General features: G+C 34.8%; 3 protein-coding genes across 9 annotated transcripts; 1 reads left to right on the forward strand and 2 right to left on the reverse strand.

Annotated features, from left to right (window-relative positions):
- Nucleotides 1-15608: 15608 nt before the first annotated feature.
- Nucleotides 15609-16556, forward strand: LOC150034532 (uncharacterized). Its single transcript, XM_090316777.1, has 4 exons — nt 15609-15994; nt 16081-16189; nt 16243-16302; nt 16488-16556. The coding sequence occupies exons 1-4, from the start codon at nt 15609-15611 to the stop codon at nt 16554-16556; spliced, it is 624 nt and encodes a 207-aa protein (XP_090172903.1).
- Nucleotides 16557-23061: 6505 nt separating this feature from the next.
- On the reverse strand, nt 23062-39852 carry LOC120083003 (6-phosphogluconate dehydrogenase family protein). 7 transcript variants are annotated; one of them, XR_016531314.1, is made up of 12 exons: nt 39371-39852; nt 38335-38423; nt 37712-37826; nt 34892-34960; nt 31296-31446; nt 30315-30397; nt 28990-29085; nt 28156-28298; nt 27986-28068; nt 26959-27043; nt 24267-24346; nt 23062-23323 (listed from the first exon to the last, which is right to left on the reverse strand). XR_016531314.1 is itself a non-coding variant. In XM_039038462.2 (11 exons), exons 1-11 carry the CDS (start codon nt 39503-39505, stop codon nt 23236-23238), a joined length of 1134 nt encoding a protein of 377 aa, XP_038894390.1. In that variant the 5' UTR covers nt 39506-39852; the 3' UTR covers nt 23062-23235. The 7 variants fall into 7 exon arrangements, 5 of the variants coding, with proteins under 5 accessions (XP_038894390.1, XP_038894392.1, XP_038894393.1 ...); XM_039038462.2 differs by lacking the exon at nt 27986-28068; XM_039038464.2 differs by lacking the exons at nt 27986-28068; nt 34892-34960.
- A 9410-nt stretch (nt 39853-49262) lies between these two features.
- Nucleotides 49263-54286, reverse strand: GHR1 (Leucine-rich receptor-like protein kinase family protein). The gene is made up of 3 exons (XM_039038919.2): nt 52159-54286; nt 50499-52043; nt 49263-50081 (listed from the first exon to the last, which is right to left on the reverse strand). Exons 1-3 carry the CDS (start codon nt 53216-53218, stop codon nt 49501-49503), a joined length of 3186 nt encoding a protein of 1061 aa, XP_038894847.1. The 5' UTR covers nt 53219-54286; the 3' UTR covers nt 49263-49500.
- Nucleotides 54287-72089: the final 17803 nt, after the last annotated feature.

Raw genomic sequence — 72089 nt, forward strand, 5'->3', positions numbered from 1 at the left:
TCCCACTTCCACTCAGATACCGAAAATTTACTGAGTAATCCTGCCGACCTCTGCCTTTTAAGTTTCACTTGTTGACGAATCAAACATCGGTCTACATATTCAGTTATGCCTTTCTTCATTGCAGGCCACCACTACGATCTCTTCAAGGTTCTATACGTCTTGATGCTTCCTGGATGCATGCCATAAGCAGAACTATGCGCCTGTTCTAGAATAGTTTGCTTAAGTTGCAACACGCTAGGAACACATATTCTTCCTTCCTTTACTAACATTCCATCTACTTCTAATTGAAAATCAGTTCTTATTCCCTTGCTCACTTCTTATGCAAGCTTATGGAGATTAAGATCCTCCAACTATTCATGCTTAAGATCTACCATCAAAGTAGGTCTTACCTAAAATGTAGCGATCAATCCTCCTGACTGACCTACTGATAGAGTGGCCCTAGAACTCCTGAATTCCTGGAGTAACATTCTTGATATCGATCCAAGGATTGCTTTGGATCCCAAGGTCTTCCTACTTAATGCATCAGCTACAACATTCGCCTTACCAGGGTGGTACTCAAATGAGCAGTTATTGTCTTTGATCAGTTCAATCCATCTTTTTTGCCGCAGATTCAGTTTCTTTCGATCAAAGATGTACTTTGGATGTATTAGTGGGTCTTTCCCAATTCACTATAACTTTAATCTTCTGTGGATCCATACTCACTCTTACTGCTGAAACCACATGACCAAGAAATACAACCTGGTCTAACCAGAAATCACATTTGCTGAATGTGGCATACAACTGCTTCTCTCGCAACGTCTACAAAACTATACTCAAATGGTTCACTTGATCTTCCTTACTGTTTGAATACACCAATATATCACCAATGAAGATTATCACGAACTAAGTAGGGATGAAATATCCTATTCATCAAGTCCATAAATACTGTAGAGGCTTTCACCCTACCTGAGAACTTGATAGGATATACAAGCACTAAACGAAAGCAAACAGAATCAATAAGCACTCTAATTAAATTTAATTTGAGTTCTAAAGCATGCTATTGCAGAAAATAAAGTGGGTTTCATTTTCAACATACATTTGATGAATTCTCCCAAATCCAAGTTGCTCTTCACGTCAATTCAGCTCCAAATCGTTAGTGAACCACCAAAGATCTTCTATATTATTCTCAGCCTTGAATTTGAATGGTGGAACTCGAATTTGAGTGAATTTGTGAGGTGGATTTTTCTGGGTTTGAGAGGGAGAAGAAGGTGATGCAGAAAACAATTTTTCCAGCTTCTCACCTCCCCCCATCTGAGCAAAAATGGAGAGTTTTAAACATCATAAACATGTAAGCACTTCAGTAGACATCAAATGGCAGCAACTACTTCAGATTCATGCTGGAATCTGTGTGTAATCGCATGAGAACCACCTCATGCTTGGGTCAAATGTGGGAAAAACCCACTTTCTCATTTTTATTTCCAAATTAATTTCCTAATTGCCAAATTTATTTCTTTTAATTAATTATGTAATTAATAAAAATTTGACTTAATTAATGAAATCTAAAATACAAAATCAAATTTCTTAAATTGAATTTAAAATTGGAAAATAATTTGATTTTTAATTAATTATATATAATTAATTGATTAATTAATTTAATATCAAATATTAAATTGATCACAATCCTAATTTTAAACATGAATCTTATTCATGTAATTGAATTTTAGATCAATATTTAAATATTATAAACTCTCCAATTTTGTTTAATTTCAACAAATTAAACATTAATTATATCAAATATAATTATACAAACCATAATTTGAATTTGAACTTATTTAAATTCAAACCCCAATTTCAATTTGAACAATTCAAATTGATATCATTCCAAATTCACTCGATTTATTAATTCAAGGTGTTCATGTTTTACGAGCTAGTAGAGAGACTTTATGGACCTACAGATCATGAGCTCCAATGATTAAAATTAATTAGCTAAACTCTTTAGACCAAATTAACCAGTATTCGTTAACTATCAAGTCACACCACTATAGCTCGATAGTTACACTCTCCTCACTATAGATATATTTGTATCCACATGATTTAACCATAACTAGTAAGTCGACCCTTCATAGGCTGTTCATAATAACGACTGGGTCAATATATTGTTTTACCCCCGATATTACGTCTTGTTCCTTAAGTTCCTACTGATTCTCTAATGAACAATTGGTTTATAATCCAATCACTAAACCAGATTCGGGCCAATGAGAGGGTGGAGCCTCTTGTTCAAGACCTAGATTCAGTACTTAAGAGAACAACCTTTCTTCTATCCCTAAATTGGGTAGGCGTAAATTCCATCTTGCACCCTATGTCCCTAGCTATCTACCCGGTCTTACTCGTGAAATGGGAGGCTTATTGAGCCAATGCTGTTGAGTCAACCTTCACCCATGAAAATCTAAGAATAATCACGAATAAACAGGAGTTCATAGTTAACTCAGGATTAAGATCGAGTTACCTAGGTCATCTAAGAGAAATAGTCAGTCTTAAACAGTAAATAGCGTTATAAAGTAAGTGTGACTTATTTCTTGGTCCGATCTTATGCAAACTCATTACATAGGACGCCCCCACTCCTCATGTCAATACATGAACGAATCAGGATCACTTCGCTTGTAGCACTTTACAACTCTTTGTAACAACTACAGAGTATGTCGCATCCAATAGTTTTACCAGAATAAGGCACCCAACCTTATTAGTATACTATAGACCATTTTGGCTATTTACTCGAACTTGATCCATCTTTATGTCTCTACATAAAGTTCAAGAATTCATGTAATAGCCATGGATCTTAGTTTATTAGATTTAGACTTTATGAATGCAATTTAAAGATTTAATAACAACTTTATTGAAGAAATGTTGAATAACATCTTTATTGATAATAGAATGTATTTAACTTTACAAACTGCGAGTTTTAGGACACACAACCCAACAGAATTGATCTGGAAAGGTGAATTAGATAGATTTGCTACAAGAATGCAATTGTTAATTAAGGTTTTTTTAAAGTGTTTAACGAACATTAATCAAGATTTTTTTAACTATCCAAAGTAAGTGTTACTTTTGGGAAAATTTAAACAATCACTTAGTGAAAATAATTAGTTGTATTTTCCCTAAGTTAAATAAACCCTATTTTTTTTTTAAATACTCAGTGGGAAGAAAAAGATGTATACGATACATCAATTTTTCACTCACGTTCCTCCCTTAATGTTCACACCGTGAGACTCATGCTTGGCCTCGAGGAACCTTGGGAGCGTCCTCCTTCAAATGGTGTTTACATGGGTCAATATTAAGATGAATAGAGAGAATATTTATAGTATTTGGGAGAGGAATGTATGTCAACATGTCCCATGGTCTCCTTCATTAATTTGCACTGTGAGACCTTTTTACATGGCCTCGAGGCGCCCCAGGAGCGTCTCCTTTCGGATGGTTTGTGCATAGGCCAATATCAAGGCGAACTCTAGCAATGGATACGATCGAAAATGAAGTGTCACACTTGTTATAGGAGTAAGAGTTATTTTGGTGTAATAATTAGTTGAGAAGGTCTCAATTCAGTAAATGGACAACTGACTACTCTTCGGTGGCTTTTGTCCTAAATCACTGAAGCATCATTACAAAAGTTAGATGTTATATAGGGTTCATGTAGTTTTTTCTAAAATTGATTGGACGTTTTAGAGTTATGCTAAAATCTAATGTAGATCAATTTGTTTCTTTTTAGCGAAAATGTCAAACTGTATTTTTCCATTATTTGCCTCTAGTAATTTGACTGATTTTAATTATACGACTTGGAAAGATTCAATTAAAATTTTTTTCGTGGTTAACGATCTCAACATCGTCTTTATTGAGAATTGTCCTCAAGTCCCAACCACTGATGTTGTTGGGTTTTATGTCGTAAAATTCGTGGTTTTAAACAATAGAACTTATTCTAAAAATTCAATAATTTATTATTTAATATTCTGTTTTTTAGAAATTCAATAAACTTAAGTCCCGACTATTATATGAGTACTTGAACTTTATGTGGAGACATACAAGTAGATTAGGTTCGAGTAAATAGTCAAATGATCTATAGTATATGAATAAAGTTTGGTGCCTTATTCTAGTAACACTATTGGATGCGGCCTAATCTGTAGTTGTTACAAAGAGTTGTAAAGTGCTACATAGTAACTCTAATTCGTGCATGTTAGGACATGAGGAGTGGGGGCGTCCTATGCAAATGAGTTTTAACTAAGATCAGACCACGAAACCAGTCAATCTTACTTTATAACATTGTTTACTGTTTAAGACTGACTATTTCAAAGCGATGACCTAGGTAACTTGACCTTAATCTTGAGCTAACTATGAACTCCTGTTTGTTCGGGATTATTCTTTGATCTGCAAACAGTGAGAGTAGACCAACGTCTCTGCTCAATAAGCCTCTCATTTTGGGATAAGACCGAATGAATAGTTGGGGACATAAGGTGCAAGACGAAATTCACTCCTACTCGATTAGGGTTAGTAGAGAGGTTGTTCCCTTTAAGTTCTGATTCTGGGTCTTGAACAAGAGGCCTCACCCTCTCATTGGCTCGAGAGGGATTCGATTTGTTGATTCGATCACAAATAAATTGTTCATTAGAGGATCAGTGGGACTTAAGGAACACGAGGTAATCTCAGGGCTAAAACAGAGATTCGACTCAACCGTTATTATGAACAAGCTGTGAAGGGTTAACTTACTAATCATGGTTATATCGAATGGACATAATATATCGACAGTGAGGGGAGTTCAACTATGGGCTTTAGCAGAATCACGCATTAGTTAACAAATGGGGGTTAATTCGGTCTAATGTGTTTAGCCAATTAATCTTGGATCGTTGGAGCCCATGATCTGTTGGTCCGCAAGGTCCCCCTACTAGCTTGTAAATGGATTAGCTCTAGAGTAGCGTGATAAGTTAATTTGAAATGTTCAAATTAGAATTAAACGAAATTGAAAGAATAATTTTTAAATATGATTTAAATATTTGAAGATGGAATTGTGTAGAAATTAGTTTAATATTTGATATTAAATTATTTAGAATTATTTAAATTGTTTAAATAATTATTTTATTAAGAAAATTAATTTATGAAATTAATTTGATAAAATTGATAATATATTCAATTTTATAAAATAAAATTAATTTATGAAATAAATTTTGATAAATTGAAAAAGAAAGAAACACATATAAATGGAAAATTAGCATTCTCCATTGTCTTCTTCAAGTAGCTCATCAACAACCCACTTCTTAAGTCTTCAATAACTCCAGGCATGAGCATCTCATGCAACTAATCTCTTTGCATGATTGTCTGCAATATATTGAAGAGATTGGAGTGTTTTTAAAGTAATGCAATTGAAAGAATTTCTCTGAAAAATTCGTGTGAAGAAGTTGTTCTTCTGCTGGGTTGTTGCTGTGAGTTTGTCTCCTATTCCCTTAATTCAGGTTTATTTTGAGTCCCACAACTCAAACTAGAGCACCAAAAGAATAGTAGGAAAGATCTTGGGGTGGTCTACAACAAGATTCAGAAAAGATTTGCAGCTGGAGTTCAAGGAAGTTCTAAAAAGGTATATCATGAAACCCATTTATTTCTACTGAAGCATGCTTTTATTTCTGCCAAAATTAATGAATTAGAATGTTTATGGATCTTGGTCTCTTTCGCTATGTGATGGTACGTTCCAACAGATGCAACATGAAATGTTCGTGATGCATATGAAATGTGGACGAAGGCTAATAATAAGACCGGAGTCTACATTTTGGCATGCATACTTGATGCCTTAGCCAAAAGATTTGACAGTATGGTCACTATACATTAAATCATGATGCAAGAATTGTTCTTACAATTGAAGCAAAATGGGGTTGATGCCGATGAAACCAATATTGTCAACTCCCTAGATAAAGTCCAGTCCATATTGAATATCAAGGGACATAGAAAAAGAAAATGTTGCTAAATCTAGTGAAGTTAATCAACAAGGATTGTCCTCTAAGATGAAACTTGGAGTTTATGATATGGGTTAGTTGATCCCACTGCTCTCCAGAAAAGGAAGAACTATGAAGAAAACAAATCTGATTTATTTGTCTTTGAGACATGCTTAGTAGAGAATGATGATTCTGCCTGGATAATTGATTCAGGAGCTACTAATCACATATGTTCTTCCTATTAGGGATTTAATTCCTGGAGACAATTAGTAGCTGGAGAGATGACTCTCAGAATCGGTACTGGTGAGGTCGTTTCAGTTGTTACTGTAGGCGGGCTTAAGTTACTTTTGGACAATAAATGATATATGTTATTAGATGACGTATTCGTAGTTCCTCAATTCAAGAGGAACTTAATTTCTGTTTCTTGTCTAATTGAACAAAAGTATTCTATATCCTTCTCTGAAAATAAAGTATTTATTTTTAAGAATGGTATGGAACTAGACTTTGGTTCAATGGAAAGTAACTTATATGTACTAAGTTCGTTAGTTACAAAAGCTGTACTAAATACTGAAATGTTCAAAACAACAACAACTGCTAAAAGACCAAGAGTTTCTCCTAAAGAAAATGCCCAACTTTGGCATCTAAGGTTAGGTCACATTAATCTCAATATGATTAAGAGATTGATGAAAAGTGGACTTCTAAATAGTTAAGAAAACTCTTTACCTGTATGTGAATCATGCCTTGAAAGCAAAATGACAAAACGCCCTTTTACTAGAAAAGGTTATCGAGTCAAAGAGACCATGGAGCTTATACATTCAGATCTCTGTTGTCCGATGAATGTAACAGCATGAGGAGCGTATGAATATTTCATCTCTTTCATAGATGATTATTCTAAATATGGGTATCTATATCTAATAGAACATAAGTCTGAGCACTTGAAAAGTTTAAGGAGTATAAGACTGAAGTTGAAAACTTGTTAAGTAAAAAGATAAAAACACTATGATCTAATCGTGGTGGAGAGTATATAGACTTAAGATTCCAAAATTATATCATAGAACATGGAATTACATCTCAACTCTCAACCCTAGTATACCTCAACAAAATGGTGTATCGAAAAGGAGAAATAAAACTCTGTTGGACATGGTTCGGTTTATGATGAGCTATGCTCAATTTTCTGACTCATTTTGGGGTATGCAGTAGAGACTGCTATTTATATTTTGAACAACATTCCCTCAAAGAGTGTTTCTAAAATACCGTATAAGTTATGAGAGTTCGTAAAGGTAGTTTACGCCACTTCAAAATGTGGGGATGTCCAGCCCATATGCTAATGGCAAACCCTAAAAAGTAAGAATCTCGTTCAAAAGTATGCCTATTTGTAGGCTACCCCAAGGAAACGAGAGGTGGGTACTTCTTTGATCCAAGTGAGAATAAAGTGTTTGTATCGGCAAACGCTACCTTTTTAGAAGAAGACCACATAAGGGATCATAAACCACGAAGTAAAATTGTTTTAAGTGAAATTTCAAATGAATCTACTGAAACTTCAACAAGGGTTGTTGAAGTGGCTAATATATCAACAAGAGTTGTTGACATCGGTTCATCTAGTCATTCACATCCATCTCAAGAGTTAAGATTGCCTTGATGTAGTGGGAGGGTTATGAACCCACCTGTATGTTATATGGTTTTAATAGAAGCTAAAGACATCATAGTTAATGATGGTCTTGAGGATCCATTGTCTTATAAACAATAAATGGAAGATGTTGACAAGGAAGAATGGATTAAAGTTATGAATCAAGAAATGGAGTCTATGTACTTCAATTTTGTCTAAGAGCTTGTAGATTAACCTGATGGAGTAAAACCTATAGGTTGTAAGTGGATCTACAAGAGAAAAAGTGGTGTAGATGGAAATGTACATACCTTTAAAGCTAGACTTGTAGCTAAGGGTTATACTCAGGTTAAGGAGTGGACTATGAAGAAACTTTCTTACCTATTGTCAAGTTTAAACCTACTAGAATTTTCTTATCCTTAGCTACATATTATGAATATGAAATATGGAAAATGGACGTCAAGACTGCTTTATTAAATGAAAATCTTGAAGAGACCATCTACATGAACCAGCTAGAAGGATTCATTCAGCAAGATCAAAAGCATAAGGTTTGCAAATTTAATCAGTCCATTTATGGACTGAAACGAGCATCTCAATCTTGGAATATAAGATTTAATATTGCGATCAAATTTTACGGATTTGATCAAAATGTTGATGAGCCTTGTGTTTACAAGAAAATCATCAACAACTCAGTAGCTTCCCTCATTCTGTTTGTTGATGATATCCTACTCATTGGGAATGATGTAGGTTTTCTGACTAATGTAAAGAAATGGTTGGCCGTCCAATTCCAAATGAAAGATTTGGGAGAGGTGCAGTTTGTTCTAGGGATCCAGATCATTATGAATCGTAAGAACAAAAGGTTGGCCTCGCCTCAAGTATCATATATTGACAAGATGCTTGTCAGATATTCGATGCACAATTCTAAGAAGGGTTTATTTCCTTTCAAGCATGGAATTGTATTTTCTAAGGAACGGTGTCCTAAGACTTCTTAAGAGGTTGAGGCAATGAGACGAATTCCTTATGCATCAGCTATTGGTAGCCTTATGTATGCAATGTTATGTAACAGAAAATGGAGATAAGGACTTGATCCTTACAGGATACACAAGCTCTAACTTTCAGACTGATTGAGATTCTCGAAAATCCACATCAGGGTCAGTGTTTACTCTGAATGGAGAAGCTATAGTTTTACGAAGCATCAAGCAAGGATGCATCGTAGACTCCATTATGGAAGTTGAATACGTAGCTGCTTGTTAAGATACTAAAAGAGGTTGTTTGGCTTAAGTAGTTCCTTACGGATTTGGAAGTTGTTTCAAATATTGTGATAACAGTTGTGCTGTGGTAAATTTTAAGGAACCTAGGAATCATTGAACAGGCAAACACATTAAGCGGAAACATCACTTGATTCAGGAGATTGTGCATCGAGGTAACGTGATTGTCATGAAGATTGCTTCGAAGCACAACGTTGCTGATCCATTTACAAAGGCTCATGACTAAAGTGTTTGAGAGTCATCTAAACAGTCTAAGTCTACAGGACATACGACATATTGTCTAAGGCATAGTGTATACCCTAGTTTATTGTATTTTGTACTTTATTTGTATTGTACATTTGGCTCTCTAAGCTTTAGAACAAGTGGGAGATTGTTGGGATTTGTATCATAAATCTCTCTTGTGTTCTCGTAGTTTGTAAACATTGTATAAGCGAATTGTTATTAATAAAATAAATGTTATTTTATGAGCATTTACTCAATCCAATAAACTGATATTCTAGGTTAGTTTATGTAATTTAAACATGTATGTAGAGACATATAGGTGGATCATGTCTAAATGATAACCTAAACGGTCGGTAGTAGATGGATAAGGTTGGTACCTTATCCTGGTGACACTACGGATCAGCTTTGTAGATGTTACAAGTGTTATAAAGTGCTACAAATGATATGATCCAGATCATTCATATGGAGACATGTGAGCGGGGTAACCTATATAAAGAGATTGTATAAGATCGGACCATAAAATGACTAGTCTCATTATATAACACCTTTAATAGTATAGACTTACATTTCACCAAGATGACCATATCTGACATGACCTAAATCCTGAGTGAGTTATGAACTCTTGCCTATGAAGGCGATCCTTTGATTTGCATGGATGAAAGTAGCCAGATCGCCGACTCAATATGTCTACCATTTTGGAGATTCGTCTGATTGGGGAGCTGGAAACACAACTACACAAGACAGAATTCACCCATTCCCTAATGTCGGGGTAAGTAGATAAATTACTCCCTTGAAGGTTGGTTATGGGGCTTAAACAATGTGGTCATACCCTCTCTTGGCTCGAGAGGGATTTGGTCATAGTTGCACTATGACTTATTGTTCATTAGAGGGATCAATGGTAATTTTGGCCCAACTGTACTCAGCACCCGATAATTTTGGCCTAGCTATACTTACGAGAAATTTGTGAAGAGTCATCGTCATGTTGATTGGTTATAACCAATGGACATAGAAATATATCTGTAGTGCGAAAAGTGCAGTTGTCAGTCTTTAATGGAGTGACCGAAAGTTAATAGATGTTGGGTAATTTAATTAAAGAGTTTAATTAATTATTCAAGTACCATTAGAACTTCAAACTACAGATCCATAAGGTCCTCTTTATAGCTCAATAAGGATTATTGAGAATTAATTTTGGATTAATTTGAATTGTTCAACTTAATTGAGGGAATTAATTATGTGTGTGTGTGCGCATTATTTCTCATGATGAAATGCACCGGCGCAATTATTTAACATTGATTAATTTAGTAAGTCACCGCATTATTTCTCTTTGTCAATTATGATTTCAATGATGAAATGCATGCTTCTATTTTTTCGTATATACTAGAGTCAACTTAATTTTAGGACGACTAACCCATAAAATATTTCTAGAAGTTAGTGGTCTGCTAGCTTTCTTTCAAACTGACTTTTGACGAAACTTCCTAAGAGCATCACATGACTTCTTTCAATCTTTCAGCAATGAGGATATTGCTGCGTTTAAATTTGGGGGTGCGGTATTCATTTTCGACCTTGCTATTTTTTAGGCACTAAAAAAAAAAGTATAACGTTGCGATCAGATCCTACTCGTAGTTGGATGTGCGCATGACACACATGGGGGCAAGCTAAAACGAAGGTAGGAATCGTGATCAACGCATAAATAAAATGATCGCAACTCCACTGTCAAATGGGCATGAGTTTAAACTGAGAAAGAGCGCCTTGCTCGTAGTTGGATGTCCGCATGACACACGTGGGGGCAAGCCAAAACGAAGGCTAGGCACTTGGATCAGCGCAAGGTCATAGAAAAAAAAAATATGTCTAAAATACGCAAGGATGAAAATCATTTGAAAATACCCCAGTTGGAAAAGTTTTTTTTTTTTTTTTTATGAAATAAATCATGCGATGCCCTGGAATATAGTAAAGTATTTTTTAAGGTTAAACTTGCGGTCCCTAAATTTTAGAAATATTTTAAGAAGAGACCTAGATAAGAATTAAGGAGATTTTGGTGCGTAGGAATTGAATAAGGCAACCTTGAGAAATCTAGGAAAGAAGAAGGCGGTCGACTTTTTAAAGAAAATCTTTAGCTTATGCGTGAGGACAAGCATTGTTTTAAATTTGGGGGTGTGATAACGAGCAGAAATGCATGTTATTATAGCGCAAATTTATAAAACAATGAAGGATTGCGATGGTAAAAATATATGAAATTGCATCCAAAAGCGTTAAGTTTATAATATTGCAATCACATGTGTCCATCGCATTAAAAACAGTTAACTTATGTATTTTGTGTAGAAAATGCGTTGGCGCAAGGTGGAAATGCGATCCGAAGAAATTAACGTCCGAGTGCATTACGAGATTGCGACCACAAGGCTATGCGATCATTTGCGCTCGCAAAAGTCTGCTCGAGAAGGTGGCCGCATAGAGTTGGCGCAACAAGGTGGGTGCATCTGGGTGAAAGCTTAATAAATCACGATGGGACAAAAAGCTAATGATGGTCGATTCCGAATTAAGTTGACAAGCCGTTAACGACATATTATAGCAAGTACACTCAATTTTTTGGTGACAAATATTCGGCGCATCAGATAGAGAATTAATGACATCCCATCAGTGCAATCATTCAAGAGAAAAATTTCTTCACCCTGAAGCTCTATAAATACCGAAGGTCACCTTCGTTGAAGGAGTTCGCCCAGTTTAGAGAGTTTACCATATAGACGATAGTTAGCCTTGTTCTTACTTTTCTTATACTTAGAAGGCGGAAGCGAGAAAAGGGAGAAGATGCCAGAAGATCGTCCAGGTCAGCTCGAGAGAGTGCCAGGGAGCGTGGAAAATAGAGAGAGGGCCTACTCTGGCGAGAGCAAGAATATCTTTTGTGCAGAGTAGAGAAGAACAATGTAAAAGCCTTGGGAAGCAAGAGATTGCTACCATGCTCTTTATCTTTCTTTCACATTGTCATTCTGTACTTCAATTTCATATATAGAATGGAACTTGCATTTCTACATCTGTTCACTCTCTGTACAATACGCACGAGTAACTAAACTTTTGAATGGGTTGAAAAGTACTTAGCTAACATGACCTTGGATCTTCATTGCATGCGATCATCTTGTCTTGTGTTGCACCCATCACCCTTTAGAGCTACTCGAAAGAGAGTCCAAGGAAAGAACCTAAGACTTGAGAGAGCTAGGTTAGAATCTAGACTCAAGAGAGTAAGATTAGATCTGCATAATCAAGAGATAGAGACTTAGAGATAAGCTCTATTTGCCAACATGCATCGCATGCACCCTAGAGATAGGTTATGGTAGTATGTGATCACCCTGTGTATATGTGTGTCATTCGCCATCACATAGACAAGAATAGAGGCTTAAATGTAGGTCCTATAGACACCATCGCATACGTCGCATGCGTTCTAAAACTAGAAGCCATAGCATTTGCATTAAGAGATGATTTGTTGTTGTATGCATGTAGCATGATCGCATAACATGAACGCAATCCAAGGAAGTGTTAGCTAAATCCCTTCTCAACCCGTTCCTCGCATACTCATCGCATCTTTCGTATTATTATCTCTTTTCTCAAATTCCGCCATATAGACTTTATATTTCAAACAATATACCAACCAACCTTTTGATTTATTTGTTACCGCAAAGTGATCTAAAATTACCATCACATACTGTTTTCCTTAGTCGCTATGTTCGACCCTGGGCTTACCAGGCAACTCAGTAGGATTTATACTTGGATCTTGCTGAGAAAACTTGCATGCACAATGCATATTCCACCATCGCATTCTACACCATTATTTCATTGAATAACTACACACATCACGTGTCTCTACGTGTGTGTATGTGCTTGTGTGTGTACGCGTGTGGGTATAGGTGTGTGCGTGTGTGTGGGTGGGTGTGTGTGTGTGCGTGGGTGTGTTTGTGCGTGTGTGTGGGTTTGTGCGTGTGCGTGGGTGTTTGTGTGTGCATGTGCGTGTGCGTGTGTGTGCATGTGTGTACGTGTGTGTGTGTGTGCGTGCGTGTGTGCGTGTCTGTGCACGCTCGCGTGTGTGCGCGTGTATGTGTGTGTGTGCGCATATGTGTGTGCGTGTGCGTGTACGTGTACGTGTGCGTGTCTGTGTGTGTGTACGCGCGTGTGTATGTGCGTATGGGTGTATGCATGCGTGTGCATGTGCGTGTGCGAGTGCGTGTGTGTGTGAGTGTACGTGCATGTATGTGTGTGTGTGTTAAACATATTCTATTATCAATAAAGATGTTATTGACATTTATTCAATAAAACAGTTATTGAATATGTAAAATGCACTTGTAAAGACTAAATCCAATAAACTAAAGATCCATGGCTATTAAATGAATATTTGAACTTTATGTGGCGACATCAAGATGATCAAGTTCGAGTAAATAGCAAAAATGGTCTATAGTATAGAATAAGGTTAGGTGTCTTATTCTGGTAACACTATCGGATGCGGCCCACTCTGTAGTTGTTACAATTTGTTATAAAGTACTACAAATTTAGTGATCCTGATTCGTTCATGTAGTGACATGAGGATCGAGGGCATCATATGCAATAAGTTTGCATAAGATCGAACCAAGAAATAAGTTACTCTTTCTTTATAACGTTGTTTACTGTTTAAGACTTATTGTTTCAAATCAATGATCTAGGTAACTCGACCTTAATCCTGAGCTAACTATGAACTCTTATTTATTCGGGATTATTCTTAGATTTGCATAGATGAGGATTGACTCAATAACGTCGACTCAATAAGCCTTCCATTTTAGGGGTAAGACCGGGTAGATAGCTGGGGACATAGGGTGCAAGACGGAATTCACACCTACCCGAGGAATAGTAGAAAGGTTGTTCTCTTAAGTACTGAATCAAAGTCTTGAATAAGGGGCTCCACCCTCTCATTGGCCTGAGAAGGAATCGGTTTAGTGATTGGATCGCAAACCAATTATTCATTACAGGATCAGTGGGACTTAAGGAGCAAGATGTAATTTCGGGAGTAGAACAACATTTGACCTAGCCAATATTATGAACAACCTGTGAAGGGTCGACTTACTAATTACGGTTAAATTAAGTGGACATAAATATATCTACAGTAAGAAGAGTGCAACTATCGAGCTATAGTGGTGTGTCTCAGTAGTTAACGAATATTGATTAATTTGGTTTAAAGAGTTTAGCCAATTAAACTCAAATCGTTAGAGCTCATGATCTGCAGGTCCATAAGATCCCTCTACTAGCTCGTAAAACTTCACACCTTGGATTAGTGAATTGAGTGGTTTTGAAATGTTCAAAATCGAAATTAGGGTTTCAATTTGAAGTGTTCAAATTTTCATTTAAGGATTTTGAAGTACAATTCAAATTAAGTCAAATCTAAAATTTGTGGGAACTCTTCATCTCAACTCAAGGTAAAATGGAGATGTATACAACATTCCAAAGCTTTATGGAGTTTAATTCAAATCCAAACCAAAATTTTGTATTAAATTCAAATTATATTCAAAATTAAATATTCTCAAGTCAAAATTGGGCAGTGTCAAGTCAAAATTGGAATAATACAAAAATTACTATTCCAAATTCAAGCCAAGGTTTGGGTATCAACCAAATTAAAAAATTTAATTGATGTGATCAGATCAAAATACGTGCACACTTCAAGCATCCACCAAAACACCCAATCAAAGCGAAAAGACGAAGTCAAAATTCGATTTCAAATACGCATCAAAATTGAGCATATTTCAAATCTAGAAAACATTGGCAAAATTTGGGATACTAGTCAAAATTTGCAATTAAGGTGGTGCATACATTTTCTACTTTAATGCACATAAAAGTTTACTCCAAAATCAAAAAAGTCAATATTTTGGCTAAAATTCATCTTTTGTTTACTTGGCATATAGTTTGTCAAGTAAATCAAACTATGAGACATTCATATTTTGATGAACTAAATTGAAATCATTACTCAAAACATACAATGTTTTCGAAATTCAGCCACACATAAATGTGCATAAATTTCAAAAAATGGATTTGTTGGACAAGAAATTTTGACCAATTACAAAATGCAACGTGTCTTCCTCCGTCCATTTGATCACAATAATGAATTTATCAACTTCAACGGCGATGAAACCTAGACCATAATTGATAAATTTGACCAAAAATTCGATTGGGTTTTTAAATTATAAAGTGGATCGAATAGATTAATTAAAATCGTTCGGGTAATAAATTCGACCTAATTCAAGCCCACAGTAGATATCTATTATGCGATTATTTAGTTTTCATTATGCGATCGTTTGGATTTTGTTATGCGATCGTTTAGGTTTTCTAGACAATCGTTTAGATTTTCTAGACGATCTTTTAGATTTTCCTTTAATGTACACAATTGTCAGATTGGTAAGATGGCGATTGTTTACTAATTCTTGTAATATACACGATTATCAAGTTGTTAAGATGGTCATCCCTGTTAAAAAATATTTCTTTGCTACAATCGCTTGCCAAGTCCACAAAATTTTCCCTATGATTAAGAATAAATTGACAGAAGAACAGATGAGACTGTATACGAAAATGGCCTTTAGTCCACTATTGGATATAGATCTTGTTTTCAATGGACAACTTTTGCAACACTTTCTGAGGGAGGTAGCAGATGCGAACCCAGATGTTATATCATTCAACATTCTAGGGAAGAAAGTAACATTCTCCCAAAAGGATTTTAATTTGATAACTGGGTTGTGGACGATCAGAAAAACAGTAGAAAGAGAAACAAGCGGTGAAAGACAGCGAGAACCCATGCTTAGACAGGAGGACTCAAATGGAAAGGATAGTTCTTGCAAGGATGTGGAGACCGCATTTGAGAACTTCAATTTTACTAATGACAAAGATGTTGTCAATGTTGCATTGGCACTGTTTATTGAAATAGTGAGAATTGGGAAAGACAAAAAACCTAGTTCGATGTAAATATATTTGGGATTATCGATGATCACAACGTCTCCATACATTACGATTGGTCTTCTCTCTTTTACCGACGTATATTGAATAGCATGAAGACTATCATACGCGGGAAGAAGGAGGCATATGATTCAAAGAAAGCAAAAGGTGATCACCATGTCTCACATTACTGTATAAAGGGATTCGTACTTGTTTTTCAAGTATGTATTTTTGTTTCTGATTCACTTTAATATACATTGAACCTATGTGTTAGATACGTGTAACAAAGTTTCCATATCGTAGTTTTGGGCTTACGAAATTTTATCCACATCAAGTAAGTTCATAGCCACCAAAGTCAGCAAGGATGAAATTCCTAGAATTCTTAGATGGACTTGTTCTCATGCTCCATCTTACAAATCATTGAGCAATAAAGTTTTTCACCTAAAATAAGTAAGTAACGGATCACTTTTGACTTGAAGTAACAGATCACTTCTGACTTGCTCATTTGTTTATGTATAGACTATTGTTGTGTCGAGACTTGTACCTAACGAGGATAAGGTACAAGGAGGACTGACGGGAAGGACTTAATGTGGTTCCTATTGTTGGAGTAAGAAGGATTGAAGGGGTTGAATACTCAATCGATACTCACGAGTCCTTTGGGGGGCAAGAAGAGCATGAACCCCATGTAGAAAGCTTTGAGGTATAGAGCCAGAACCACATATGCCGGTTCAGGCTAACCCAATAGAACAAAAACCACGTAGGCAACAAAAGTCCTCAAGGCATCGTCATTCCAAATCATACAAGATTCTTAGGAACGAAATTAAAGAAGCTCGCAAAGACTTGGTGAACTTGACTATCATGGTCCGTCAGATCGTAGATACATTTACTGTCCAACATCATCTGATGGGCCAACAATTGAACGAAATAAAGATGATGGCCCATAATCTGAATGAGGTGTGCATTTCTAGACGATAAGTTAAATAGTCTTAAACGATCGTTTAGGTTTTGTAGACGATCATTTAGGTTTTGTAGACAATCATTTAGATTTTCTATACGATCGTTTAGATTTTGTAAACAATCGTTTAGATTTTGTAGACAATCGTTTAGATTTTCTAGATGATCGTTTAGATTTTGTAAACGATTGTTTAGATTTTCTTAAATGATCGATTACCTCCCTTGACAGAATGGTTCATTTGATTTTTTCATGATAGTAATAATAATGAGGGACCTCGTTATGATAATAACGGTGATGGTAACAATAAAGAGGGACCTCGTAATAATGATGATCCCTCTCAGACTGATGCAGAAGATCAATGAAGTCCCCACTGAAGCGTTCAGTCTTAAGGGCCATTTCATTGTGGATTCAGTCAAGGTTGTGGGGACGTCAACTCAGAAGGATACTACTGAAGTCGAGGTACGACTATTGCATGAATTAGTCTTTTTAATATTGTACCGTCACTAATTTATAATTTGAATATAGGAAAAAAATGACTAAGAGTACCGGAAAAGGAAAAAACCAGCCAAGTTCACACCTGAGTTGGTGAAAAGAGGGAAGAAGGGAGATCTCAGCCTCAATCTCTCAGCCACAATCTTCTCAGCCCTAATCGGCCACAATCAATCCCAACTCATTGGTCTTTGTACCTGACTTCCCTATAAGGACTGTTAGTTCCTATAACCTATGCTTCCCAGTCTCAGATGTTCTGTGGAATGCATACAAAAGATGGAAAAACCATCCTAAAACCAAATATGAGAGGCGGACGGTCGTATATACCTTCAGGACCAAGGCTTTCTTCAAAACGCTTGAGCATAACACATGGGTGCTTAGAAACGTGAGTATTTCTGTTTATTCATTAACCAAGATCGATCGTTCAGAAGTTTCTTAAGCTATCACACAGACAACTTATATTCTTCTTTATTGGACCAAACAATGGATCTCCATTCGATGCACGTGCATCAGAAGTTGCACTCGAGACCTGACCTGTACACGTGTCAATTCACGCTGATTGACTTGAGCTTCACGCTATGGAAATTTCACATGTTTGTTGAAACTACTATTCACTCAACCATGTATTTACATCTTGCCTGTCCCATGATGCTTTGATGAAGGCAAAGGGTATTGCTTCTAAGATCCAGTCAGGAAGTATTGAAATGGAAGGTGGAAAAGTGGCAGGGTGGTTGGATCATGAAGCAAATCTGAGGCTCTAGGCGGACTCTCACTTCTTTATTGACTACCATGTTTGGACAGTATGAAGAATATAAGCCAACGTGGATGGATGTTAACTTCATATTTGGGCCAATCAACATCAAACAACACTGGCTTATGTTGGCCGTCGATTTAGAGAGGTGCACAATCTTTGTATTTGACTCCATGCCAAACTACATCAGTGGCAACATACTTGATGGTCACCTCAAGCTCGTGGCCAAAGCAATACCTTCAATATTGATTTCTATTAGATTTGACAAACAACATGAGACGTTTAAGTACAGGCAATGGGAAGTGAAAAGATTGAAGGGGACCCTCCAAGAGGGAAAGTCTCTTGATTGTGGCATTTTTGTGCTAAATTTATAGAATAGTGTGTGACTGATGCTAATAGGGTTGACCTAACACAAGCTAATATGGAATTGTATAGGAAACGATATGTTGCCCAATTGTGGGCAAATAAATTTTTATAGTAATAGAATTGATGTTTGACTATAATATCATTTTAGAATATGTACAAGATCGTTTAAGAATATGTATAGAAAATGTACAAGTTCGTATAGAAAATGTAAACGATCGTTTAATAAAAATCTAAACAATTGTTTAATACTATCTAAACGAAATAATGGTCGTTTAGCTAAGTTATCGTTTAAAAAGTCTAAACGATCGTATAGAAAATGTAAGCGATTGTTTAATAAAAATCTAAATGACCGTTTAGTACTATCTAAACGATGATGCATAACTACATATCGTTCAGTCTAGATGGGCCAGTGCCAAGTGTTATCAATGTTTTTCTGCACGTTTTCTTGTTATGTCCTCTCTGACCACATCGTGTACACCTATGTATTTGTCATGGCTCCTCTCCAATAGAAGGTATCCTAAGGGTTTGACGTCGACCTACACTTGCTACCTTTTGCGATGGTAGAATTGGTTCAAAATCTTCAAAATCTGGTCGTCGACTCCATTCTTGTCTATGTCCAACTGGGAAGATTGGTTCGACGTAAGCAGCAAGCACACACTCAACAACCATTTTGCACATAATGTTTGAACATTAATGTTTCTCAAGGTTGCTGCAGATATTGCATGGGAGCACGAGATCTCGATGCAGTTAAACTCCATACAAGTACATGTCTGTGAACGAAGATCAACTAACCCCCTCAAATATCCATTGTTCACATTAATTATATGCATATCCACCGAAGAAATACGATATGTTCAAGACATCTATTCCGATTCCTTAAAAATACTCATTGCATAATCAGTTACAATGTTTGTGCATGTCATTGCATGTGTATGTTGGATATAGAGTCAAACTTGTAGCCACTCACGGATATGCTCTAATAGCTTCGTGATTGGTAGTTCTCGTGCATCTTTCAACACTCCATTAAGGAATTCTACTATATTTGTCGTCATCTTTTCATACCTACAATGGACTTGATAAACCCTTGCCCACCGTTGTAATCCAACCTCCTCAAGATAGGTCGTCACACCAGGATATTGATGGAGCTTAGCCTAATACAACTGAAACTCAGACATTTTATAAGCTTTCGCCACTAGGTAGAAGTGTGGTATTATATTCTTATTCTTGAATTTCTCAACCAAATTGATCCGAATATGTTATATACATAGAGCATGAAATGCATTAGGGAATATACTTGCAATAGCCTTTGCAATTGAGATGTGATGATCTGATAATCACTAAATTCGGAACGTCTCCTATCGAAGCCTTCAAATGAGCCATGAACCAAGTTCATAATGCATCTTTCTCACCATCTACAATACTGAAGGCGATAGGATATATGTTATTATTGTCATCGATACACGTTGGTATTAACAACACACCTTTGTATTTCTCGTGCAAATGGGTCCCATCAACAACGATTATTAGGCGAATGCAATTTAAAAAACCTTTGATACACAAACCAAGTGTCATAAAGACGTACTTAAAGTATTATCCGTCCTCCACTTCAACCTCAAATATCGTAACTGGATTTTCAAGCTTAAGTGTCTCGTCATATGCCTGAACAATAGCATATGATCATTCTGACAACCCTCATGCGAACACCAATCTGTACTCTCTAGTGCGATAAGCCCGCCCATAACTTATGTTCACTCTATAATAGCATCGGATGTCCTCAATTATATCATTGGGCGGTATGTTCGACCAACTTGTTCGTATTTGGCTTGATTAACTGTCCAATAACCCAACTTTTTGCTTGTCAATGATTATCCATTCTCATTTCAAGAGAACATGTATGTTCGCTTGGATATTTAGTCACTTTAAAGGAATCATTTTCTTTCATTTTTTTTCACACGGACCCTCCACTTGCATCCTCCACCGAACACCAGACAGTTAGCAAGCTCTTTATTGACTTTTTTACATGGTAGTCAAAGTTTTTTCTTATTGCAAGTATTGATAATTTAACTGGCAAATCATATTTCAAAAAGAAAATTTGACCGACCTTTATATCCTCGTCATTCAGACAGTCATGAGGTATTGTGATAAAGTCATCATAGAATGGGCCCTCTGATAGTTTGGATATATCTACAAATAGTTGGGTTAGAATGGTGGAATGTATTTAAATTGAAGGCATCACAACTGGTGGGAGGGGAGCAGGTGGGGTTGGAACATGGATGTAAGGTGTTGGAGAAGTTTGTGGTCCTGAAGATTGTCCATATCCATGTTTAGTATCGAACTGTGAAGTATATATGGGTTCACTGTTGTGACCAAACCAGGCTTCACTTCGGTCATCTCCAAGTTTTGACTAGTTGAAATTGGTTGATCGGTTGAATTGCAATGCTGGTACATATTATCTGTATGTACTCCATGACTTTCGCAAGGTGTAACTAATACAAATAACAGCATCCAAGATGCATCATTGCCTTTTAAAAAAAACTAAGGTCTTCATCGTCGATTATGTCGATTGGGAGAGCTAGGACCAATAAATTGTAACAACATTTGATATGTATATCAAACATATCCAGATCGATATTCAATCGTTGGTGCATCATACTCACTAATTCACTGACTCTTATATCATTTATGACTTTCAGACCTTTCATATGACCTCCAACATAATTCCTTCCATACTCATCACAATCCCCACCAAATCGTACAAAGATGCGAAGTAACGTCATTAATCTACAATGGGATAAGAAAATCTTAAACAAATATTGTAATTTTTGAGGTATTGTGATGAGGTCGTCATACAATGGACCCTTTAATGGTCTGGGTATATCTACAAATAGTTGGGTTGGATGGTGGAATGCATTTAAATTGAAGGCATCACAATTGGTGGGACAAGAGCAAGTGGGGTTGGAACCTGGATGTAAGGTGTTGGAGAAGTTTGTGGTCCTGAAGATTGTCCATATCCATGTTCAATATCGAACTGTGAAGTATATCTAGGTTCATTGTTGTGACCAAACCAAGCTTCACTTCTGTCATCCTCAAGTTTTGACTGGTTGAAATGGGTTGATCGGTTGGATTGCAATACTATTACATATTGTCTGTATGTACTCCATGACTTTCACAAGGTGTAATTGATACAAATAACGACATCTGGGATACATTATTGCCTTTTAAAAAAAAAACCAAGGTCTTCATCATCGATTATGTCGATCGGGAGAGCTGGGACCAATAAATTGTAACAATATTTTATGTGTATATCAAATATATCTAGATCAATATTCAGTCTTTGGTGCATCATACTCACAAATTCACTGACTATTATATTATTTCTGATTTTCAGACCTTTCATATGACCTCCAATATAATTCCTTCCGGACTCATCCCAATCCCTACCAAATGGTAAGATGCGAAGTAACGTCATTAATCTACAATGGGATAAGCAAATCTTGAGCAAATATTGTAATTTATAATCGATCGTTTATATATATACACACAATTGTATACTAAGTTATAAACGATCGTATACTAAGTTATAAACAATCGTGTAGTAATTTATAAACGATCGTATAGTAATTTATAAGCGATCGTATACTTAGTATTGTATATGAGATCGTATATAAATTTCTGAACGATCATTTATATAATACTACATGATTGTTTATAAATATTGCACGATCGTACATAAGTTACTACATGATCGTTTATAAATTACTACACGTCGTTTATATATTATTACATGATCATTTATAACTTAGTATACGATCGTCTAGTAATGCTAAACGACATTTATATTGTAATGAACGATTGTGTATATATTACTATACGATCGTTCATTTAATGCTAAACAACACTTATTATGAAAGCGATCTGGGACAAGAAATATTGTAAAATATCACTTACATTATCTCCGTTTCTAAATCTAACGATGAAAACAATCAACGAAAATGTTGGACTGAAACTCTGAGAGAACACTCCGAGAGAATAATGGAAGAATTTCGTGGGAAGTTCAACAGAAAGTGAATATTGAGAGTGACCTTCTATTCTGTTAATACCAATATTATTAAATGCATATTAGTTAGGAATAAATGTTTTGGTGGAATGTTAGTGTTATATTGAATACACATTGAATGGTTGAAGGAAGAAGATAGAAGGCTTTGGTTTGAAGAATTTTTAAAATTAGGGTAATTTTGACATTTCACATGGGCAAAAGGTCAGTGATAGAAAAGTTTTTAGATAAAAAAAAAATCATTAGTGGAAAAGTTTTTTGTTTTTGAGTTATTTTTTAAAATTTTCCCCATACGTCAGTATATAAGTAGCCATGTAATTCAAGGTGAATCATAATAACACACCTTCATGAAGAGCCATGGAAACAGGTCTTGTTTCAACCAACATCCTCATTAGTTAGGTTAGTAGACTTGTGTGATGTTTCTCGTTCGGATCGGATATCGATTTTCCTTCCAATAGAAATCAGTGAGAACTCAGTATAACATTTGGAAGATTATTGTATTGCATTAGAGCCCCCAAAAACCTACATAATTTATTCTACACTTATTTTTGGTTCATATCACTTCTGCTACAAGTACATGGTCGATTTCATCAAGCAAATGATTGTACTCGATGCAACTTTGGGGGCAACTTGAACCTGACATGAAATCGGCTTATAACTCGTCGTCTCCCGAGTAAAAATGACGAAAAACACAGGAGAAGTCTTTGTTTTCATATCCATCCTCGCAGAGCTTTTTGTATCTGACAAATAAATAGTTTATATGAACTAGCATTATATGTGTCCAGAATGTAGCAAAATAGGAGTTGAATTGATAGAAATATATTCAGAACAACAGTGGAGAGACAACAACAAAAAGGAGGAGATGAAATAATAATAATAATAATAATAATAATAATAATAATAATAATAATAGGGGAGGAGAAAAGATGAGAGAAAATCCAAAATTTTCATTTATGAAAGTTTAGAAGTTCAAGTTTTATAAATAAAATTTAACAGAAGTTTGAACGTATTTTTTCGATAAAGAGTTAGAGAGGTGTAATTGTAATTATCTTTATAGTTAAAAAGGGGAGATGAGAAGAGGAAGAAAAAAAATGGCCAAGGCTGGGGAGAGAAGGAGAAAAGGTGAAAGAGACACTCCAGTTTTTTTATTTATGAAATTTTGGCCCTATTTTGTAACCATTTTGTTTTTTTGTTTTTTATTTTTGAAAATAGCTTATTTCCTATCAATTTCTAACAATGGGTTACAATTTTTTTGAGTAAAAGAGTCGAGTTGTTAGTCAAATTTCAAAAATAAAAAAAAAGTTTTTAAAAACTACTTTTTTAGTCTTTAAAACTTGACTTTGTTTTTTCAAAACAATGGTAATAGATGACAAAACAAGAAATTTAGAGATAAAAAGAGGTGTTTGTAGGTTTAATTTTTAAAAAGTAAAAATAAAAAATCAAATGGATATCAAATGGAGCCTCAATAATTCAATTTTTATAAATAAAATTTAACGGAAGTTTGAGCGTTATAATTTTTCGATTAAAAGTTGAGAGGTGCAATTGTAATAATCATTATAGTTAAAAAGGGTGTTTAGACAATATGACACTAAAAAACCATTAAGAGAGAGAGAGAGAGAGAGAGAGGAGAAGAAAAAGGAGAAAAGGAAAAAGGTTCTCTTTTTTTTCCTCTTCTAAACTTACATCTCTTGCGCCTGGGAGGTGAGTGGATGTTGGAGGCCAACTTCACCAGCTGATGCTGCTGCAAGGTTTAGATCTTTAGCCTGTGTCCAGCAAATAGTACAATCAGAGAGAGTAGGACTTTTAGACCGTTGAATGTTGTTTGTAGTCAACTAAAATTATTTTTCATTCTTTTTGCGTATTTGATCAGGGTCAAAAGTGATTTTTGAAGACTTTAAAGACACTTTAATACACACATGATAGCCAGTTTGGAATGAAAATGATTTTTAAGCACATGATAAGTCATTCCTAACAAACCCGACGATGATGATAAGAGCTCTATAGAAAGCATTTCATTGAGAAGCACAACTCTCAAAATCTCAAAATTATACTTTTAAACTCAGTCAAATTCCACATGTTTGTGGCACATGTCAAAATTCCTGAGGTTTAAAAACTGGCAAACCTCTCCCGATCCGCTGCATGAATGACCCAAAAATTAGGTAAAAAATATAAAATGATCCGATTTTTGAAAAAAAAATGTCAAATGACCCTTTGCTAACGTCAAATTCGAGTGAAATTACCAAAATATACTCACTCGCACGAGGAAAAGCAATCTCGCTCTCGCTCGTCTCGCTCTCTTCTTTTTTTTCACTCACAAATCACTATGTCTCGCTCTAGCTCTCTCTTCGTTTCCTCATTCACAAAATCACTCACTCCTCTATCTTGTCTCTTGCTCAACGGAGTTGGTTGCATCGGGACTGCTTGCGTGGATTCGGCGTGTCAGAGAAGAAGAAGAAAATGTACGGTGGGGAAGAATCCGGAGAAGAAGAATACGACGTGCAGAGGAAGATTTCTCGCACCGGAGATGAAAAAGAAAAAGAAAAAAGGACAAACCGTAACTTCACGTAGTCATGACATCTGCAAAGAGGCATTTGACATTTTTTTCAAAAACTAGGTCATTTTCCATTTTATACCTTTAAAATGGGTCTTTTGGGCAATTACCTCAAACCTCTCCTTACTGTAAGTGCAGGCTTGTAATATATCTTCATTTTTATTTTTATTTTTTTTGGAGGGGGGATGGTTGTTTTCTTTAAAGAAAAGCGCAGACCAACTAATTAGCACAGGATAACCAATCCTACAAGGGATGACAGAGGAATATCTCAAAAAGACAGTTGTTAATGGAACGGCGCCATGTCCCCAATTGGTAATAAGATGCCCAGCTTCAAAAAACAACTTAAAAAGAATGTATTTTCTCATCGATCCAAGCCATCATAATGCCATCTAATAGGGCAGCTTAATTAGTGAAGACCTGTGTTCAGCATAGTCAAAAAGGTCACCACGGTGTGGGGTAGTTTCCCTTTTAAGAGCAGATTGAAAGTGGTGTTCAACATAGAAATGAAGTATCCTTCGATTCATAAACTCACTAAAAAGCACTACGACATATGTTTCTGATGTAGCCTAAGAGATTAAAAAAAAAAATCTCTGCAAGAAACAAATCAAAGTCTTTATTATCAATTAAAAGCTATGAAGTACAAATACTTCATGTGAAGCAAAAAATCCATATCTGACGCGATATCAGATACCGACACTCCTAGATACGTATCTGACACGCGATTTGGCGTATCTGTTTTTACGCTGACATTTTGTTAAAGAAAAAAGATATGCAACTCATCTAATCTTTTCCAACCAAAACTAAGCAGTCTATTTAAAAAGCTCATTACCCTAATCCAAAACTAAAAGAAAAAATAACAATAATAAAAGACCAACACTAGAATTATCTAATCTTCATCTTCACGTTTGAGTTCCCACAAAGTCTTACAAAATATAACCCACTTAAATACCTTCAACAATTCAACGAAAAAGTTTTTCGTTTATCTTCATATTTCTCCCTCTAATCTCTTTTATCTTCATACAGAGACTACAAAAGGTGACTTCTTCTTTCCTTAGGTGTTTGTATTTAGTTTAGCCTCATTTTCTTCTAAGGATTGGTTCTTTTATTTTTGTTCTTATTGTTCCAATTTCTTTGTTGAATTTTTGTTGAATTTTCTTTATTCATTCCATTGTTCTTTGTGCTTTTGACTCTTTTTATTATATCAATGAAAAAGTATTGTTTCCATTTTTTTTTTTTAAAAAAAAAGTGACTTATTCTCTAATCAATCTAAGTCTCTTTTCTATTGCATTCTATTTACTATTGTACTTCAATATCTCTAATGTTGTTTGTATTGTATTTTGTACTATTGTCATTAACTTGACATTTTATAATTTTTCGTGGATTTAGTGGATTACATTTATTATCTTTATGTTAAATTTACCTATACCTTAGATTTTTTTAAAGAAAAAACGTATCTTCAACGTATTAGTATCCTAATTTTTTAGAAATCAACATATCATCGTATCTTATCATATTCGTATCTCATATTTATATTTGTGTCTGTGCTTCATAGATTAGAAGTTATCAATACAAGAAGACAAATACTCTATTTATAGAGAATTAAAAAGCAAACTAATCATAATCATAATTAATAAAAGAAACTAATCCTAATCCTAATAAATCAAACTAATTAAATTTGAAACACGAGAAAACTAATTACAATCCTAATCAATCAATTATTTGAACAAGATATCCTAAGTTACTCTAATTCTACTACATCAGTTTTCAGAGATATTAATGACATATACTTATCCTTTAAACAATAAACAGGTTTAAATGACTAACCATAAGCTTTGACGCGAATCCACCATCATAATCTCTTGCAGAGGGCACCTCCTCCATCACCCCAGGAACTGGATTGTAACTTTCACTATCATGTGGAAATTACTCGGCATTAATAAACTTTCACTAATAAAGAATTTTTAGCATTAAAAAGAACCTGATAACAATTTGATCTTATTATTTCTCTAAAATGCTATAAGCAGGAAACTATTAATTTTAAGAGATATTTCCGCTTGTAAATTGTATAATCATCTAATGCCTAACCTGATGAATAGAAAAGCTAGATGAATATAAAAAGGAACAATTGTATATCCCTGGCATGTCAGAAAACTAGCTGCAACTCAAATTTAATTGGGCCATCATGAACTGAGACAGCTAAGGACTTAAAGTAGAATAGCTTCCAAAGGAGTCGACCCATTATTAGGAGCTTGGGGTCTCTTGGTTTATTCTAACTTAGCTCTTCCATTAATGGTAACGTAAAAAGTGTGTGAAAACAATATTTGATTGAATAAATTCTTGTATCAACTTGAGATTTACATATGGAATTTATAGAAAGGAAGATAACCAAATTTCTTAATTATAGCCTAAATATATGCATAATATATAAATTAAGGCCTAAACATCTCAACAAAGTGAACCCCAGCTGATTATGTTGTTTACATGCTTTTTGTAATCGTAATGAGATGTGAGGCCCGTCTTGAAATTTGTAATCAAATCATATAATCTGATTGAGGAATAAAAAATGTTCAATCTGATTGCAGTTAAAAATTACGTAGGACTCACTACCTTTACCGTTACTGTTATCCTTACCGTTACAGATATTATTATTGTAACAATATGAGAATTATGAATTTGTCAAATTTATTGTTATCTTTGTCGTTACCATTAATGTTACCGTTACCGTTAGGGTCAAACAATAAAAGTATTAGTAACGGTAACAGTAAAATGTGATAAATTCATAATTCTAGGTAAACGCGATTAAAAGCAATCTAATTGTGTTTGTCATTCATTACGATTTGGTAAACATGACCTTAGTATCGAAAATCCTTGATGTCTATCGGAACCAAGCCTTGGGGCAGGCGTAGGAGTCATCGGGTATAGGAGACCAAAGCTCTGATTCCCGGATGTCAGATAACAAAAAAAGGTCGAATCTTCAGGGAGGCAAATATTACTATGATCTCGTCAGAGTAACATACATACCTACTCCAACAGCGAGCACTTGATGAATTGAACACTTTTGTTAGAGTTTTTGCAGAAATTCCAAGAGACTGGCCTAGAGCCAAAGCTTCTGAAACACCAAGCATACTCACAGCCAGTGCCAAGTTGTTACATATTTTCGCTGCCTATGACAAAACAATCCTACATGTATCAGAGTCGAGCACCAGATCCCCAGAGAATAACATTTTACCATATGATACAAAAGTTGAAATGATACTTAATGGAGAAATAATTTCTGTAAAATGTTTGTAAATGCTGGAGATGCTCAAGGATAATCGGTAAAGAATACTGTAAGTCAAACCATTTTAGATGGTGGTTCGAAGTTCCATGGCTAACAAACTTCGATTTTAAAAAAAAATAAATGAGCACTACAACCAAAGAGAATGTCCTTTCCAAAGCTGGTCAACTCTCACTTAATTAGAGAGAACATGGCATCTAGTGGTGAATTTTGTCAAATAATGGCAATGTTGATTTTTCCATACACGTAATTAAGCATTTGTATACCATGGGAGAGACACTTTTATTATCACGTTAACCCAGAAGGATTTGTTTTGCATTTAAGGCAATAGAAGTTTGCAAAATAAATAAACTACATATGATATTTTATTCAAACAATCAAGTAATGATGATGTGAGACAGAGTGCTCCTAAAATGAACCGTACAATTGAGAAACTAGTTTTCTAATTCATTATGCAACTGCAAAATGCCAATATTTAGTATGTCATCAAGACTCAAAACATTGCAGCTACAATCATTCACAGCTTTAATCATCAGAGATTACAAAAAAGAAAACAAAAGGAGAGAGATGAAACTCACCGAACCATTTCCAGCTCCACCACAATAAACTGAACCTTTGCCCATTGAAAGAAACAAGGATTTTGCAGCATAGTAAGCTTCTTCAGGACCACCAACCTGATGAAATGTCATCTCTTAAGTCACAAATTGGCATAAAAGAAAGAATACAAAGTTGACAAAGACAAAATAGAGAAAATAAAATAAACCTAGAGACTAGAATCTAATTAAAAAGATACTTCTAGGATACAAATTATAAATGCCACCAAAATTTTTGTGGGCATCGAAAAAATTGTTGTCTTTCAAGCAGTTGCTTGCATTTTTGCTATTGAAAAATAAAGCTACTTATAGAAAAAAATCCCTCCTGCTTCATAAAAGCCTATTAAACCACCAGCCTAAAGGTGTGGTTCGATGTCCCCCATAGAGGACCTGCTATTTCTCATATTCTTAATGAAAGTTGGTTGCTCATAATAGAAGAGGAATAAAATACATAGAATAAACAAGCTTATGTATATTTGGGCTAGCACCACAAAGGATAAATGCAAACTTCCCCGAATAAGAGGGCAGACTAGCATTCAATCAATCTACAGAATTAAAAATTTGCATAGAACTTCTTCACTAAGTCATAACAAAAGAAGAGGTGGCATGACTTTTTTTTTAGTTAAACAATATGCATGGTGGAGGAATAAACTAGTTACTGTCTAGGTCGACCAAAAAACTTGCTGCTAAGATCCTCTTTCTGATGGCTGACACAGGAAGTCTTCTATTTAAAGGGGCAATAAAGCAAAAACCTCACACAGCTTCTCCTTGCGAGGAACCATCATTCACGTTCATTACTCTATCAGTGTTGTTATGACACACCCAAATCAGACTAATTCAGAGGAAATACAAGGGTTTATTACTAAGAAAAGATTGGGACCGTAGTAAAAATTAAAGTGGAAAAAACCCCTCAAATTCTTAACCACTGACTGCTAGCCAAGGCAACATATTATTACTTTCTTTTTGCCAATTACATTGCCGTCACAAAAGATTTCCATGTTCTATATCAAGCAAGTTTCAGCAGGTCCAGGGCATTCGCCTAACGTCTATGTTCATTCTTTTCAAATTTCAAGACCAATGAAACTAGATATGCATGATGGCGAGGGCCAACTATTAGAATATTAGTAAATGCTCCAGAAGTGGCCAGCATCTCTTGTCAATCGGATAGGAGCCTCCCTAAATTAAAAAAAGGGATCCCAATATTCCATAGAATTTCCCTAAGTAGCATTTGCTTCTTTTTAATCAAAGTGACATAATTCCATCAAGATACATCACATACGAAGTTACAGAGGCCTAAAATGAATTTATACCATGAACGTCAGTGTCCCAGCATCAGCAGCTAGAATCCCTCCAGATACAGGGGCATCCAACATGACAGGGTTTTCCCAAGAATCTACGAATAAAATCAGTCATGAGATACAAGGAATAGCCGTAAATTGAGGAGTGAGAAATTATGTTTTCTTTTCACAGTGGCTGGCTCATTGAATGATTAGAAAATAGATACGCAAAGGATTACAATAAAGAACATAATATTATGGATTAGAAAACAGAGAATTGTGATTTTTTTTTTTTTTAACGGAAATAACACTTTTCATTGATGAAATCAAAATAAAGAATTATGAATTAAAAAAACAAAACACAACACAACATATGGAAAACCAGTCATGGTGCCAATGATTATCATAAACATGCAACCCCTCCCTATTAATTTCCTTCCCTTGCATACTCAACAAATTGAAACCAACTCCTAATCTAAAGTAACATAATGGAACCATTTTATAAAAATTTTAGTTCATGTCAAGTGTGAGTGTATTTAATATAATTGTTCCTTCCTAATACTGAAGTTCTAACAATTTTTTAAAGAATTTTTTATTCAGGCTATTCTTTACTTAGTATGCTGCAGAGGCACTCTTTGAGGCTGGCATATGGATTGAAAAGTTATTGTGGAAACTAATACTATTACTATAGAATAAAAAATTGTAGATATGCCATTTGCCAAATTACAGTTAAAAAGGGACTAAAGTTCAGCAATTGGTTGAATGTAAGCTGTTACTTTCTATTAGAAGTACAAGAATCTTCAAATCAAAGTAAAATCTTCATTTACATCACTAATCATATAAAAAACAAGGAATTCCTGGTTCAAATGTCTCAAATAACAAAGCCATTTACACCAAATGAGATTTCAATTTTCACAGTCAAACAAGTTACAAGATGAGCCATATACTTAACTATTGAGAGCATGAAAAATGTTCAACGTTCCTCTTCCTAGTACTTTGATTTAAAACAGGTACCTCTCTTTTCCTTTAAAATACGGCTAGATACACTTGCTGAAAGCTCTCTTGATGTTTGTGGATCAATGGTGGAGGAGTCTATTAATAACCACGGCCTTAGATGATAGCCACCATGGAGCAAACCATGTGAACCATTATACACCTCACGCACCTACATGCATAAATCAGAAGAAAACTAAGAATGATATCTACAAAAACACAAGTGAAAAAGAAAGGTAAACCTCTCCAACCAAAGCAATGGGAAAATAAGACATCACAATAAAGCCATGCAATCTTCAAATATTTTTGTTGAAAATAGGGTTATTAACCTAGGGGCATTTATATAATTGTGTAGATTCCAAGGGTTTTCAGTGTATCAGATTTAAAAGAATAAGAAAAAGTCTTTATATCGTGGTTTTTCTCTCTGTACTAGGATTTCCATGTAATCTTGTTGTTCTTCTCTTCCCTATTCTTTATTTTTAACATGGTATCAGAGTAGCTGTAAGGGAGTGTTTTCAGGCAGCTCTACCAGAGTTACTTTCTGCCGTCCAGTTGCAGTCATCGGAGAGTCGCCATCAGTGGAAGCCACCGCATCGAACCACGCCGATCGGGCTTCTCCATGCAGAAACGAGCCGAACCCGCGAACAGCAAATGGATCATTCGGTCGCGATCGAGGCTGGCCGCGAAGAACAGATGAACCACAATCTGGGCAGAATTGGCAACTTTGGCCGCGAAGAACAGGCACATCGGTCTGATCTGGGCAAGATCGGTACCGATCTGGAGCAAACCGGGTCATTCCAGGCTGAACAAGGGCAGATCCGCGATGGACAGACCTGACCCTTTGACTTCCGCTCCAATCCAGTGGGTTTTGTGCCGGCCAACCCTTACACGACAAGGACTTCGCTTCTGCAAGGAATGACGTCGGGTGGAGAACGAGCTAGCTATCTTGAACAGCCCAGCCGACCGGCGACCTCCTTCCAGCCGACAGTGACAGCACCGTTCCCAGCCGCTTGTAGTTCAACCCATTACCCAGACAATGTGAGACAACGGTTGGCTTACCTACAACAACAGATTTTTTATTTGGATACAATGTTCGGTGCAAATCCCCAACCAATTTATTCAGAAAATCCGATAAACTCGTTACCTGTTTTGCCTAATGTTTCCTACTTATTTGGTTCGATGGGTAATTCTGCAGGATTTATTATAGGGGAAAAACTAAATGCCCAGAATTATTTCTCCTGGTCCCAATCAATCCGAATAACCTTGGAAGGGCGTCACAAGTTTGGATACTTGACAAGGGAAATTCCAAAGTCGGCCCCAGGTGATCCACAAGAACGAATTTGGAATGGAGAAGATTCGTTGTTACGTTCTGTTTTGGTGAATAGTATGGAACCCCAAATAGGAAGACCACTGCTATATGTTGCAACCACCAAGAATATCTGGGAGGCAGCGCAAGATCTATACTCTAAAAGACAGAATGCCTCTTGGCTATATACGCTCCACAAACAGGTCCATGAATGCAAACAAGGGTCCATGGATGTTACTTTTTATTTTAACAAACTATTAATGTTGTGGCAAGAGATGGACTTGTGTAGAGAAATTGTCTGGAACTACCCACAAGATGGGGCCCAATACTTGAAGATTGAGGAGGCAGATCGTGTTTACGTGTTCTTGGCTGGATTAAACCCTACATTTGATGGTGTCCGTAGTCGAATATTGGGCCAGCGCCCAACTCCTTCACTCAAAGAAGTCTGCTCTGAAATACAACTGGAAGAGGATTGGTCGTGTGCCATGAATAATCCCATTCCTACTACTGACGCAGCCACTTTCGTCGCCAAGTCGTCCAGTGCTGATGGTGATAAAAAAACCCCACCTGTTTGTGAACATTGTAAGAAGCTTTGGTATATAAAGGACTAGTGTTGGAAATTGCACAGGAAGCCCCCAAACAGCAGGCGACGACAGTCTCATGACAAATCTAATACTAGTCGTGCCCTGGTAAGTGACTCAGTAGATGAACAGATTCAGAAGCAATCTTCCAATGACAGTAAGCACAACTTGAGTACGGTTGGAGTGAGTGATTGCACAGTCAAGTAATTTCCCTTCTTTTGGCCTGATTAGTATAAATAGTAAAAAACCATGGATTGTGGATTCAGGGGCCACCGATCATCTTACGAGTTCCTCAGAGTTATTTATGTCATATAACCCAAGTGTTGGTAATGAGCGTATTCGCATTGCAGACGGGTCTTTTGCCCCTGTTGCGGGAAAAGGCAATATCTCTCCATTTAATGGTTTAATTCTGCGTGATACCTTACATGTGCCTAAAATATCGTATAATTTGTTATCTGTCAGTAAAATAACAAGAGATTTGAAGTGTAAGGCAATTTTCTCACCGGATTCCGTTTTGTTTCAGGATCTGAAATCGGGGATGACGATTGGCACTGCCCGGCATGATAGGGGACTATACTTCCTTTTTTACGAAGCTTCCTCTAGGAATGATCATCAAACTGGGTTTATATCTTTAAATTTCTAAGTTTCTGAACCTAATGTTATGTTATAGCATTTCCGTTTAAGACATCCGAATTTTCAATATATGAAGTATTTATTTCCACATTTATTTCGCAATGTTGATACTTCTTCTTTTAATTGTGATGTGTGTATTCGTGCCAAGCAACATCGTGTCTCTTTCCGTTCTCAGCCTTACAAACCCTCGAGTCCGTTTTCTCTTGTTCATAGTGATGTATGGGGTCCCTCACCAGTTACTACTTCCACTGGAAAACAGTGGTTTGTCACATTTATAGATGATCACACCCGCCTTACCTGGGTTTTCCTTCTTACTAACAAATCTAAAGTGTCCTCTGTTTTCCAACAGTATTATACAACTGTCGAAACTCAGTTTAAAACAAAGATTGGGATTTTACGAAGTGATAATGGGCAAGAATTTTTTAATGCCTCCTTCAGGGATTTCCTTGTTTCTAAGGGTATTGTCCACCAGAGCTCGTGTGCTTACACTTCGCAACAAAATGGAGTAGCTTTGTGTAAAAATCGGCATCTGGTTGAAGTAGCCCGGTCTCTTATGTTATCTGCTACTTTTCCGTCATACCTCTGGGGAGATGCAGTTCTCACTGTTGCCCACCTCATCAATCGGATGCCCTCTCGTATTCTTAATCTTCATACTCCTTTAGAATTGTTTAAAGAGTCCTTTCCAACTACTCGATTGATCTCTGATGTTCCTCTTCGGGTTTTTGGTTGTGTTGCTTTTGTTCACTCCCATGGTCCAAACCGCACGAAATTTACTCCTCGTGCTCAGAAGTGTGTCTTTGTTGGATATCCACTCCATCAACGTGGATATAAGTGCTATCACCCGTCGTCTCGTAAATACTATGTCTCCATGGATGTCAGCTTTCTCGAGGATCAGTCATTTTTTCCTGTTAGTCATCTTCAGGGGGAGAACATAAATGAAGAGACTAACTGGTCATCTTATGCTATTCCTTTAGAGTCAGCGTCCATTCAAACCTTGTCTAACCCTAGTTCTGAGCATGATAGTCTGGTCCTTCCTACCAATCAAGTTCCTTGAAAAATTTACTACAAGAAGAATCTCAGGAAGGAAGCAGTGTTACCTGTTGAACCAGAACTGACGTCTCCAGTGCAGGAGTCAAACCCGCCATCAGGTCCAGGTACGTATATTCCTGAAATTAATGATGTTAATATATGTATGGAGACTGATGAAGCCAGGTAAGACAAGGAAGAAGGAAGCAGTAATACTAAAAGAGTGACAGAAGAGGAAACTGCAGAGGATGAAATGATTGAAACTGCAGAGAATGAAATGATTCTTGCTAATGATGATGTGGAAGATACTACTGAAGTTTCTGATACACAGATAGTCGATCATGGTGAGGAGCCTGGAGAGGTGAAAGAACGTGATGCATCGCTTGATCTTCCTATAGCTCTGAGGAAAGATACTCGTTCATGTACTAAATACCCTATGCATAGTTACATGACGTATAGTAATCTGGCATCCGAGTTCAACGCTTTCACTACTAGTTTGGACACTGAGGTGGTTCCAAATGACATAAGTGTTGCAATGAAAAAACCAGAATGGCGGTCTGTTGTTATGGAAGAAATAAGAGCTCTAGAAAAGAATAGAACTTAGGAATCGGTGGCTTTGCCTGAAGGGCACAAGACAGTTGGATGTAAATGGGTGTTTACTATAAAGTACAAGTCAGATGGGACGATTGACCGGTACAAGGCTAGACTCGTTGCAAGAGGCTTTACTCAAACCTATGGAGTAGATTATTCTGAAACTTTTTCACCTGTGGCTAAACTTAACACTATCCGAGTGCTCTTGTCAGTCGCTATGAATAAAGATTGGCCTCTACACCAACTTGATATTAAAAATGCTTTTTTGAATAGGGAACTTGAGGAGGAAGTCTATATGAGTCCCCCTCCTGGGTTCGAGAGTCAATTCAAAAACAAGGTGTGTAGATTGAGGAAGTCACTATAAGGATTAAAACAGTCTCCAAGGACCTGGTTTGACAGGTTCACAACTTTTGTGAAAGCACAAGGGTATGTTTAGGGGCATTCTGATCACACTCTTTTTATAAAAAGATCAACATCAGGGAAGATGGTTGTTCTTATTGTCTACGTTGATGACATTGTTTTATCTGGGGATGATGATGTAGAGATCATGAAGCTCAAAACAGAGATGGCCAGAGTTTGAAATTAAAGACCTCGGGAAGCTAAGATACTTTCTGGGAATGGAAGCGGCTCGCTCAAACGAAGGTATATCAGTTTCTCAACGAAAATATACTCTGGACATGCTAAAAGAAACAGGTATGACTGGGTGTAAACCTGTTGACACACCAGTAGAATACAATGCGAAACTCAGTGATAAGAATGATAGAATTCCTATTAATAAAGAAAGGTATCAGCGGTTAGTCGGGAAGTTGATATACTTGTCTCACACAAGACCTAATATTTCTTATGCAGTAAGTGCTGTGAGTCAGTTTATGCAAGCTCCTTGTGAGGATCATATGACAGCAGTTGAACGTATTCTTCGGTATCTGAAAGGAACTCCTGGTAAAGGCCTAATGTTTAGAAAGACCGATAAACGATCTATTGAAGCCTACACTGATTCTGACTGGGCAGGGTCTGTTGTTGATAGAAAATCGACGTCTGAGTATTGTACGTTTATCTGGGGAAATCTAGTCACCTGGAGAAGTAAGAAACAAGGATTTGTTGCTAGAAGTAGTGCTGAGGCTGAGTATCAGGCCATGAGTCTAGGGATTTGTGAAGAAATCTGGTTGAAGAAAGTATTATCAGATCTCCAGCAAGATAATGAGCTTCCGATGAAATTATTTTGTGATAATAAAGTTGCCATCAGTATTGCAAACAACCCAGTTCAACACGACAGAACTAAACACGTAGAGATAGACAGACACTTCATTAAGGAGAGGTTGGACAGTGGAAACATATGCATCCCTTATATTCCTTCAAATCAACAAGTTGTTGATATACTTACAAAAGGGTTACTGAGACAAAGTTTTGATTATTGTGTAAGCAAGTTGGGTCTTGTCGATATTTATGCTTCAACTTGAGGGGGAGTGTTGAAAATAGGGTTATTAACCTAGGGGCGTTTATATAATTGTGTAAACCCCTAGGGTTTTCTACTGTCTATTTATACAATGTGTCCCTGTGTATTCAGTGTATCAGATTTAAAAGAATAAGAAAAAGTCTTTATATCGTGGTTTTTCTCCCTATACTAGGGTTGCCACGTAATCTTGTTGTTCTTCTCTTCCCTATTCTTTATTTTTAACAATTTTAAAATTTCTTATAAATAAAAATATATAGAGGCCAACAAGTGTATCTTATACCAACGAGCACCATTCATAACAAAACTTGAGTTTGTACATTTAAACCTTAGATTCTACTTATGTAGCCATTTGTTTTGACCAATTTGAAGTAACTGTTCTTGGTTTTTTTTGTCCATTGACAAGGCACAAGACATGTGATCAACACAAAATTAAAATGGTATAGAAAGTGATATTCGATTATGAAGCAACATAACAAAGTTGATAGCCACTTTAGAGCCAAAAATTCTTCAGTATCATTCCACATTTAAAGCTTATTTTATAAAAAACATTTAAAGCCTATTATATTCTACTTACTTCAGTGTATATATACAATTTATTAATTCATATTCTCCATACAATTGTAAATTAAGATAACATGATTCTTTCCTCTGCATATGAATGTCAGAAATCTAAAAAAGATTGTCATGTACATACCTAAAAGTAAATAGACCTATCATGGAACAAAAGTTTCAACTTGAATGAAGGAGAATCCAATAAAGGTCAAATCATAAAACATCCAAATACACAATCCAAGCAACAAAATAGACCCCTTCAGGATGAAAGGGGGAAAAGCTGGTCACAACTCACATGAGAAGGAGAGGGTAGCATTGTAATAACAACGTCAGAAGCTTCTGCAACTTCAAAAGGTGTTTCTTTAGTGGCAACTCCCATATCTGAGTACTTCTTCATTATATTACAGTTTCTAATACAAACAAAGTTATGCCACAGTCAATGTAAGTAAAACCAAGTGCTTTTTTCAATGAAGGAGCAGCAAAATGCTTTCCACAGAAAAATATATCAGACGACATCCTCCTAACTCATGTATGTTTCCTACTAGGTTCACCACCATCCAACCATTTTTGGATCATTTGTGTAGAAATTAAAAGGTGAAGTGTTTTACAGACATACAAGCATATAATTTGTCTTCGACCATCTTTTGGCTACCTTCAAGATTCAAGTTGAGCCAAATATAATTAGGTTATGCATTTCTCAGTTATAAAAATTTGGAGAGCAAATTACACAGATGCTATTTAGACTTTCTAATCATTTGAAAAAACTGTTTCAATTAAAATACATATCTCAATCGACCATTAAAACTACCCCCAAAGGATTAAGTCATCAATCCATTACAGATTTTTTCTAGAGTAAGGACAGTTTAACAAAATCTTTACAACGGCCTTTAGTTACAATAGAAGATTCAAGTATATTACATGTCATGTACAACCATTTTGTATCCAGCCTTTATTAGATTATTTGCCATTCTGGTTCCCATATTTCCCAGTCCAATGAATCCAACACTCTGCAAAACATTGTTAAAGGCACTTTTTTTTTTAGTCTGAAAAGGTGTCCGAACAGGAACATGAAAGAAAATGAAATCCATGTCTCCTACTATTGAATTGAGGAGTCAGAATTAAAGAAGCAATTTGCAGCAAGCCACATTTAATCAAAGTCAAAAAGTATATGATCTTGAGTCCTCGAAAGACAATGTTAAGTGCCCAGTGCCAAATTACGATTGTCAAAGAACATCAATTGAGTTGACTTGTGCCAAGTTGCCAACCTAATAGTATAATTTCATATCGTTCATCAAGGAGCATAAACTATTAAAATACTGTCCAAGTCAAGACCGAGTGGATTCTAAGATTTCGTATATGGAAATCATAGAGTTTTAAAGAGATTCGTTTGCTATCATCCACACGAAACTACGATTTAAATATTAAGGCCCAATTAATAACCATTTTGTCTTTAGTTTTTAGTTTTTGAAATCCTTTTCTAAACAATTTTCTTACCATGGTTTTCATCTTCAAAGGTAAACCTTAGAATTCTTAGCCAAATTCCAAAAACAAAACAGTTTTTTCTAGGCAAACAGGCTTTAAATACTACTTTTTTTTTAGTTTTCAAGCCTTGGCTTTAGATTTAAGCTTAATTTTCATAAGCCAAATACAGATTTAAGTTTTGCAGTAATCCGATCGCTCCAAGACATCAGTAGAATATGTTAATCTTAACATCTAGAACAAAAGCATTCACTTTAACTTTGAAACATTTCCATCAGTTCAAATACAGCAGGTGTGCTAGCTCTTCAATTCCTAAACAGACCGATCATCATTTGGCTCTACGGGCTAGAAATTACATTTTGGACAGAAAGGGAGAAGCAAAAATAAATAAATAAATAAAACCTATCCCATAATTTTTCTGAAGAACCAACCAAAATCAGACAACTAAATGATTACGAAGATGAAAAGAACTTGCCTGGAACGAAGCGAAAGCATCAGCAGAGAAGAATCTGCGCGAAGAAGAGGGTGTCTGACTCCCAACCCAAAAAGATTTGAAATGAGATTTGCTCGTGTACTGCATGAAAGAAGCTGTAGCTCTAGAAAGCGCCATTGATAGATAGGTATTTCACCTCAATTTCAGAGAGGAAAACTGCTTCCGGCGATGGGAAAAAGAAGAAGAAATGATCACTGAAAAATGACTTCGATCGTACACATAGAAACCCTATAAAATAATCATTCCAATTCAATAATCAAGAACTGATTCGTCTTCTTCGTATCGGCTTTGCGTCCCTGCAGTGTCCTCAGTTTTGACTCTGACGTCGGCACCTTCTTCGGATAATGTTGATCCGACACGTCGTCCATGATCTCCTGCCCAAAGTTGGTAAACAAATGGACTCTTCTTTTAATTTTCAATTATCTTCTTCATTTCGAGAAAATTGTACGGAACAAGTTTGCAATAAATTTTGGTCTTTCTACTTAGGTCTATACTATATAAAAGTACTACTTTAATCCAAAAAAATGAAAAAAAAAAATGGTCTTCTTCTTCATTCTTTTTTTAAGAAAAAATCTAATCTATAGCTTTTTTTTTTTTCAATCTAATCTATTATTTGATTCTTCTTTTTCAATTTATAGCTTTTTCTTCAATTGATTCTTCTTCTTTAATCTACAACTTTTTCTTCAATCAATTCTTCTTTTTTATGAATTTCTCGGTTCTTCTTTAATTCAGTCTGTAATTTTCTTGTTTGAAAAACAATGAGAGTGAGAAGCATTTGAGGAGGATAGAAGGAGCAAAGCGAGTAGAGAGTAGCGACAAACAAGAAGTGAGATCGAAAATCCATGCATTATTGAGCCAAAGTAATAATTTCAATAACGCTGATGCAAGCAAAATGTCAAAATTCATTGATTTTTAAATCTTGAGCTAATTTTCATTTGACTTCTAAACTGGATTCATCCATACAAAAATCTCTTCCATTTGGTGGGGAGTAGAACATAACCCAAAATCCAAAATTTACTATTAAAATAATCTTTAAAAAAAAACATGTTTTTTTACCACAGGTGAAATACTCATTTTGCCCTTAGTTTTAAAGGAATCACTCCTTCATTTCTCCTCCTTGCATTTTTTTTCTTATATTACCGAAGCATTGATACTAGAAATGACCAAAATTTAAACTATGTGAAACCTTTCAAAAGTAAAAATGTTTTATCATTTTATCCTTTTTACATATGATTGGAAAGAACACGGATTACAATTTTCTATAATCTCCAAACTATACAATTTTTATATTTATAAGTTTTATGCTTGTACTAAATATATAAATTAACGTTAATCTTAATTACAGACTATACGATTTTTAATTTTTTAAAAAATACAGTGAATTAGTGGAATTATGAAGTGTGAAATTATTATAATGAAGGCACCAAGCCACAAATTTAAAGAGTTAACTAGTATTGATTATCAAGTATCACACATTAAGTGTGATGCTTGCTAAATTTGCAATCTCAATGGAAGAGGATTCAGCTCCCAAGTGTAAGTATTGTGCCAATTATCAATTAATAATAAGGTGTACATGGGTTGGGTTGGGTTGGGTTAAAGGTATTTTTAAGACCAACTCGAAATTTCAGGTTGGTTAGGTTGGCAACCAAAATTATCAAAATAAAGTCTCCAACCCAACCCTTAAAATTTTGGTTGGGTTGGATTGGGTTGTCAAGTTATAACTTTTTTTTTTAATTGAAAATATGTAAATTTATATAACTAATAACTAATATCTCATAAAATTCAAATGCTAAACACTAAATATCTATGATATTTATTGAATACTTTGAACAAAAGCAAATATCATAACAATTTTAAAAGAAAAATATTAAAAAATCACAAATTAATTAAATGCGAACAGATCAAACTTTAAACACTATCAATCTCATAACGTCATTGATGATGTTCAAAGTAGAAACAAAGCACATGTGTGCAAGTGAAAAAAGGTCAGCAACCTGGTGAGGGTGGATGTTAAAAGTTATCCAAGGTGATGGAATTCAAGAAAGAGTTGCTGAACCAACGATCGAAACACATGAGATTGCAAAAGAGAAAATGAGATTTTGGGGGCGGCTAAGTGAAGAGGATGAAGAAGATGAGATTTAGGATATTTTGTTATCTTCTTTTAATAGATAATAAGAAGAAGAATAAGAATACTAATACTAATATTAATAATAAACTGAAAAATATATATATACACACCCACATGTGTCAAACATTTAAAATTTAATCCTCATTTATATGTTTGATAACAACATGTATAAAATAATAAAAAAAATATTTAGATACAATTGAATTTGTAACAAACATATACACAAATAAATAATTAGTAGAAAAATCAGGAAGGGAGTTCGTTTATTTACAATTACACTGTATTCGTAATTCCATTTTCATAAGCTTCAACAATTATATTGTATTTATAAGTTCATCGATCACAAAAGCCTATGAAAAAACCTAGTTGTAGAGGCATAGCAAAAACAGTAAGATTGCAAGAGTGAATACTTATTAATAATATAATCGGATGATAATAAATAAAAGGTAATTAAAAATACAAAAAAATGATCAAATTTAAATAAAATATACAGTTTATTAAATATGTATCATAAATTAAAACCCAAATGGTGATAAACAAATTAAATATTGATTAGTTCTGAATATTTTCGAAAAGTGATTAAATCAAATCAAAACAAATAACTAATAATCGAGCAAAATTAGGAGGACAGTTGTCTTGATAGATATTAATAATTTGGTAGGGATTTAGAAATTTGTGGTCATGTGCCTATCACATGGGTTACCATGATTCTTATTCTGGACGATTTTGCTATTTTTCAGAATGAAATCTCAAATAGTATTTCAAAAGTGAATCCACACAAAATTGTATAAGATCACAAGCTATTAGTAGAACTTTTGTCAAATTGCAACCAATGATAATTGTGGAAATAAAAGACGAAAGTAAAAATATGCAAAGATGTCAAAAGTACTGGGAAATTCAATCATGATTCTCTGCCTTTGAGTATACGAACGACCAAATAGATGTCAAAAAAAAATTACCAAACTGATAGTTTTAACCTATTAAAATTCAAACTTCCATCCAAATGTATTTATATCTAAGTTTTAAAAAATATTTTCCTTTTCTCTATTTCATGCAGAATGTGTTTGAGATAAAAGAGTGGAGATGTGAAATATAAAAAATTATGAAGATTGGAGAGTTGTAAAATCTAGAGAGTTGTCGAGTCTTAAAACTCTCATGGTAAGACGTTAACATAAAACATAAAATTAATGTTTTTTGTTAGGGATTTGCTAACTTTTTCAGCCAAACACCCCTGAAAAAGAGTAGTTGTAATAAGAGTCGGGTTAAGTTTACACCGTCATTTCTACAAATATGTGGATGACTAATAAATACAGTGACAAAATCACATAATTTTTTAAAGAAAATAATGTTATTTTAATAAATAATGATAAAATTAGGGTTGAAGGAAAAATAATAAATAAAAAAAAAAGATTATATAACCATGGAGCTGGTACACGATTAAAGAAAAATGTGTACCCAGTACACGATTTTAAGCTCTACATGGTTGCCACGTTCAAGACTTTACTACGTCAGAAATCATGGGCCTCTCCATGAATTCCAAAAGAAAAAAAAAAAATCTTTGTTTCACCATCGCTTTTAAAGATGATCATCAGTCTAACAGGATTAATTTTGGATAAAAGCCGATTCAGTATTTTCGGCAAAATAAGGGAGAAAAAAGTAAAGAAAGGAAAATAGAGAAGAAAACAAAAGATAATGAAACTACCAAAAGAAAATTGACAAAAAAAAAACATGAAAAGAAGAATAAGAGAGAAAGAAAGAAGAAAACAAAACAATGGAGATTGAGAAGAAAAATGAAAGAAGAGAAAGAATCTAGTTTGTTATGTGAGAGAGGAGAGAAAGAGAGAGAATGGAAAAGTTGAGTGAGTTTCTTATGGGTTGAGAGAGGAAAAAGAGAGAGAAAAAAAATCACGTTCATAGTTTTGAGTATTAATGAGATGTAATAACACGTGTTTGACAATATTAATTCTCATCCTTCCTTCTATACACGATTTTTTGTGGGCATATATAATATAACATATTTGTTTAATAATGGTATTAATTGTATTAATCCTTTTTTTAAAACTTTTTTTTTTCTTAAAATAAAGTTATTTTAACAAATAAGACTTAAGAGATTAACATGAAACTCGTGGATCCATTCACGATTTCCAATGTGGCGAAATCATGGACCGGATACATCTCTTAATCTTATTTTTTATCATTATTTTTCCCTCAATCCTATTTTTGTCATTATTTATTAACATAACATTATTTTTAAAACTAACTCAAAATCACATATGGAGCTATCGATATTATATTAAAAAGTCAGCATTTTTTTTAAAAAAATGACAAAATTACCCCTTTTAAATTTTACTTAATTTCAAATTATGCCGTTAACCTTATTTTCAATCAATTAATCTTAATTCATGCAATTAATCCTAAACACCACACCCCACTATCCTAGATTCATGCTAAATTAAGTATTTAAATTTAAAATGAAAAAACGTTAGCAAGGAAATTTTTTTTATTAAAGTACAATTAATGTTTTAAAAAGGGTTTCGGACCTTTGGTTTATACTACACCCCATTATCATAAGTTAATATTAAATTAAGTATATAAATTTAAATTGAAAATACGTTAACAAGAAAGAAGTAGGGATATTCGAATAACCCGACAATCCGAATAATCCGGACTACTCAACTCAAAATGTAAGAATTGGGTTAATTTTGTTCTTGGGTTGGCTTGGGTTGATTGGATTGGAAACTTTATTTGGATCATTTATGTTACCAATCAAACCAACCCAAAATTTTGGGTTAGTTCGAAAAATATCCTCAACCTAATTCAACCCAATTCATGTAGAACTTAAGTACAAAATTACTGTTTTAAAAAGGGTTTTAGAAACCAAAGGATGGTGTACAAATTATAGCCGTTGATTAAAGTAAATATTATGATAAATGTTTATTAAAAAATAAAAAAATAAAAAAATAAATAAGTCTCTTCTCCTTCTCCCTTTAGACACATATAAATAACAAGGTTCATTTATGAATTACCAAAAGAAGGGACTTTTGCCTTCATCCAATCAAATCTTTTCTTTAAGAAGATTCTCGAACACAATTTATATACATAATCGTCGACATTAGGTAGGAATGCAATATATACCGTCTAGGAATGCTACAAATATGAGATCTTAGCTTCATTTTGTCCATCCAATCAAAACCTTCTCCTTTTGAAGATTCTAAATCGATAAGTTTAGAAAAAAAATAAAAAATCTAAATCTCGGTGTCAGATCTCGCTCGAGATCCACCAAGAAAAACTCTTTGAACGAGTTTTCAAAAAATGTGCTAATTTTATAAGGTAAAAACTTAAAAGTGTTATTTCTGACAATTTTCCCACTACTTTGTGTGTTTATTTTATATTAACATGTGGATTACTTTTAGTTTTTTTTTTATAGTTCAAATTTTATGAGTTAAAAGTAGAAGTGTTCAAATGACTTGATAACCCGAATAACCCGCACTATTCAATCCAAATTGTAAGAGGTGGGTTGAGTTAGTTTTAATTTTGGATTGGGATAGATTGAACTTTTTTATGTTTTTCTGGGGTTGGGTTACGTCCGGATTACACTTTTAAAAATTCGGGTTGACCCAACCCGATCCAAATTTCTAATATATGTATTATAATCCATATATATTTTTTATGATGTTTGTATGAAGTTTGTAATACATATCTTAGATTTTGATATTTAGTAGTTGAGTTTTATGAAGCTTTAATTATTAATATGTGTTATATACAAATTTAAATATTTTTAAGTTAATAAAAAATACAATAACAAAAGAAAGAAAAATAAATAAATAATCTGACAACCCAGCCCAATTCAAACCGAATTTTATGGGCTAGGTTTGGTTGGATTGGATTGAAGACCCTATTTGAGTCATTTGGTAGCTAACCCGAAGGGTTGGTAAAAAAAATTCTCAAACTTAACCGAACCAAACTATGAACCCCCTAGTTAAAAGGATGACAAAATTGAATTTTATTGAGAAAATGTTAACAAAATAATTTGGGTTATATAATTTGGCTTTTAGTTAAATATATATATATATATATATATATATATATATATATATATATATTTGTACTTTATATCTAATTTAAACTCTCATTCTGTGTAAATGTAACTCTAGCGGAATAAAATATATATCTTATAATATCATTCTAAATAGTTTTAAGGAAAAATTTTTTAAATATACCATCATTAATTAGATTATAATTCTACAGATGCAAATGCTTATAATAAAATAAAAATAGATAAGCAAACATAATCTTTGAATGTACTCTCAAATTTAAAATTGTTAATAATTATTTTTCTTTTATTTTTTTATTAAAAAAAAAAAAAAAAAAAAAAAAAAAAAAAACCCTCTCCCACACTATGATGTAAGCTAGTGTTAAGAAATTTTAGAAATAAACCACTACTATTAAATTTAGCTATGAAAAGAAGAAAAGGCAAAAGCTTTAAGAATATAAGAAAATACCATAAGGAAAGTCCAACACAAATTTAAATTTAATATAAAATACATTAATAAAAGTTGAAGAACGTTTATTTGTAAAAAAGGAGACAAAAAGTTGCAACATTTATCTGATTTTTTTTAATTAAATTTATGTGATTTAATAATATTTATGTTTTTCTTTAAACATTTTCTTTCTAGAGTACAATAAAATTCAAAAGTAAAACATTAGACTCTAGATAATGATAATAAATACAACAAAAATATAAATGTATAATTTTTTTTTTTAATTTTTAGTACAACATGTGAGGGTATGGGAATTTAAATCTCGAAAATGAGTACATGTTGAACTTTTTTATTTTTAATTGTGGTCTCTTCTTAATTAATATTAATAATAGTTTATCATTCCTTTTTTCCCTTCATTCTTTTTTTTTTTTTTTAATGTTCATGCTCTCACTCAATAGAATGTTATTGCTACATGACATTGTGAATTTTAATTCCATTCCAACTTTCCCTTTTCTTTCATAATTATTCTTTTAGTATAATAATTGAGGGATGTGGATAAAACCTCTAAAATCTATGGTAGAAGGTCATGTGAGTTTACTCTTGAACCGAACTAACTTAAACTCTTTCATAATTGTTGTTAAAGGTTGATTTTATATCTTAACAATTATAAAAAATATATTCAATCTTCATCTCTAAGATATTAAAATTATGCAAATTCTTTGATAAACAAAAAATTGTAGGGTTAGTAGTCCAAATAAATTAGCCAAGATAGAAAAATAGTTAAAATGTAAATGACTAAATTTAAAATATTAAAATCATATAGACTAATTTAAAAAAATATATATTAATATATTAGAGACTAAAGCATATATATTAATCTATAAATATATTTAACAAACTAAAGAATATTATATTAGAAGAATGTATAAAATTAATCTTATTGAAATTTTAACAAAATATTCAGATATTAAAAATTCAAAATTCAAATATACATCCGATCTCCCTTCTTCTTCTTAGCCTATGTGGTCTTCCAAGAGCTCTTCGAATTATGGGGGGCCGAATCATTGAACAATTGGTAGATGACCATAAATTAGAGTCATTAGTGTGATATATAATTGAACAATTTTTGCTTTATGTTTGCTGTTGGTTATTTTGCAAAATAAGCCTAAATTAATTGTCAAAAAGTTATCCACCTCTAGGTTGTAGGTTTAGTTTTCCCACTTTGCATGTTATAAAAAATATTAAAAATTTATATTTGAATATTTTATAATGCATTTTAATTAGTTAAAAACACAAGGAGTGGGACGAGATAGAAGAAGTGTAGGTGAAGCAACAAGAAGTCTCTCTAGATCCTGATGAATTGGTTGATGATGCACCAATTCGAGGGATTAGACTGTTAATGAGGTGTATGTGAGAAGTAGTATAACTATGTTGGAGTCTGCATGGTATGAAGAAGCTAAACGAGATCAGAAGTGGATGGAGGCAATGAAGGAGGAGCTAAGAATGATAAAGAAGATCAAGACATGGGAGCTAGTGGAAAGGCCTACAAACAGAAAAGTGATTGGAATCAAATTGGTTTTTAAGACCAAATTGAAGCCTGATGACTCTATGAAGAGCTCAAGGCTAGATTAGTGGTGAAAGGGCATGCACGAGTATAGAGAGTTAATTTCTCTAAGACTTTTGTACTTGTTACAAAGATGGACACAATCAGATTACTATTGATTGTGTCAGTTTAATATAGATGGAAGGTGTATCAATGTGAAGTCAACATTCCTAAATAGAGTGTTAGAAGAAAGATCTATGTTAAGCAACCAGATGGGTTCATCACACCAAGACAAAAGCAAAAGATTTATTTGTTGGAGAAGGTTCTCTTAATGGGTTGAAGCAAGCTCTCAAGGTATGGTATGGCAAGATGAATGAATACTTGATGAACTTGGATTTTGTAAAGAGTTTTAGTGAATCCACACTCTATGTGAAGAAATTAAGTATTGATATTTTGATTTATTGATGATAAGAAATGATGGTGCTCAAATAGGAGTGTTCAAATAAGAAATGATGAAGGCATTTGAGGTAATTGATTTAGGTCTGATGCCTTAGTTCCTGGATATGGAGATTCAACAAGGACAAAATGAAATATTTCTTTATCAAAAGAAGTACGTGAGAGAGATATTGAAGAGGTTCAATATGGAGAGTATAAGAATGTAAACACTCTAATGATTCAAAAAGAGAAGTTGCAAAAGGTTGATGGAGCAGAACGTGCAAATGAGAATGTGTACAGAAGTCTAGTTAGATGTCTCATGTATCTCACATCCACTAGGTCTAACATCATGTACATTGTAAGTGTCTTATCTAGATTTATTTATTGTCCAAAAAAGAATCACATGGTTGCTACAAAAAGGGTTCTAAGATATCTTAAAGGCACATTGTCTTTTGGGATAAAATTTAGCAAAGTTGAGATTTTTGAGTTATGGGGTTACTTAGATAATGAATGGGTTGAGTCACTTGATGATATGAAAAGCATCTTTGGATATTGTTTCACTTGACTATAAGTGTTTCTCATGATGTTTAAGAAAACAAGATACAGTGGCTCAATCAACTACAAAAGTTGAGGTCATTGCAACAATTACAACGGTAAACTTATTTGATTGAAGAAATTGATGCATGTCTGATGTTTAAAGCAAGAAGAGAGTGTGAATGCAATGTAGAATCAATCTACATTAACTATTTCTTTAAATCTAGTTTTTCATGAAAGAACCAAGCACTTTAAGATAAAACATTGTGTTTTAAGAGATGCAAATGGAAAGAGAAGTTTAACTGGCTCATTGCAACTCAGAGAATCAAATAACAAATATTTTTACTAAGTCTTTTTGTGTTAGTCGTTTTCTAGTTCTTAAGAACAAGCTGAAAAATTATTTTTAGTTGTTTGAATTAGTCTAAAGTTCTAGTTTCTAGCAAAGTAGTTAGATATCCATATTTAGAGTTAAGTGGCTAGTTTTGTTAAATATCTATATTTAGAGTTAGTGGCTAGTTTTGTGGAGTTAAATTAGTGGATTTTGGTTCATTCAAGCCCATTACATGAGTTGAACTGGAATGATTCAAAAACCCCAGTGGATCAAGCATCTGAAGCCCATTTGTAAAAAACAAAACAAAACAAAGCAAACAAACCAACAAAACAAAAATGATAAAAGACCAAACAAAAAGAGACAAAGAATGCCCTTGGCTTGAAGTTCACAAGGTCAAAAAGATCAAAAGTAGCCCGGTGGGATGGGACAAAAGGTGGGAATTTCTTGTATCCATCAAAGCATGTTCTTTTTTTACAACTTTCAGTACAACTGATTACACTAACAAGGTCAATGAAACTGAGGGAATGGAAGAAGCTCTTCCTTCATCTACCTCAAAAAAGAGAGCCTAATCTAATTCAGAAATGAGAAGCTAATGAGACATTAAATTCCCAATTAAAGAAGAAAAAAAAAATATATCAAACAAAAGAAACTCCACTCTATCTATATGGAGGAAAGATCTTCATATATAGTCTTGATACCTGGTCTTTCGGATACCGTTCGAATACATCGTAAAGCTATACCGAGCACCTCCTTCATACCCTTCTCTGCTGCTGCATTGCTCATTTCGGGTAATAATAAGGTATCGAAACAGTCAGAGCCCCGCCCTTCGGCCACCCGTAAACGCACCCAATCTGTTAGATCAACTCCTCCCTCTTCACCAGAGATCACATCACCGGCACATCTTCCAGTTAGAAGTTCCAAAAGTATCACTCCAAATGCATAGACATCAGACTTGAAGGAGGGCTGTGGCTTCTTGGAAGCTGCCAACTCTGGGGCGCGGTAGCCTAAGACCCCAGCGTCGAGAATTTGTTCAATGGTGCCAGCATGAGTCATGAGGCGATGAAGGCAATAATCAGCTACTCGAGCATTCAGGTCTGCTCCATCTAGTAGTACATTTGTTGCTTTAAGATTCCCGTGTGGAACAGCTCGATCGAAATGGAGATAGTTCAGGCCACGTGCTATATCAACGGCTATCTTGAGCCTTTGAGCCCATGTCAAAGGACCTTTTCTTCCCGGGCGATCTGAAATAAAGTTTGGCAGGAAACCATTCAAAATTGCAAGAAAAAATCATCTGAAGATCAGAACTGAAAGATCCCATGGAAAATGAAACAAGCAATCTTTCATCGATTATGTTTGAATCAGCACAGCAGTATAAAGAAAAGTTTTGAACACCCCAAATCAAGTATCTTGTTTCAATCTTGTTACCTTGCTCAACACAAAGAAAGCATGCTTCCTAACTACCAATTAGTTCTTTTGATGTGACAGATAAATAGGAAAATATATTGGTCTATTTCAACTTTTCCATCCTATAGCAATAGCAATGACAGAGATTCACAAGCTTTACTAGTTCAATTCAATAGAGAGTAATTTTCCATTTTCACTTGGCAATAAATATATGGTTAAAGCAGAATGGAAAAATGAATTAAGCCAAGAGTTACCATATAGAAAGACTGCAAGGCTTCCAGGTGAGATATAGTCCGAAAGAATGAGCTTCTCATGCTGTGTAGGCCCCCAATAATACCCTCTTAAGCCAACGACGTTCGGATGCCTGATATTTGCAAACTTTTTAGCCTCCTTAGCAAATTCCTTTCTCTGCTTCGCTACACCTTCTCTCAACCACTTAACCGTCAAGAACATCCCACTCTCTAGTGTTGCCCTGTAAGAAGTTCCATGGCTGCTTCTCCCTAACACTTCAGCTGGAGCTCTTGATAGTTCCTCTGGTGTCAATGAGATTGAATCGTCAAGAAAATGAAGTTCACCAACCAAACGATCAGGTGATCTCACATCCAGTCTTGCAAGGTTTTCAGCAGTAAATGAATCGCCTGATTCAGGTGACCAAGAGAAATGACTGTTCTTCGCTGGGGAGAAACCAGTTCCTGCTGCTAGTTTCTCATCGGGGCTGATTATCTCAGATGATGACCCTTTCCTTGAAGTCACAAGGTCCTCAGCTGAAACAACCAGATTGCTACCGGCTCCAGTTCCACCAATGCCGGAGGAGCTTAGAGAACTACGTCTATGAGTGTCCTTAGTACTGGCAAGCTCAGGAGGATTTTTCCTTGATATGCAGATGTAATGAAAGAAAATAGCAAGGAGGATAATAATAACCAATGCAATCACACATGAGACAATTATTATTACTTTTACAATTGTGTTCATTTTCTTTCTCCCTGATTTACCATCTGGATTATTGCTTGATCCAGGACTATTTGGAAGAATCAGTCTAGAATTTCCAGGATAGAATGAAGAACGTGGAAATTTTCTCAGATTTTCAGGGACAGTTCCCGAAAGATCATTAGATGAAACATTGAAGTTCTGAATATCACTTGACAAGTTGCTTGGAAGGGGACCTGTGAAATGATTTTGTGATATATCTAATGAGATCAATGCACTCAGATCGGACATAGACGTAGGCAAGGATCCAGAAAAATTGTTTCCAGCAATATTCAGCATTGTAAGGCCAGTTAAAGATATAAATTCATCAGGAAAATAGCCATTGAGCTGATTATGAGAAAGATCGAGAACCTCAAGGTTAGCTTGACCTGGGGAAGGAAGCAAGAACTTAACAGCGCCGCTGAGTAAATTACTTTCCAGATAGAGCTCTTCCAAAGTGGAGATTGTGAGCAAATCAGCCAACAAAGGTCCATTAAACTGGTTAAAGCTCAGATCAAGGACTTGAAGCTTCGGATACTTGGTAATAGCACTCGGGAGTGAACTACTCAGAGTATTATGGGACAAGTTTAGAAAATTTAACCGCAAGAACTGTGGAGTTACGTCAGGTATTGGCCCTGTCAAAAGATTCTGACTGAGATCAAGGAATTCAAGGTTCCCCCACTTTATGATCCTCGTTAAATTTCCCTCAAATTTGTTGTTTGAGAGATCAAGCACAACACAACTTCCAGTCAGCAATGGAAGTTCACCAGTAAGCTGATTGGACGACAAATTGAGGACGCGTAAGGTGGTTGATGTGATCATACTTACTGACCCTGAATGATAAACCAATCTGTTAGCACATAATTAAAGTAGAACCACGAAAAGCTACGTTAAAGAATATAAGAAATTAGCTATAATATTAACTAATGTAAGAAGCAAGTTAGGTACCTGAAAGATTGTTGGCGCTCAAATCCAGTTCAGTTAAAACTGAAGCATCTCCTTTTAATAGGTTATTAGGAATATCTCCAGAAAATCTATTGTTGCTCAGTTTCAAGATTTGGAGATCATACACAAAACTAAAACCAGGTAGCTCTCCTGAAAGCTGATTGTAACTTAAATCCAACGTTTTCAAGTTTTCAAACAGTGATACCTCGCCTCCATTAACCAATGATCCAGTAAGCTGGTTGTGACTTAGGTTTAAATGCTTGATGGAATCAGAAAGTCGAGGCAAAAACTTCCCATGCTCCTTGTCAGAGCTCGTTAGCATGTTGTTACTGAAGTCAACATGAGTGGCACCAGACAAAGTGAAAAACTGGACATCTAGTGTGCCATCAAGCATATTACCATGCAAGTCAAGCACCTCAAGCTCTGAAAGGAGCTCAAAACCCTTTGGAATCCTCTTAGTAAAACTATTGAAAGATAGATCTAGATATACCAAGTTTGTCAGTTTAGTCAATGCTGTAGGCAGAGAGCCAGAAAACGAGTTACGACTCAAATCCAGTGATAGGATTGATTGAAGATCAGCAATTGGATCAATATTACCCGAGAAGTTGTTGCCAGCCAATGATAGGTTCTGCAAGCTAGTTAACTTACCAATCCCCTCTGGTAAGGATGAAGAAAAAAGGTTATTCGAAATATCAAGAAACTCTAGACTTTGAAACTCAGCTATATTGTCTGGCATCTTCCCTGTTATCGAGTTGTTCGACAAGGAAAGCTTTGCAAGTTTCGTGAGGTTTGAAAACACATTCAAATCTACATCAGCAGAAAGTCCCAAATTATCCAACACCACTCCGGCAACACTTCCACTGTTGCAGACAATCCCATTCCAAGAAGAAGGACAGCCATCAAAATCAATGGACTCCTCATTCCATGAGCTAACAACAAACCCTGTTGGATCATGCTTGATACCCTTCTTGAACTCAAGCAGAGCCAAGATATCTTGTGAAGGGAGCTGAGCCATGGCAGAAACAAGCAAGAGGGACACCACCAAAATCCTTAAGGCCCTCATTTCAATGCTACTCAGAAAGCAAAAGAACCAACAGATTTACCCCAAAAATCACTTTTCAGGAAAACAACAAATCCAAGACAACCCCCAATTTTTAGATTCTTACAAGTAGCAAGCTCAAGCCCACAACTTTACAAAATAAAGCAAAGAACATACAGCAACAAAACTCAACAGCAAGCACAGAACCCAAATACAGAAATGCAGAATCTCGAGGGCATTCCAACCAAAACCACCACACACATTCTAATCTTCAACAGCAAATAAACCAATATGCCTAAACAAGCAAAATAAACAACACCAGCCTTGTATCTTCAGAGATATGAGCACAGTACAGCATTTCCTCACAAAACCCCTTTTTTCAGAGCAATGCAGCCACACCCTTAACCAATCCCCTCAAGAAAAAACAAAAACTTGGGATTTCAAAGAGCATAAAACTACTCCATACCTTTTCTCACTGCCTTGAGACACAGTGCAGTGAGCAAAGCAAACCCAAGAAGAATAAAATAAGAGAAATGGAGAAATGGGTCTACAGATAAAGAAGTAGAGGGCATTAAAGAAGATGGGACCAAAAGATTTAGCCACCCAAAAACCCTAAGAGAAGTGACTAAGCTGATTAGAGAGTGGAAAACTTGAGATTTCTCTTTAATGGAAGGCGTAAAGGATTGCTCAAAACAAAGAAAATGGGGTTTGTCTTTACACTCACAGTTAAACCCTCTTTACTGAAGCTGGGAGTGCATGTGAGTGACCCAAGCAAGAACCCCACTTTGCTTGAGCATTCTACCGATTAAAGAAAAACAGGAAAAAGAATTCATGGGGAAAACCAAATTAAAATAAAAACAAAAACCCCTAAATTTAGATTCCTTCTTTTGAGGAGGTCCAGTGTCAGCTCAGCAGACAGCAAATACGAGCCTACGCGGGAAAATGCTGTAGATTTTCCTGGGTGAAATGGTGTATTTACCCGCCAACGTCGAAAATGGAGGGTGTTCCAATTTCTTCATCTCGTTTCTCAGCGGAAGGAATTTTTAGAAATTTGAAAATAATAGATTTTAGTGAAAACTGAAAACAGAGTTCGTTTGATGTTTTTCAGATGTGTGTTTTTGTTGCACATTTAGTGTGTATTTTGTAACTTTTCAAACATTTAATTTAAAAAACAACTCTGTTGTTTAGAAAAAAATATATAAAATACTTTCGGAATATATTTTAAACAGTTTTTATAAAAATAATTTAAATAAAAAAGACTTTTCTAAAAAAATATTTGTTTCTCTAATCAATTCAAACAGTTTTAAAAATTTTTAAGAATTATTTTCAGATATAATAAAATAAACTAACTTATTTATAAATATAGTAAAATATTATTATCTATTAATAATATACAACGGTAAATATCTATCAATATCTATCAATGATAAACAGTAATAGATGTAGTAGTCTATCACTATCTATCACTGATAGACATTTATATTTTACTATACTAAAAAATATTTCTAACGTTTTTGTTATTTAAAATAATTACCTAATTTTTATCTTAAATTTAAATCATTATTTTAAGTGTGTTTAAAACGGTATTTCTGAATAATAAAATTAGTTATGATTATTTATTAAATATTGGGTTGATTGTCAACTGTTATTAATTAATTAATGAACACATCTTGTGTTAAAAAAATATATAATTATTATTTTGTAATATTATATAATTTATAAATACATTATATGATCCATATATTTAATTTTTTAAAAAAATATTTGAGTTTATGATTTGAAATATCATGTTTCTATAAGTTTTTATAGATATAATGTAATTCGACATTTTAAAATTTTAAAATTTAAATACGGATATACTCAAAACATCACAATATCATTTTTAGAAATTACATTCTTTTATCACAACATTTGAAAATAATTTTTAGAAACATAATTCATATTGTCTATCAAATGCATATTTATTGAATTTAGTGAATTTGAAAACATAAAACGTAATCCGAATTACACAACCAAACATGCTCTTAGCATTTCACTCAATTGTACATGTTCTATTTTATATTGTAATTATGTAATGTAATACTTATTTACCAATCAAATTTTACGTTTAAACTTTGGAGCTCAATCAATCCAAATCTTCAAATATGAGGATTGATGTAAATTAAGAAATATAATAATCAAATAATTCGCATCGGTTTTTCATGTGCTTGTATTCCTAGTTATCTACTTGTTTGGAAAGAAATGTTTGATAATCATTTTTACCATTATTTTGGAGAAGAACAAATTTGTTTAAGGGAATTTAAACTTACAAATAAAATGTTTAAATTTATTCAATAATCATAGTTTATGATTTAAATGGTAGGATTAGAGTTTTAATTAGATACAATTAAAATTTATATGTTTGTCATAATTTTTAACATAACAAAGGTATGGTGGGATTGAAGTACATTGACGGCGGCTTCATGCTAGGCTCTTACAAATATAAATGGCTAGTTAAGAGATATTTATTTTCTTTAAGACCGTGAATTTAATTATTTGTGATTTAAATAATATCACCAACCTATATTAATTAGCATATACATTCATTTATTTCAAAACTATAAATTTGTTATATGACTTGTTTCAAAAGAATATAAAAAAATACAAAAAAAAAAAAAAAGATTAACGAAAAGAAAATTCTTATAAATAGAAAAAATCCAAAAATATCTACACAAAAGTTATTTTGCTATAAAAGGTAAATATTTTTTTTATATATTTAAAAAGGCTCTCTAACAAAAATGGGGTGTTGTGTTTATTTATAGAGTAATTATTTTAAATGGTTAAACTGTTGAAAATATTTTAAAGTATAGTAAAATTTCACTGTTTATTAGTGATAGACCGCGATAGACATAGAGATGTCCACGGGGTGGGGCGGGGCAAGGGATGTCATTCCACATCCCATCCTCGTTTCCCATTTCGTGGATTCCCTGCAGGGAATTCGCGGGGATCGAGTTCCCTACGGGGAATTTTTCCCTGTTACTTTTTTTTAGAAATAAATAAATAAAAATCAAATTATTCACACATATATAATCTAAATTTAAACATTCAATTTAAACATATTCATTATCTTTCCCAATAAATATTCAAATCTGAAATTTAAAGGTAATATTTATATAGTAATAATAATAACATAACATTAAATAACTATATTAAATAAATATGTAAAAGCTAATCGGGACGGGGACAGGGAATGCATTTCCCGTCCCCATCCTCGTTTAGCTCACGGAGAATTTTTCTCCCCCACTCCCTCCCCCATTCCCCGCTTAATCGGGGAATCCTCACCCCATTCGGGACGAGGCCCCATCCCTATGGAAAAATTGGACATCTCTAGATAAACATCCATCACTAGTATTGGTAGATGTCTATTATAGTTTATCACAATAAATAATGAAATTTTGTTATATTTATAAATAAGTTGACTCATTTTCCTTTATTTGAAAACCATCCTTATTTTTATTTTGTTGAGTTCATTCAATTGTATTTTTTTATACTAGTTGAATTTTACCAATTATATATTTACAAACCTGTAATTTTTTTTCTTTTTTCTTTGTATTTATTTATTAGTTTAGGCACGTGTGACTATATAAAATGCATACCACATAAACCTAGTTTTTTCCTTCCATAAACCTCATAATTTTAAAATAAATAAAATTTAAAAAAAAATTATCACGTCCTTATGGGGACTTTATTTTGGTGTTTCGTTGTTTATTTTGTCGAGCATAGTATTGACTTTCCAAGTAGGGCTTATAAATTTAATAGGTGAATTTATTATGCTTGCTCAAAAGATGTAAAGTAATATTTGGGAAATCAGGGATGTGATTTATGAAGCTCGAAAGAGTAATAATGCCAATATAGTAATTGTATTTAAAAGAAGATGAAAAATGTTATTCCTTTCAACTCGTTTGATAACAATTTTGTTGTGATATAGAGAAAACGTGAAGAAATGACCACAATTCCCTAAAGAAGATACAAAATTTAAAGACTACATTGAGAAACATGAAACTCGATGCAATTTATTTTTTCGTTGAGTGATGTGCAAGGACGTACAATGATGAAAAAATAAATTAATTAATATACGTCTTTTATAAGATGCAATTCGTGTGTTGTCTTTAAAAAAACGCAACAAATAAAAATGGAAAAAAAATCACATTTTTTAAATAATTTTTAAATAGAAATAGTTGCAAATGTAACATCAGATCCAAAGTATTTGCAAATATAATACAATACAAAAAAATTTATAAATATAAAAAAATTTAGATTCGGCTCTCAATTATAAATGATAGATCATAACATTAATAAGAGTATTAGTGATATAGTTTATTGTTAATAAAAGTTGATAGTTTTATTTTATATATTTATAACTTTTTAAAATATTATTATATACTTCATTATTAATTCTAATATTACGACACAATGTAACTACTCTTCTAAATATCCCCATGTATTTACTATTTTTTTAACCGACCTAATTTAACATTTAGTCGTCGATATCGTCATGAATTATTGTCGGCATTTTTTCTTTTTTAAATGAAACAATTTCCATTTGTAAATGAAGTGCCACGTGGGAAAGGTAGGACCCACAATTCCCTTTTGACCAGGGTTTCTTTGCTGACTCATTCCCATTGGCCCAGCTCCAAACAAAATAGAGGTGGAAGTAGGTGCAAATTATAATTGGTGAGACTAGAAAGTAGGACCAGGTTTTTCAGCCAATAATAATGAGACACGTGGACATAATTTGTCTTTACTATGTAGTTCTTATCATGCTGTTGTGTATGGGGAAAATTTGTTGTAAGCATTTGGTTATGCGAAATATTATTACATTTTAAGAATTGGGGGAAACAATAAAAGTGGTCCCTACTCAACAAAAGCCATTATTTTATTTTATTTTTAATTTGAGTTTGTCTTTTTCACCACTTTTTTCTTTTTGGGATGGCTTTTTTGAAATTAAAAAAATCATTAATTTGAAGGTGGCTTTTTATGGGGGGTTTTAATTAAATTATTTATTAATGTTTTCATATCATTTCAATATTTCCAATTTTATGTTCATGGTGCATTTTGATGCAATCTCACTGACACTAGAATAAATGTTAATAAGTGACTTTGACAAGATTGAAAATAGATTCAAATAGGAGGTGGAGGGAGATTTTACCAATTTTATGAGGAAGGTGTTTGGGCATCAATTTTATAAGTCGATATTAAATAATTTAATTTAGCGATACTTATTATTATAGTTGATACACTTATCAAAGAATTTCATCTTATAATTATGTTGGAAATAATTTTTGGACTTAGGCCCATGAAAAAAGTTTGGAGGAGTGGAAAAGCTTTGTCCCACATGGATAAATTTAGAATTGTCTAGAGAGTATAAATATCGAGGCATTCCAAATAAAATTTCAAATTGTGTTTGTACTTTCACCACACGTGTATTGTCATTGCAATTGTCCATTGGACCTAAACAAGTGGGTTTGTTCATTCTTTTATAATTTATGAACAAATGTTTTGTTTTTTTATTGTCTTAAATTATATATCCATGATCCTCTTCGAGCATATATTGTTGCCTCTAAGGCTATCCACTTATTTGGATGACATCGAGGATTCTACCAACATGGCTCTAGATATCTCTATGATGGTGATCATCCCCTTATATACTCAATATGGGACTTTTGATCACATTCCTAATGCTGTTTTAAGTTGACATCTCAATTAAGTGTTTGAAATTTAAAAGTATACGTGTGCAAATGAAGAGTTACAAAAAGTTAACCATACAAAAATAATCACCAGAATTCAATTAAAGAATGCATCACAAATAATGGGGACCAACTTTATATTAAAAGCCAAGAACAATATGGACAGTGACAACACTTTACCCTGAAAAATATAAATATAAATTTTGTTATATTACATGATTAAAAAATTAACAATTTAATTTCAAACAAATATTAGAATGTCGATGTTATATCAATGTATACGGATAAATATCGATAAAATATCAATATCGATAAGTATTCTTGTAAATAAAATAATCATTTAAAATATTCAAATTTAGTTATTGTCCTATAAAAAAAAATGTATTGTGTAGTATATTAAGTTTAGTGTTTAACAAGCATGTCACCAACATTTTCAAATATGGCAAATTGTTGAGTCCCTAAAATCACATTAGTTTTGCATAAGGTATTTTTTTATTTAAAATTTTATATTATTCCAAAATTACCCTTATTGGATTCTATTTCCTTTATCGATTTCCAAAATTTTCTTTAATCTCTCGCGTTTTATGCCTTTATCGATTTTCTTTTCTATTTCTTCCCTTTTCTGGCATTGTGATTATTTGAAGAATTTGATGATTTGAAGTTGCGATTTTGTCCATTTTTCGGCTTAAGTTTCAGATCTCGTCCATTCTTCCATTCTTTCAGATTTCGTCCTATTGAATCATTTCTTCTTAAGTTGCATGATTCTTTGAAAATTCATACAATTTATTCTTCTTCTTCTTCTTTAATTGATCACATCGATTCTGTCTTGGATTTTTTTTTGAAGTTTATCATCATACGATTTATGTCTTGTATTGCTTTATAAGTTTCTAGATATATTTGTTACATTGGTTGTAGATTTATGGCAATATGAAATTATAAAGGTTTTTCATAAATTCTATATTGTGGAAGAAGAAACTGTCGGTTGTATATTTTTTAGTACAATTTTGGATATCTCTATTTTTTATATGAAGTATAGAGTTCATTAAGATATTTTTAATATTGATCTTGTTTTGTTTCTTATGTTGGTTCAATTATGCTTTCGAATAATATATCAATGACACGATATACTTATATTTCATGTATCACTAAGCTGATATAATTACATATCAATGTGACTTATAATTGATTTATATGTTTTTGCAGTATTTTGTAATTATGGCCAAGCTTCCAGCAATCGTATTTCATAGTGGTCAATGGGATGATCGATAGTGCTATATGGCTGAATACAAAACTATTTGTATTTTGGTTGATGGACTAATGATATTTGAGTCGTTTGTTAATTTCAAACATAACGAAATTTAGCTTGATTCATCTCATTACCATATATGAATATGTTGAAAATTATCAATTGTGACTTACCTTAATCTAGGCTAGAATTATACTTTCCTTAATTATCATACATTTTGTGTGTATATATATTCATGTAGTGTTCATTGTAAATCAACAGATGAATAAAATACCAATGTTTTAGCATGGTATCAGAGCCCCACACATGTAAGGTTTAGCCAACCTCTTCTTGACGTCTAAAACAATACAACATGGATCAGGTTGTCATCAACTAGATCCATCTGTTGTCGTCCAGATCAGACCTGCCCACATCGTCGAACATCTGTTCAGCATAGATCAGACTTAACCCGTGCAATCCGTCTGTTTCGTAGTGTCATCATCGACCAAGCTTCACCGTCGATCGGATCTATCCTGTTGCTGACAAGATCCAACCTTCACATCTGACTTAGTGCAGATCGAAGCAAATTCGGACGTTTGCGTCAAATTCAAAGCAAATTCACCTGTTGACTAGTATAATCCTTCATTTTTTGCTTCAAATCTGTTGATCTACTTCAAATCTACTTAGGATCGTTCATCGTTTGGGTTGTTCAGATCTGATTATGTGTCCGTTCGACGCTCAAGCCTCCACTCAGATCAGCCCACTGTTGTTTCACTTCGCACCACCGCACCCCTTCTTCATATAGTGTTGTTCGGATATGTCGTCGTCTGATTTTGTTCGTTCGTGTAGTGTCACTTCAATGCTTTTTGTGTTCACAAGAAGAAGACTTCTATCAATTCAGTTTCTTCCAACCAATTTAGCTCGATTTCTTTTATTGATAAAAAATGGTTTGATTAGTTTAGTTCAATTGATTCTAGTCTGGTTTTAGTTACTTGCCCTAGCTTGGTCCATTTGGTTTGAGTTCGTTTGATTACTTTGATATTTTTAATGGTCAAATTTTGTAATACTATTTGCACTAATTGTAATCTCTAGGGTCATAAATTTGATAATTGCCCTACAATTAAGTGCATATATTGTCACAAATAGGGTCATATTTTGACAAAATGTCCTACTTGACCACCTTGCCCTTTGGATAGATCCACGTAAACAAGGAGATTATTTAAAGCTAATTCCTCATTTATTGCTTCTTCTACTAGGTTTTCATTCACTACCATTTAAGAGTTACTTAAATAGGTAATCTCCTCAAATTTCCTTACTCTTGCAGTTACATCAGGTAATTCTTGGTTTCTTGATTCCACTTATTACAATCACATGACCTTTGATATTTCGCTTTTGTCTTCCTCAACCCCTGCTTCATCACTTCCCCCTATTCAGGCTGCCAATGGAAATTGTATGTCTATTTCTCATATTAGTATTGTGACATAACACTCACTGCAACTTTCCAAATACTTATCATATCTCCAACCTTAACTTTAATCTATTGGCCAACTCTGGGACCTTGGCCTCACTCTTTGTTTTTCTTCTAATGGTTGTCAAATTCAAGATTCACACACAGAAAAGATAGTCGGTACGGGTCGTAAAGTGGGACGATTATTTGAGTTCACATCTCTTCGACTTCCTCTTCCCCATCTATCTTTACATTTTTCACTGATTCTGCTATATATCAACGACATCTTCGTCTTGACCATGCTTCTTCTGACAAACTTCACAAGTTATTCTCTCTTGAAAATTTAAATAATGTTTCAAATTTTGATTCATTTGACTGTTTAAATTGCAAATTTGCCAAACAAGCCCTTGTCTTTCCTTAATTCATCATATTCCTGTGATACACCATTTGGCTTGGTTCATTCTAATATATGGGGTCCTACTCCTACCCCAACTGTCAATGACTATCGTTATTTTGTCTAATTTATTGATGTCTATTCTCGTTTCACTTAGATATATTTTCTTAAAATTCATTCATTCTCGTTTCACTTAGATATATTTTCTTAAAAATCATTCTACCTTGTCTCAAATCTACATTACCTTTACTAATATGGTTCAAATACAATTTTCTTGTACTATTAAAATTCTTCAAATGGATAATGCTATAGAGTATAAGGATTCGAACCTTATCACTTTTCTCACCCAACAGAGTACCTTTGTTCAATGCTTCTTGTTGGGGTTGATGCCCTAAATCTCGTAGGGTCCTGTAGTTTTTAAACACATGTATGAACAAACATTTGTGATGTAATAATATGAGATATTTTTTTCACTATTATTTATGAAATATAAGATGTTTTAGTTGTATTGACCACAAACTAATAAACTAAGATTCCTGATTATCGTTGTAACTTAAGCATGTATGTGGAAACATACAAGTGAATCATGTCTTAAGTGATAGTGTAAAAGGTCTGTAGTATATGGATAAAGGATGGAAACCTTATCGTGGTGACACTACGGATACGACCCGCTTTGTAGATGTTACAAGTGTTGTAAAGTGCTACAGATAGTCTGATCCTGATCATTCATGTGGAGACATGCGAGCGGGGTATTCTATACGAAGGATTTTGTATAAGACCGGACCACGAAATTTTTAGTCTCGTTATATAACGTCGTTCATGTCAGAGACTTTCATTTCACTAGGATGATCATAGGTAACATGACCTTAATCCCAAGTGAGTTGAGAATTCCTACCTATGAGGGTGATCCTTTGATTTAAATGGGTGCGAGTGGCCAGATCGCCGACTCAAACCTATCACTTTGGGGATTCGTCTGATTGAGGAGTTGGGAACTCAGCTACATAAGACGAAATTCACTTCTTCCCTGAAGTAGGGGTAAGTAGATAAATTGCTCACTTAAGGGCTGATTTCGGGGCTTGAACAATGTGGCGCCACAACTTCTCATGGCCCGATAAGTGTTCACTCATAGTAGGACTATGATGTATTGTTCATTAGAGGATTCAATGGTACTTAAGGAATTAGATGTAACTATAAGGGCAAAAAGATAAATTAGCCTAGCTATACTTACAAGCGAATTGTGAAGGGTCATCATACTGTTGATTGGTTATATCCAATAGACACAAAAATATATATGTAGGGCGAAGAGTGCAGCTGTTGGTCTTTAGTGGAGTGCCCGATAGTTAATGGATAGTGGATATCGTGATTAAAGAGTTTAGTTAGTTTTTTACGTATCGTTAGAGCTTCAAGCTACAGGTCTATAAGGTCCCCTTGATAGCTCAATGGATTCAAGTTGAGAATCAATTTTTGGGTTAGTTTGAGTGTTCAAATTAACAAGAGGGAATTTGATTATATATGATATAATTAAATTAATTCAATTATATGTGATATAATTGATTTGATGTATTAGATACATTAATTTGAAGAATTAATATAAATGGGACTTAGATTAAATAAAGGAGAAAATAACTATGGTTGATATATTACATATGATGTGATATTAAAACTTTAGGTTATAAATATAATATGATAAATTAGTTATTATATTTATTTATAATAAAAACAATTATAATATCATTGTTTGGTTGGTTATTCTCTCCTTTAACTGTTGCAAGTAGGAAGTTACCATCAGTTTTGATAATTGATGGATAAAAGTGAAAAAGGTTTTCATTTTTCATTATCACAAGATTAATTTCATACCATTCGATCGAGAGAAAAGAAAAGCTATACAATAGCCTTTGAGAGAGTGAATGACGAGCGAATTTACTAGACGATTGCTCCTCGTTTGTTAGACGATCGAGTATCCAACTCTATATGATAAAGTTTTCTCATTCTCCCACTAACCCGATCGTATACTTCCTCATTCCCTTTACCAAATTCACACAGAGCCCACACCTCTTGGATTCTCACACAGAGAATACCAAGGCAATTGAGTGGTAGTGTCGAGTGTTATTGTTCGAGGGTCGAGGCTCGAATATTACTTGATTGGGTTCGAGGATCAGACAGTTCGTGGAATTCACTGGTTGTTCGTTACGTTTGTGCTTTGGATCGAGTTTGTATGGACGCGTGATTGGTGTAGATCGAGGGAATACACAAAGAAGAGTTCTTCAAAGGTCGATTCTAGTTGTTTTTTTTTAAGAAGAAAGCGTGTCGTAATTACTATATAATGCATGACTGTTCTTGTATGTTTGTAAATACTTTATTCTTTCACAATGGGTTTGAAACGATCTTGATTCCCCTCAATGGTTCTCTTGAATAAGAGATCCTTCTGTTGGGATTGATGTCCTAATTCTCCTGGAATCTCGTTGTTTTGTAAAGATACACATTGTTAAATGAATAAAATAAGTGTTCTTTAATTCTGGCATTTACTCATATCCAATAAACAAAGCTCCTTGGTTATCTTATGTGAACTTAAGCATGAATATATGATATACAAGTAGATAATGCCTTAAGTGTTATCCTAAATCGGTCTGTAGTATAAGGATTAAGGTGGGATACCTGATCCTAATGACACTACGGATACAACCTGCTTTGTAGAGGTTTGTAAGTGTTGTAAACTACTACAAATGGTAGATCCTGACCATTCATGTGAAGACATGGAGCGGGGGTGTCCTGTAAATGTTATAAACTACTACAAATGGTAGATCCTGACCCTTCATGTGAAGACATGGAGCGGGGGTGTCCTATACAAAGAGTTTGTATAAGACCTAGACCACGAGATGACTAGACTCTGTATATAACATCATTGATACTAGAGACTTGCATCTCACCTAAACGACCATAGGTGACACGATCTCAATCCTGAGTGTTTTGTGAACTTTTTCCTTTGAGGACGATCCTTTGATTAGTATGGGTGAGAATGGCCAGATTGCCAACTCAACATGCCTACCTTTTTGGGGACTTGTCTGATCTGGGAGCTGGGAACTCAATCCACAATATGGAATTCACTCCTTTCCCGAAGCAAGGATAAGTAGAGAGATTGCTCTTTTAAGGGATGATTCCAGGGCTTGAACATAATGGCCATAACTTCTCTTTGGAATAGAAGACTCAGTCATAGTAGGACTATGACTTATGTTCATTAGAGGGATCAGTGGTACTTAAGGAAACAGATGTAACTACAGGGGCATAACGATTATTGACTCAGTTGTACTTACGAGCGATCTGTGAAGGGTTGTTGCACTGTTTATTGGTTAAGATCTGTAGTGAGGAGAGTTCAGCTGTCGGTCTTTAGTGGAGTGCCTGGCAGTTAACGGATGGTGGATCCCGTGACTAAAGAGTTTAGTTAGTTATTCACATATCGTTGGAGCTTCGGATCTACAGGTCCATGAGGTCCCCTTGGTAGCTTGGATTATGTTGAGGATCAATTCTTAGTGTTGATTTGAAATGTTCAAATTGATGAGAGGTATTTTGATTATATATGATATAATCCGTATAATGTATAAGATACATCTAGTGCAGGACAATGTAAATGAGATTTACATTAAGTACCATGGAATAGAAAAAGAACTATGGATTATTTGTTTCATGAGATGAAATATTAAAACTATAGGTTATAAATATAGTATGATAAGTTGGTTATCATTTATATTTATAATAATAATAATTATTAGATAATTAATACTTTTTCTTTTAAATAACCAAAGTGGTGGGTGGTTATTGGATCATGGTAACCGTGAGCTTAAAAGGAAATTGGTTTCCTATTTTGAAAATAAGTTTTTTACAAAAGATTGAAAAGAATTTTGAGTTTTCTCTCCGACGAAAATAAACTCACGGAAGTTGTCAAGTAAATACAAATTTACTAAACGACAACTGGACGAGCTAAACGATTATGCAGGTGCGAGCTAAACGATCGTACAGTGTTTACTAAACGATCACATAGCTTTGCTAGACGATCGCTGGCCTAAGGTAAACGATCGTGTAGAGTTCTCCCACTTGCCCAGTCGTGTACACGATCATTGTTTCCTCCGTTCATCTGCCTCACACCAAGTCCAAACAGAGCCCACCCTCTGGATTCTTACATCGAGAATACCAAGGTCGCCTTGTTGGTGTGTTAGACTCAACTCGACACCGTTGAGGTTTTTCGAAAGCTGTTCGTGGTGCTGTGAAGGCCGTTCATGTTGCTGAAAAGTTTGTGACAGAGGAGATCGTTGAGGACGAACGTGAAGTGTTCGTGTTGTGTTCGTACGGTATTGCGGTCGTGTAGATCAGGCGTTCGTGGTTGCTCTTGTTCGTTCGATCAGAGTCGCGCATCGGAGCGTGGAGACGTTTCTGCCAATGTGCGTAGAGTTTGTCTCCCTTGTTCATTTGTTGTTCATACTGTAATTTATGTATGATTTGCATAACCATTTGTTTTGAAGACGATTGTAAATGTATTGTTGATTCATTATTGTAATTTGGAATAGTTTTGTTCTGCTGCTCACGGAAATCTCAGATCCGATTTCCTTCAATTGGTATCAGAGCCAAGTTCTCTGATATTCCAAATTACAGATCTGAATTGAACGCTTTTTACAGTCGTGGTGGGTTTCTGCATTTGTAGTTAACCGTTTTCTGCATTTGTGGATGAATTTGATGAATGTTTCGGGTTTAAATTGCCTTTTTTGTTAAAACTTTTGGTATTACAAAGTGTTAATTGTAAGGGCCCCTGCGTTTTTGGGCGAAATTAACTTTGCAATCGAGTCTTAATTTGAAAAGTTCGAGTTCGTCGAGTCGTTCGTGATGAAGCTTCGACGCATGACGATGCAATTCTCAACGAAGAAAAAGATCAAACGTTGGTCAGATCGTGTAACCTCAGGTAAACAATCGTAGGGATTTTACTACGCGATCGTTTAGATTTTTTGTTCTAGATGATCATGTATTATTTTCTAATCGATCGTTTAGGTAATGTTAAGCGATGGGGTAAATCGTTTACCATATCGCGTGGCGTTGGTTGCCCGATCGCGTAGGCGCTAGAAGTAGGTGATCATAGTGGGAGCATGCGATGCTCATCGTTTAGTAGAAGGCGCACGCTAGACGATCGTGTAGTTAGAAAGCTTCATTGCTTAGTTACTACCTATGCGATCGAACGTATACGATACGGAGACGCTAGCTAAGAGATCACTTAGGCGATGGTGCTTCGCGACATCGTAGTCGCTTAGAACGATCGCGGAAGGCGGGCGTTATGCGAAGCGCGCTAAGCGATCGTGTACTTCAGGTTTCATCACTCAGTAAAGGTACACGATTGTGTAGTAAAAGCTCAACGATCGTTTGGATTTTTCTAGACGGTCGTATAGTAATGCTATACGATCGTTTAACCCTAGGAGCGCGTGTAAGCGATAGAATGAAGGGTTTGTTTTATCGTGTAGACGATCGTAGGGTGCTTAGTACCCGATGGATGGTTGGAGAAGCGATGCTTTGCCGAGCGATTCAAGACTCAGTTCGCCTGTTTGAACCGAAGACTCCTTGTCTTTGTAATAGTTAGCTTTTCTTTTTATGTTTTAAGACAATTTCACCCGGTTCATCAACTTTTATTACTTATACATGTGATGTATGGTACTTATATGCCAAAGTGTTTGTCATATAGTTCAAAACTCATCTTAGGTTGTGCAATTACTCATGCATCATGTTTTATAAATGTTATAATCTTGCATGAAAAAATGACTTGAAAACATGTGCATGCATCATGAAATATAAGAGTTATATTTTGCATGCATTGAGCATTATCATGAATCATCCTTTTATTATAAATGTTATAGTCTAAGGGTGAATGGAAGCATGTTTTTCTTGTTTCATTGCTGTTTTGTATAAGTGTTATATAAAAGAAGTAGCAATGCATGGAGCATGACACTTAGGCCGTTTATAATCGTTATGAATGCCTTGCATGTGTTAGCTTCGCATTGTGGTGATTGTTTCCGTTTATAAGTGTTATAAAGGAAATTAGACCTAAAATCAATACTTCCGAGTTGCATGAAGACTTAGGGTGAACTCAAGTTTTTAAAAGGGTTTTAAAATTGGATTGAGATAAACCTAAGTTCAAATGGCTCTAAAGAATTTAGTAATCTAGATTAATCTTTTAAAATCGGTTTACTAGGATTAAATTGGTTGGAATAAAAGATTAAATTTGTTGTAAACCTATCTATAAGAGACCTTTTGTCTAAGGCGGGTTCTAGCTAGGTTGAGGTTCTTAAGTTGACGAAAACGTAACACCCCTACCTGGAAAGGTGAATTAGATAGATTTTCAACAAGCATGCGACGTTTTGGTCAAAGACTCCGTTAAAGAGTTTAATGGATGATGATCAAAAGTTGCTCAACTATCTAAGGTAAAAGTTACTCTTGGGAAAACCTAAAAATCACTTAGTTAAAATTCTTAGCCGTGTTTTTTCTAAGTAAGCTAAACCTTAGGTTATAAAATACTCAGTGGGAGGAGGAGGCGTATTAGATATGTCTATGACTCCACTCACATTTCTCCTTGTATGTTCACACCGTGAGATTCATGTTTGGCCTCGAGATGTCCCAGGATGCATCCCCCTTAGAATGGGGTTTGCATGAGTCAATATCAAGGTGGACGGAGAGAGTATTTATAGTAAGTGGGTGAAGGGTGTATGTCAACACGTTCTATGGTCTCTATCATTGGTTCACACTGTGAGATCATTCTGTACGCCCTCGTGTTGCCCTAGTAGCGGCCCCCTTAGGAAGGGTTTTATGTAGTTGGTCAATATCAAGGTGAACTCCAGAAATGGATAGGGTCGCTTTAGGTTTTGCCCCAATTAGATTTTTCCCCCTTAGGATTGGCCTTTTGGGACGGACCTCTAGGGCTTAAAATGGCGGGTCACAGTTACGGGAGATTGTTAAGTAAGTTAATGATCTCTTGGCCAAATCAATGATGGCTAGTCGTTATAGGAACAAGAGTTGTTCTGGTATTAATGACTAGTTGAGAACTTCTCAATTCAGAGGAGGGATAACTGACCTCCCTTCGGCGCTTTTGTCCTAAACCTTTGAAGCGTCATTACGAAACTAGATGTCACACGGGGTTCATGTTAGTTTTGCTAAAACCTTATCGGATGTTGTTTTGTTTTACAACGGGTATTTGCTTAAAACCTAATGTAGGTCAATGTGTTTTTCTTTTCAGCAACTCGTAAGTATTTGCGTTTAAAGCTTTTAAAAATGACCGATTTATTACAGTGGAAAGAATCGTATGAAATGAATTTCGTGGAAAACTACCTCCATCCCACTACTCTCCAAAAGAGGAGACAAGACAGTAAACGTGATTTATTAGTCTTGGAGACATGTCTGGTAGAGAATGATGATTCTGCCTAGATCCTTGATTTAGGTGCTACCAATCATGTCAGTTCCTCTTACCAAGGATTTAGTTCCTGGAAAACGTTGCCACAGGGAGAGATGACTCTTCGAGTCGATAATGGTGAGGTTTTTTCAACTGTTGCTGTAAGCAAGCTGAAGTTATTTGTTGACAAGAAGCGTTATCTGTTATTGGATAATGTTTTTGTAGTTCCTCATATTAAGAGGAACTTAATTTCGGTTTCTTGTCACATTGAACAAGGCTATACCGTCTTCTTTTCTGAGAATAAAGTGTTTATTTTTAAGAATGGAATGGAGATTGGTTATAGTTCAATGGAAAATAACTTATATGTACTAAGGCTGCTAGTCATAAAGGCCTTGTTTAACACTGAAATGTTTAGTAAGGTAACAACAGCTAAAAGACCAAAGGTTTCTCCAAAGGAAAACGCCCATCTTTGGCATCTAAGATTAGGTCACATCAACCTCAATAGGATTGAGAAGTTGGTGAAAAGTGAACTTCTAAAGAGTTTAGAAGAAAACTTCTTGCTGGTATATGAATCATGCCTTGAAGGCAAGATGACCAAACGACCTTTTACTAGAAAAGGTTAAAGAGCCAATGAAGCCTTGGAGCTTGTACATTCAGACCTCTGTGGTCCGATGAATGTTAGAGCCCGAGGTGGGTATGTATATTTCATCTCTTTCATAGATGCTTATTCAAGGTTTGGATATCTCTTTCTAATGCAACGTAAGTCTGAAGCCCTTGACAAATTCAAGAAGTATAAGGCTAAAGTTGAAAACTTGTTAGGTAAGAAGATAAAAACACTACGATCTAATCGTGGTGGAGAGTATATGGACCTCCAATTCCAGAACTGTATGATAGAACATGGGATTGCATCCCAACTCTCGGCCCCTGGTACACCTCAGCAGAATGGTATATCAGAAAAGAGTAACAGGACCTTGTTGGACATTGTTCGGTCTATGATGAGTTATGCTCATCTTCCAGACTCGTTTTGGGGTTATGCAGTGCAGATTGCATGTTATATCCTGAACAATGTTCCCTCGAAAAATGTTTCTGAAACACTTATCTAGTTATAGAGAGGCCTTAAAGGTCTCTTCAGGATTTGGAGCTGTCCGACACATGTGCTAGCAACTAACCCAAAGAAGTTGGAACCGCGTTCGAAGGTTTGCCTCCTTGTGGGCTACTCCAAGGAAATGAGAGGAGGATACTTCTATGATCCAAGTGAGAACAAAATGTTTGTTTCCACCAATGCTATCTTCTTGGAAGAAGATCACATGAGGGATCATAAGCCACGAAGTAAACTTGTCTTACGTGAGATCTCAAGTGAGACTGAGACTGCTGAGGGTTCAACAAGAGTTATTGAATAGGCTGACAGATCAACAAGAGTTGTTGAGATCGGAACGTCTAGTCAACCAACTCAAAAGTTGAGACTGCCTCGACGTAGTGGACGTGATTGGGATGTGTGCTTCAACAACGTTTGGGAGCTTATTGATCCACCTGATAGGGTAAGACCTATTGAGTGTAAATGGATCTATAAGCGAAAGAGAGTTGTAGATGGAAAGGTGCAAACCTTTAAAGCTAGACTCGTGGAAAAGGATTATACCCAGGTTGAGGGAGTTAGCTATGAGGAAACTTTCTCACCTATTGTCATGCTTAAGTCTATCAGGATTCTCCTGTCCATAGCCACATTTTATGATTATAAAATATGGCAAATGGACATTAAGACTGCCTTTCTGAATGGTAATCTTGAGGAGACCATCTATATGACTCAACCAAAGGGGTTTGTAGTTCCAGATCAAGAGCAAAGAGTTTGCAAGCTTAATAGGTCCATTTATGGGCTGAAACAAGCATCTTGATCTTGGAACATCAAATTTGACACTGCTATCAAGTCGTTTGGCTTTGACCAGAACATTGATGAGCCTTGTGTTTACAAGAAGATCATCAACAGCTTAGTAGATTTCTTAGTACTATATGTGAATGATGTCCTACTCATTGGGAATGATGTAGGATATCTGACTGACATTAAGAGTTGGCTAGCTGCCCAGTTTCAAGTGAAAGATTTAGGTGAGGCAGAGTATGTTCTCGGGATCCAGATCATTCGGGATAGCAAGAACAAACGATTAGCCCTGTCTCAGGTATCATACATTGATCAAATGTTGATCAGGTACAGAATGCAGGATTCCAAGAGGGGTTTGTTACCTTTCAAGCATGGAATCGTTCTGTCTAAGGATCAATGTCCTAAGACAGCTCAAGAGGTTGAGAAGATGAGACAGATTCCCTATGCTTCTGCTGTAGAAAGCTTGATGTATGCAATGTTGTCCAGACCCGACATTTGCTATGCAGTAGGGATTGTCAGTCGATATTAATCCAATCCAGGATTTGATCACTGGATGGCGATCAAGACGATCCTCAAGTATCTTCGGAGAACGAGGGACTACATGCTTGTGTATAGAGATAAGGATCTGATCCTTACTAGATACACGAACTCTGACTTTCAGACCAATCGAGATTCTTGCAAATCAACATCGGGGTTAGTGTTTACTCTAAATGGAGTGGTTGTAGTTTGGCGAAGCATCAAATAAGGATGCATTGCGGACTCCACTATGGAAGCTGAATACGTTGCAGCTTGTGAAGTAGCTAAAGAGGCTATTTGGCT

This window comes from Benincasa hispida, chromosome 8, assembly GCF_027475165.1.
Source record: "Benincasa hispida cultivar pf3 chromosome 8, pf3_genome.v1.1, whole genome shotgun sequence".
In the NCBI taxonomy this organism is placed as follows: domain Eukaryota; kingdom Viridiplantae; phylum Streptophyta; class Magnoliopsida; order Cucurbitales; family Cucurbitaceae; genus Benincasa; species Benincasa hispida.

What these genes read in the sequence shown, in the direction of transcription:
- LOC150034532 (XM_090316777.1), top strand. Translation starts at nt 15,609, where the DNA reads ATGGCCTTTAGTCCACTATTGGATATAGATCTTGTTTTCAATGGACAA. An exon ending in GACAAAAAACCTAGTTCGAT is followed by an intron (nt 15,995 to 16,080) that starts GTAAATATATTT and finishes TATATTGAATAG; the next exon opens with CATGAAGACTATCATACGCG. An exon ending in CGAAATTTTATCCACATCAA is followed by an intron (nt 16,303 to 16,487) that starts GTAAGTTCATAG and finishes GTTTATGTATAG; the next exon opens with ACTATTGTTGTGTCGAGACT.
- LOC120083003 (XM_039038462.2), bottom strand. Translation starts at nt 39,505, where the DNA reads ATGGCGCTTTCTAGAGCTACAGCTTCTTTCATGCAGTACACGAGCAAA. An exon ending in CGTCAGTTCTGGTTCAACAG is followed by an intron (nt 31,447 to 34,891) that starts GTAACACTGCTT and finishes TTATGCATGTAG; the next exon opens with GTGCGTGAGGTGTATAATGG. An exon ending in GATTCGCGTCAAAGCTTATG is followed by an intron (nt 24,347 to 26,958) that starts GTTAGTCATTTA and finishes TGCTGGACACAG; the next exon opens with GCTAAAGATCTAAACCTTGC.
- GHR1 (XM_039038919.2), bottom strand. Translation starts at nt 53,218, where the DNA reads ATGAGGGCCTTAAGGATTTTGGTGGTGTCCCTCTTGCTTGTTTCTGCC. An exon ending in GAGCGCCAACAATCTTTCAG is followed by an intron (nt 52,044 to 52,158) that starts GTACCTAACTTG and finishes TTTATCATTCAG; the next exon opens with GGTCAGTAAGTATGATCACA. An exon ending in CCTTGCAGTCTTTCTATATG is followed by an intron (nt 50,082 to 50,498) that starts GTAACTCTTGGC and finishes ACTTTATTTCAG; the next exon opens with ATCGCCCGGGAAGAAAAGGT.